A 72,089-nucleotide genomic window follows, 5' to 3' on the forward strand; every position below is an offset into this window, starting at 1 on the left:
ATGTTGTGCTGAACCTGATGCCAATTTGTACCAAATGTCCCCTTCTGTGTATCATCCATATCTCTCCATTTCCTTCATCTGTCTATTTAAAAGCCTCTCACACTCCACCAAATTTCCAGCTTCCACTAGAACCCAGGGTAACCCATTCCAGGCATCTACAAATCTGCAGACAAGTGGCGTGATACAGGGTTCAGTGTTGGGATCCTTTCATTCAGTATTATTTAAATGTTTTGGATGCAAATACATATGCCTAATCAGCAAGCTGGAGGAAATTTTATAGCGAACTGGTGATATTAAGAACAACATAGATAAGGAGGATGGTAACAGTGTTTTAGATTACAAAAGGATATTGATCAGTTAAGGATGTAAATAAGTGGTGAGGATACACTCGCAACATGATGTACAATTTTAGTCACTCTTTTATAGGAAGACTTCACTGAACTGAATATAGTGCAGAGAAGATTTAAGAAGATGGTGTCAGGATTAGAGGGCCTGAATTATAGGAAGAGGTTGTCTAGATGAAGACTATTCCTTGGACTATAGCAATTCCTTTATAGAAATGGTTAAAATTATAAAAGGCATAGATATGGTGGACAGCAATAGTCCTTTCCCCAGGGTAGTGGGTTCCAAATCGAGGGGAGTCAGGTTTAAGGTGAGAGGTGAAAAGTTTAAAAGGGGACCTGAGGGGCAACTTCATCATGCAGAGGCTGGTGAGTATGTGGTGAGTACTGTCAGAGGAAGTGGTGAGGCAAGTACGGTAACAGAATTTTTAAACATTTGGATTGGTACATGGAGAGGTGATGCCTATGGGCTGACGCTGATTGCAGGAAATTGGGTCCCACTGGGTGGGCATCATGGTTGGTACAGACTGGTTGGGAGGGCCTGTATCCGTTCTCTATTGCTTCCTCTTCCCCCCTCCTCTTCCCCCCTCCTCTTCCCCCCTCCTCTTCCCCCCTCCTCTTCCCCCCTCCTCTTCCCCCCTCCTCTTCCCCCCTCCTCTTCCCCCCTCCCCTTCCCCCCTCCTCTTCCCCCTCTTCCCCCTCTTCCCTCCCTCCTCACCCACCCTCCTCTCAGCGCCCCTCCCCCTCACACCGCTCCCCCTCACGCACCCCTCAGTTCTCTCCCCCCAGCACTCTCCCCCCAGCACTCTCCCCCCAGCTCTCTCCCCCCCAGCTCTCTCCCCTCCCCCAGCACTCTCCCCCCAGCACTCTCCCCCAGCACTCTCCCCCCAGCACTCTCCCCCCAGCACTCTCCCCCCAGCACTCTCCCCCAGCACTCTCCCCCCAGCACTCTCTCCAGCTCTCTCCCCCCATCTCTCTCCCCCCAAACTCTCTCTCCCCCCAAGCTCTCTCTCCCCCCCAGCACTCTCCCCCCAGCACTCTCCCCCCCAGCACTCTCCCCCCCAGCACTCTCCCCCCCAGCTCTCCCACCCCCAGCTCTCTCCCCGCCAGCTCTCTCCCCCCAAGCTCTCTCCCCTCCCCCAGCACTCTCCCCCCCAGCTCTCTCCCCCCCAGCCTCTCCCCCCCAGCACTAGCACTCTCCCCCCCAGCTCTCTCCCCCCAGCTCTCCCACCCCCAGCTCTCTCCCCCGCCAGCTCTCTCCCCACCAGCTCTCTCTCCTCCCCACTCTCTACCACACCCCCAGTATCAGGGTTGTGCCTGTTGGTTCAAGAGCTGAACAGGAAGAGAAGTAGCTGTTTTTGATCCTGGTGCTGAGGGATTTCAGGCTTCTATACCTCCTGCTCGACGGAGCTGTGAGAAATTGGCATGGCCCGGATGGAGGGTATCTCTGATGATGGAATTTGCCTACTTGAGTCAGCAGCTAATGTCGATATTATCGATGGTGGGGAAGAAAGTGCCTGTGATGTACTGAGCTAAGTCCACTTCTCTACAGCTTCTGGCGTTCTTGTGCATTAGAAGTGCCACACCAGACCATAATGCAACCAGTCAGGACACTTCCAGCAGTACAGCTGTAGAAGCTTATGATGGTGTTCAGTGACAAGCCAAACCTCCTGAACCTCCAAAATAAAAGGTAAAGTCATTGGTGTGTCTCCCTTGCAATTGCATCTATGTGTTGTTAGCTGCCAGCAAAGTTTCACCAAGAGGTTGCTGGAGGGACGGGGGACTTCATGGCAAACCCAGGACCAGGGCTCAGCTAGCTGAGAGATTGTACCATTTGAGTGAACGGAAATGAGGATGTTCACACTACCAGAGCAGTGACTGATCTGCACCATCAACCAACACCAGCAGAGCAAGGTAGCACACCATCATTGTGGAATAACTTAAGGACCTCACTGAGCTAAAAAAAAAATAATTGTAACAAGTTTGCAATCTAACTTACCACATTTGGCAACAATGAGATGTATTAGAGATCCTTCAAGATGCTGTAGTCATAATTATCTTCAAGAAACAGGACAGCTGAGGGCTGCTCCCAGCCCATCCTTGAGTTGTGTCGGTGGTTAATGCAATCACATATTTCATTGTATGTTTCAATATACATGTGATAAAGCACAGGAGGAGAAGATGGCGGCGCGACGCAGCTCACAGCGGCTACTCCGGTCGGTGGTGATGTCTGTTATTTGTCGTGCACAATCCTGATTTGATGGAGACGGACGTGAGAGCATGGAGGAACATCTGGTGAAACTTCTGAAATGCCCGCTTCGCTGCTGCTGCGACTGTGTGATCCAGAATCTCCGGAGGAGAAGGCTCCGAGTCCTCGGCTTTGCTTGTTGCTCGGCGGCTGGGGCGGGGTCAAAGTGCTCGGCAGAGGATGGTGCTCGGAGAGGCTGTGTCGGAGGGGCTGGTCGGAGGCTCAAAGTTTTCGGACGGACTCAGAGTCCGCAGCGGTCGGGTGCTTCCAATGGTGCTGCATCAGCAAGTTGGCGGCGCTTGGAGGTTCATGGTGGGGAGAGTTTCTCCCTTCTGCCGCCTGCGTGAGATGATGAGTCTATCGGGACTTTGAAACTTTTTTTTTACCGTGCCCATGGTCTGCTCTTTATCAAATTACGGTATTGCTTTGCACTGTTATAACTATATGTTATAATTATGTGGTTTTGTCAGTTTTAGTCTTGGTTTGTCCTGTGTTTTTTTGTGATATCATACTGGAGGAACATTGTATCATTTTTTAATGCATGCATTTCTAAATGATAATAAACGAGGACTGACTGTCCTCATAATCTAATCTAAATAAATTCATCTGAATCTGAAGGGTGACACGTTAGTTCAATCATGCACTCTGGTGCTGTCATAGTCTAGAGTCAGAGAGCATGACAGCACAGAAACAGGCACTTTGGTGCATCTATTCCGCCGAGCCCTCTTGACCCACGCCTGGACCATAAACCCTCTCATCCATGTATTTATCCAGATTTCTCTTCAATATTGAAATCAAACCCACATCCACCATTTCTGCTGCCAGCTAGTTCCATTGTCTCACCACCATCTGAGTGAAGAAATTGACCTCTCAGGCTCTCCTCAACTATTTCACCATTCACCCTTAATCTATGACCTCTAGTGCTAATCTGACCCAACCTCAGTGGAAAAATCCTGCTTGCATTTACCCTGTCTATACCCTCATAATTTTGTATACCTCTTAACAAATCTCTCCTTGTTCTCCTACACTCCAGGAAATAAAGTCCTAACCTATTCAACCTATCCCTATAGCTCAGGTCCTCGTAACCTGGCAACATCCTTGCAAGCTTTCTCTGTACTCTTTCGATTTTGTTGATACATTTCCTGCAGGTAAGTGACCAGAATGGCACAAGATATTCCAAATTAGGCTTCACTATCATCTTATCGAACTTCAAGGTAACATCCCAACTCCTGTACTCATTACATTGATTTATGAAGGCCAATGTGCCAAAAGCTCTCTTTATGATCCCACCTACCTGTGGTACCACTTGCAAAGAATTATGGTTCTGTATTCCCAAATCCTTCTGTCCCACCACACTCCTCAGTGCCCTACCATTCACTGGGAGGATAAGCCAGAGTCGCACTTACACAAAGTGCAACGCCTCATAATTGTCTGCATTAAATTCCATTTGCCATTTTCTGCCCAAATTCCCAGCCGTCAGTGTAGACTCCCCTGTGGCCACATGGGTTTCCTCCAGGGGAAACATGAGGAGATAGTGGCCACAGTTGGCCTCGCAGCCCCTTGAGCCTGTGCCACAAGACAAAGATGATCACAGCTGATCTATCTCATGCACCTGGGTGTAAGGAAACAGAGGGTAATCGGAGGAAAGAGTTCAATCAGGGGTTCCCAACCTTTGTGGAATTCTCTGCCACAGCGAACTGTTGAGGCCAGTTCATTGGCTATGTTTAAGAGGGAGTTAGATATGGCCCTTGTGGCTACAGGGGTCAGGGGGTATGGAGGGAAGGCTGGGTTCTGAGTTGGATGATCAGCCATGATCATAATAAATGGCGGTGCAGGCTCGAAGGGCCGAATGGCCTACTCCTGCACCTATTTTCTATGTTTCTATGTTTCTATGTTTCTTTATGCCATGGAGCCCTACCATTAACTGAAGTGTCCATGGAACGCAGGTAGGGAGCCCCTGAGTTAGATTGATCATGGTGTAGATTAAAACATTGTCTCTAAGCTAATAGGAGTGGAGCTAGTCTTCAAAACTAAGGGAAAGTTGTTCAACCTCGCCCAACAAGGCTCCAGAACCAAGGTCAACCCAGGCTTAGACAGCAGACACTTGCATTAGCAAACACTGGGAGGCCAAGCTCCCAGCTATTATGAATGCTATAGGACAAAGATGCTCAGCCATTCTGCTGCACATGGTATATGTGTATAGTGATATTCAGAACCAGGTAGATAGATGTGCAGACCAATCATGGTCCAATTGAAGAACAAAGCATGAATGAGGTTGAATGGTCATCTCCACTGCTATATTTTTGGGAGTGACTTGGGCTTATCACATGGAACAAGTGACTATATTAGCATGTAGTATTATATTAGCATTGTCACTGAAAGTAAGCATGCAGGTACAGCAGGCAGTGAAGAAAGCTAATGGCATGTTGGCCTTCATAACAAGGGGAGTTGGGTATAAGAGCAAAGAGGTCCTTCTGCAGTTATACAGGGCCCTGGTGAGACCACACCTGGAGTATTGTGCACAGTTTTGGTCTCCAAATTTGAGGAAGGACATTCTTGCTATTGAGGGAGCGCAGCGTAGGTTCACGAGGTTAATTCCCAGGATGGCGGGACTGTCATATGTTGAAAGATTGGAGCGACTGGGGTTGTATACTCTGGAATTTAGAAGGATGAGAGGGGATCTGATTGAAACATGTAAGATTATTAAGGGATTGGACACACTATAGGTAGGAAACAGGTTCCTGATGTTGGGGGAGTCCAGAACCAAAGGCCACAGTTTAAGAATAAGGGGTAGGCCATTTAGAACGGAGTTGAGGAAAAACTTTTTCACCCAGAGAGTTGTGGATCTGTGGAATGCTCTGCCTCAGAATGCAGTGGAGGCCAATTCTCTGGATGCTTTCAAGAAAGAGTTAGACAGAGCTCTTAATGATAGTGCAGTCAAGGGATACGGGGAGAAGGCAGGAACAGGGTACTGATTGTGGATGATCAGCCATGATCACAGTGAATGGCGGTGCTGGCTCGAAGGGCCAAATGGCCTACTCCTGCGCCTATTGTCTACTGTCTATTTTCTGAGAAACTAGGAACTGCCCTCAATTGGAATACATCTGGTCTCCAATCAACTTGAAACATCTCACACTCTGCCACTAAAACAAGTAACCTTGGCTATTTTCACAGACTCCATTTTGTAAATTGTTAAATTGCCCCAATTCTCAGCTAGGTTCAATGTTCAATGTTGTGGTCAACGTCTGTTCAACGTTGTGTAAGGCACAAAATCTCTATTGAAATAACAGCAGGAAGTCTGTAACTGGGATTCGAGTGGAAATGGGGAAGGTTCAGTTGTTGCTCCACAGAAAATAGGAACCCAGCAATAATTTCAGTCCCTGCACATGGGACACGCAATTCCTTTTTGTGTTGCTTAACTTCACCTCTGGTCCATCTCTGCAAGTGACCTCCTCCCCTCCGGGAAAATTTTAACCCCTCAACATCAGAGCCAATACTTGCACAAGAAACGGAATGGAGAATTGCAAGTTCTATTAGGAAATAACAAGTATCTGTGAAGCTGGGGATCAGAACTACAGGTACAAAGAAATTCAGAAGTGATTTCAGCCAAAATAAATGCTGGAATTATCAAGTGTGTGAGGTGCTTCAATGAGTTGTTAGTCATTGAGAGGCCAGTTTGGAATATGGACCCAGATCTTTCACGCTTACGGGGAATTCCCGTCTGAACTCGTGTGAAGTTTTAAGGACATGATGCATGTGCTGATGGCTTCAGAGTGCTGTGTTACAGGGCTTTGCCGTGAAGACATAAGTTGCCCCAGATCTGTCCACTTATAGGTCATGCCCTCTGCCCCCTATTTTACTTTTTCACTACTGGGCTCTGCTCTAACTCCATCAACAATCTTGCAGACGACACCAGTGTAGTGGAGCAGACCTCAAACAATCTACAGGAAGGAGTCAGACAGCTTAGTGACATGGTGTTCCCACAATGTCAGCAGAACAAAGAACTTGTCATTGACTTCAGGAAGTGGAGCAGAGTACGCAACCCTATCTGTATCAATGGTGCAGCAGGAGATGGTTGAGACCTTCAAGTTCTTGGGTGTCATCAATACTTTGTATTAGTTCAACCATGTAAATGCCATGGTCTAGAAAATACTCTGTACGGCCTCAGAAGACAAAGGAAATTCATCATGACCCATTTTTATAGATTCACCATATAGGGGAGTCTTATCCAGAGGTGTCACGGGTTGGTATGACAATTACTCTACCCAAGACTGCAAGAAATTGCAGAGTTGTGAACACAGCCCAGTCCATCACAAAACCAGCATCCTTTCTATTGACTTTTTCTACACTACCCACCACCTTTGGAAATCAGGCAGTGTAATCAAAGACCACAAACATTCTCATTTCTTCCCCCCCCCCCCACCCCACCATCCGCTATTGAGCAGAAAATACAAAAACTTATAAATACATACCACCATGCTGGAGGACAGTTTCTGTTGTGCTGTTATAGGACTCTTGAACAGATGATAAGGTTAGACAAACTTGAGTTATTCTGCCAGGAGTGTCGGAGGTTGGGGGAAGACAATAGAGGTTTTCAAAATTTTGAGGGGCAAAGATAATGATACACTGTCAGAATCCGTTCTCCGAGGTAGAAGTGTCCAACCCTTGACGACATATTTTTATGCTTGGGGAGGTGGGGGTGTTGAGGGGACCTTATCGAAAGCCTTGCTAAAATCCTAATAGACAACATCCACTTCCCTATCCTCATTAATCATTTGCTTACTTCTTTAAAAAAATTCTCAAACGTTCACCGACTATGACTTACCACCCACAAAGCCATGCTGACCACTCGCAATCAGACTCTGTCTGTCCAAATGCTGATAGATCCTATCCCTCCAAATTCCCTCAATTAACTCCCCCACCACTGATGTTAGGGTGAACAGCCTACAGTTTCTTGGCTTGTCCTTGCTACACTTCTTAAACAATGGAGCAACATTGCTGCCTGCCAGTCTTCTTGAACTTCACCAGAAACTAATGTTGAAGCAAGTATCTCGTGTCATGTACCCCGTGACAGGTTAAAGAACCAACAAAGATGGAAAACGCTTTGGAGTCCGGTATTGCTATTAACTAATGGGAATTTATTAGTAACTACGCAATACAGTAATATAAATCCAGATATATATAAAGGTTAGCAATGAAAAAAAAATATATGTGTGTGTGTGTGTGTGTGTGTGTGTGTGTGTGTGTGTGTGGAAATATATGAAAATCAAGCTTCTTCGAGTCTAGGGGTAAATAGATAGTCTTATGATGATGAGTAAAGTTCAGTTCAGTTCGTGGTATTGAGTTGAGTAGTGATGGAGAGAGAAGGGGAGAGATTTGAGTCTTCAAGTGAGCTGACGCCGTTGATCTTCCTGTTGGCTTCCGAATTCCTTTCAAAGTCACTGACTGTGAGCACAACAAAGGGGACCGTTCTTCTGTGGTGGAATTATCAACCCAGGCGAGGGTTGGACACACAATAACTCCCCACTGGTCACGAACCCTTTTCAGACTGCGAGAGCCACTGGTTGATACGCCTGATCGATCCTCCAAAACCCACTTTTTCTGTGGGCACCACAAAGCTCATTCAGTGTCCAAAACCATGTGTCTGTAGGTCCAACAACTGACCTTCTATTTATTTCACCGTGCTGAATACCAACTGTCCATCAAGCAGCTCCTCCCCTCTCTCTCTGTAAGAATACAGAAGCTGAAACCAGTGTCCTTGTAAAAATGTAAACATGCCGCAGAAAACTCATAACATCATCCAAAGCTGTCTTTGTCTCTCTCTCTCTCCCTCTCCCTCTCCCTCTCCCTCTCCCTCTCCCTCTCCCTCTCCCTCTCCCTCTCCCTCTCCCTCTCCCTCTCCCCCCCTCTCCCCCTCTCCCCCCCTCTCCCCCCCTCTCCCCCTCTCCCTCTCTCCCTCTCCCTCTCCCTCCCTCCAAAAGCACGGTTCATAGGGATAACTCAGGACCCTGTCACACTCTGTAATGGCATCTGGAATTTCTTCTCCCATGTCTGAGGGTGTACTTGGTCAAGCCTTGGGGATATATCCATATCAATGTGCTGTAAAGCTACAAATACCTTTTCCTGGTAACAGGAATGTCCTTTGCTTGTTTCCCTTATCTCTTGTGATGAGAATTAGAATCATAAATCTGAGGCGCTAGGGAAATGAGAGCCGATGGAAATCAAGCGGAAAGATGAGATGTTAAAAGTCCCCTGAGAATGCATTAGAGAGAAGAGAAATTGTCTTTAAACTAACTCACGAGAGAGCAGAGGCCATCAACTTTTTGCTTTGATGTTTCTGTAGCGGGCAATTTCTTTTTTACGAGGCCGAGTTACTAGCTCGACACTCAACGCAGCACGGATGGAAAGCGTGCCGGGGGAGCCAGCTGGGTTCGAACTTGGGACCTTCCGCCCCGAAGTCCAGCGCTGAGGCCACTACACCACCAGCTGGCAACTGAGAATGCATACTGGGGGCCATTGAGTCCAGGGAGAAGAGAACGTTGAAGTGACAGTTGTGGATGTAGTGTGAAGCGATGGAGGAAGTTGGAGATTCAGTTACAGCTGAGGAAATTGAGCAAGTGTGAATGTGAATAACAAAATGTGATTTCAGCCTATTTCAGCAGTTGCTGCTTTGAACTTTGTTAAAACAGGCATGATCGGTCAGTGAGCTCCCTGTCTCTCTCTCTCTCTCTCGGTGTAGCACATCCAGTCGAGATGCTGCCAAGGCTTTGGGTTGTGACGATCGCTCTCCTGTTCTTTGCCTCGTGCATCCTGTGTACAAACCCGGGACTGAAAACAAGAGTTACACAAAAAACCTTGGACCATGGTAAGCGCGGACAGCTCACAGCCTGTGCTTGGGGAGCAGACTCGACGGGCCAAATAGCCAAAGTCTGCTGTTGTATCTTACTTGTTTTTTTAACCCTGTCTGGAAGCAGCTGCAATGTATCACATTTCTAGGATGGCATGGCGGTGTAGTGGTTAGCGTAACGCTTTATAGTATCAGTGACCTGGGTTCAGTCCCTGCTGCTGTCTGTAAGGTGTTTGTACATTCTCCTCTTGGGGCTCTGGTTTCCTCCCACAGTCCAGAGATGTACCGGTTGGTAGGTTAATCAGTCATTATAAATTGTCCTGTGATTAGGCTTGAGTTAAATCAGGGGTTGCCGGACAGTGCAGCTCGAAGCACCAGAAGGACCGTTCTGTGCTGTAATCGATGGTTAAATAAATAATGCCAAAGTGGAGGGTGAAACTAAAGGATTGAGAGTCATGGGGGTTACAGATACATGGAAGGACTGCAGTAAATCAGATATTATCTTGAATGGCAGGGGCAGGTTCGAGGGGCGAGCGGCCTCCTCCTCTTGTGATCAATGTCCGGGCTGTCATGCTGAGCTTTGCTTTCTTGCCCGGACTGTGATCTGGTGGAAAGCCCCCCACTGCCGCTGTGAGCCCCAGCTTCTCTCATTCCACCGTCTAGCAGAGAAATATCCTGCAGGCATTCATTTGTCACGGCGGTCTGCAGTACTTGTCCCTTGTGCAGGCCCCGTGAGTTTCCCTGTACCTCCACCGATGCCCCTACCCCCACACCGGTACTGGCTTAGTATTATTGTCACATGTACCATGGTACCGAGAAAGGCTCGTCCTGCATGCTGTTCATACAGATCAGATCACTACACAGTGCATTGAGGTAGAACAGGGTCAAACAATAACAGTGCAGAATAAAGTGTAACAGCCTCAGAGAGAGTGCAGTCTAGGTAAATAACACAATGCAGGATTATAACCAGGTAGATTGTGAAGTCAAGAGTCCACCCTATTGTAAAAGAGGACTGTTCGAGAGTCTGATAACAGCAGTAGAGAAACTTTCCTTAATCCCAGTGGAGCTTTTGTCATTTCTACTTGGAGAGGGGAGAAGTGGCAATGTCTGGGGTGGGTGAGGTCATTGATTCTGCAGTAAGCAGTATTGACCGAGTCCGTGGAGAGAGGCTGGCTCCTGTGACGTCTCATTCCATGATGTGCTGGTTTCCTTTGCTCTGTGGTGTTTGTCCCATCCAGGTATCCCTTGACTCCTCATACCTCTCCACTGGCTTCCCCCCTCCTCCGCTACAGCCCTTGACACTCACATCGGCTCTCTGCTCACACTCGTTCGGTCCTTTTCCACGTCCATCATAGAACGGGGGGCAGAGGAACTGGCACTTTGGCCCATGATGTTGTGCCAAACTAATTAAACTAGTAACTAAACACCTAACTAAAGTAAACCATCACTCTAAATAATTTCTCCTTTGGCTCCTCCCAGTTCCTTCAAACAAAAGGTGTAGCCATGGGTCCCAGCTATACCTGCCTGTCGGCTATGTGGAACAGTCTATGTTCCAAGCCTACACTGGCGTCAATCCCCAACTTTTCCTGCGCTGAATTGACGACTCCATTGGGCCAATCACTCCCCCACTTTCTGCTTTCCACAGGGACTCCTGTGTCTATTCGTCCCTCCCCACTGAACTCCCTCCTGGAACTTGTCCTTGCATGCAGAATAAGTGTTACACCTACCCCTACTCTTCCTCCCTCACTACTATTCAGGGCCACAAACAGTCCTTCCAGGTGAGGCAACACTTCACCTGTGAGTCTGTTGGGGTAATTACTATGTTCAGTGTTCCCGGTGTGGCCTCCTGCATATTGGTGAGACCCGGCGCAGATTGGGTGACCGCTTCACCGAGCACCTACTCTCCATCCGCCAGAAAAAGCAGGACCTCCCAGTGGCCACCCATTTAAATTCCACTTTCCATTCCCATTCCAATATGTCCATCCATGGCCTCCTCCGCTGTCATGATAAGGCCACACTTAGGTTGGAGGAGCAACGCTTTATATTCCGTTTGGTTACCTCCAGCCTGATGGCGTGAACATCGCTTTCTCAAACTTCCCCCTCTCTTTCACTATTCCCCATCCCCTTTTCCCTCTCTCACGTTATCTCCTTGCCCATCCATCACCACCCTGTTTTCACCAATCAACCTCATCCCCTCCCCCTTCAGGTTTCACCTATCACCTTGTGTTTCTCTCTCCCCTCTCCCCACCTTTTAAATCTACTTCTCAGCTTTTTTTTTTCTCTCCAGTCCTGCTGAAGGGTTTCGGCCCGAAACGTCAACTGTACTTTTCTCCACAGATGCTAGCTGGCCTGCTGAGTTCCTCCAGCATTTTGTGTGTGTTGCGTAAAGTAACCCGTGCAGCCTACACAGGATGGATGTCCATCCATTTTCTGCACGTTCATGGGTCTCTTAAACACTGCTCTTGTATCTGCCTCCAGTATTATCTCTGTGATAGATACCAGCTGCCCATGTCTCTTATAATCTTATTAACCTCGATCCGATCTCCCTCCAGCCTCTGCCCCCTCCAGAGGAAACAACACAAGTTTGTCCAACCACTTGTTATAGCACACACCCTTTAATCCAGGCAACATCCTTGTAAACCTCTTCTGCACCCTCTCGGAAGTCTCCACATCTTTTCTGTGATGGGGCAACAAGAGCTGACAGTGATTCTCTGTACTGCTCCACTGGCTGTCTGTCCCCGTCACAGGATTCTTGTACCACTAAGCACTGGCTGCCTGTGTTATCCCTGATTAACTGAACTCTGAAATCTTCCACTTGTCCCTCAGTCGCACTCGTGCGCAAGAAGAGCAGCCTGGCCACTGTCCCCAAGGCGTTCTGAAGTTTCAGAATCAGGTTTATTATCACCGGCATGGGACATGAAATTCGTTAACTTAGCAGCAGCAGTTCAATGCAATACATAATCTAGCAGAGAGAGAGAAAAAAATGAAATAAAACATAATAAATAAACAAGTAAATCAATTGTGTATATTGAATAGATTTTTTTTAAAAAGTGCAAAAACAGAAATACTGTGTATTTAAAAAAAGTGAGGTAGTGTCCAAAGCTTCAATGTCCATTTAGGAATCAGATGGCAGAAGGGAAGTTTGAACAGAGAAGTAACATTTTGATATAGAAATTGATTAGTTGGATACAGATATTGACTAATTGGCAACCTTTTGAATGTTCAAGCTCCTTTAGATAAGGTATCATTGGCTGTAGATTGCCTTAACTCTCCTCCTTGCAATAGCATCCATACCTGTCAATCTTTGTGCACTAACACCCTACACATCCAAAGATTCCTTGTATATTTCTTACAGTCTCCCTATATTCCACTGTACTGCTGGTCCCTGTTCAGCTCCCCATCACTGGCACCCTTTCCGATCACTGATCGCAATTCCCTTTACTCAATCCATCCTGATCGTTGGCCATCTGTGATCCTTTATATCACTGGATCTGCAAATTCTTCTCCATCAGTTTGGCCTTATTTCAGAATGTCCGCTTGCTCTTATGAAACTAAGCTGACGATTCAGCTTGCACCCCCAGATCCACCTGCTTCAGTCATTTCAATTTCATCTCTGACCTCAATGACTTTAAAAGCCTTTTGTACAACTAGACACATGTGAGTTCTTTGTCTGGGCTGAATAATACTATACAAACGCAAGGCATGCACTCCTGAAACAGTGCTAGTACTTTTCACGATTGTGGGTGCAATTTTATAGTCATAGAGTCATACACCCTGTGTAGTACTGTTTCAATAGATTCAATAAATATATTTAATGTTAGAGAAATGTATATAATATACATCCTGAAATTCTTTTTCTTCACAAACGTCTACGAAAACAGAGGAGTGTCCCAAAGAATGAACGACAGTAAAATATTAGAACCCCAAAGCACCCCCCCAAATCCTCCCTCCCACACATAAGCAGCAGCAAGGCAATGATCACCCCCACACCAGCAAAAAAAACACAAGGCCCCTCCACTGAGCGCTCAAGCATGCAGCAAAGCATCAATAAAGACACAGGCTTGCAGTACCGGGTGAATTACTCGTTCACCCGGTAATTCGACATACCACAGGCTCTCTCTCTCTCTCCCTAAGAAAGATGTCCCCATTTCACGGCGAGAGGAGAGACTTGGAAGGCACAGGTCTCTGGACACACAGCTCCCGATGTTCCGTGTTTTCCCGCCATGCCTCAGCCAGGGGCACTGGCCTCGAATCAGCCCATCTCCAGACCCACGAAATTACGGCACCCTGAAGGCACGCTACTGTATACTTTGATGCTAAAATACACTGCTCCGTATTAATCTAACAGAATGAATCCTCATGGGCTAATCCGTATTAACCATGTGCTCACTCATGGTTACACTTTACACTTGGAAGATATTTTGCACCATCCAGTAAGCAAGAATACCCATATTCACCCTTCATTCTGTTGGACTACACGATCAACAATACATCAAAAGTTAAATTTTCGCATCCCCAAAGCTTACAGATGAGCCTGTAGCTGGCTCGTTTTATTCTTATCTCCACTTATGCTGTGTATTTCTAACAGTACCTGTCTCTATTAACAGCACCATCTATTAATCATTAGTTACCAACAGAAAATGCAGTAACTATATTTGCTTGTGTGCTGGGTTTGTGATGGCTCCATCTGTTTATATTCAGACTCACCTGGCACTGGGCAACTTAAACTTGGCGTCACTATTTGGACTAGTGTGAGTATCCAGCCGATAAGATGGTGGGTGAACCCACAACAGCCACAAATTGTGGAGGAGACTGCTGATATGTACGGTGTATAACTAGGTGCATGGCTGTGTTGGTCCAATTCCTACCGAGCACTGAATTCTCCAACATTTCTTTCTCATGCAGCTCGTATCGTTGGGATATCTGTGTTACAGCAGAAAATGCAGAAGATGAAGATTCCAAATGTGTATGGTAAAAAGCGTGTGAAGTTTATTGGCCGAATCCGTTACCGTTTCACAGGGTTAGTGCCACTTTATGTTGTTCTGTAATCCATGTTCATTGCCTGTTAAATGGAACTGTATTTTCAGATTGTTGCTTCCATTGCTAGCTGAAGTGTGTTGACCTGGGTTGACTGGGCAGCTTTGTAAATGCTGTGCCTCCTGTTCAGTTTGATGCACCGAGTCTAAGTGATTTTTGTGGTATTGCTCAGCACACAGTACAAACAAAACTCAAGTACATTACAGGACAATGTTCACTGGCGTTTAAGATGAGTTGTGTTGTCAAATATTTCAGTCACTGAGCAACTTCCAAAGTGCCCAAAATGACAAACAGGAAGCAGGAACACACGGAATCAAAGAAAGGAGTGCTTTCTGAAGCTCGACACTCCCACCAGGTCAGTCACGGGTGACAATTTCACATAGGAAATGGACATTGTGAAGGCAGAAGGAATTAAGCATTTAATTACTGGTTTAGTTTGGTGCATAATCGTGGGCCACAGGGCCAGCTCCTTTACCGTACTATACTGTTCTAAATTCTAAGTTGTAAGACAAAAACCAACAAGAAGTCTTTTAGAATCAGCCGCGAGTGACCCTCCCCTTACAGTTGTCAAGGTCAGAGTTGAGTTTATTGTCATATGCACAAATGCAATGAAAAACTTGCAGCAGCATTGCACACAAGCAGCACTCATAAGAAAACACAATTTTTATGAGAAGGAACACCATTCGAAGAAAGACAAAGTCAATTTCAATGCAAAGTGATCAAAAAGGTCATAATGTGACCTCCAGTGATTAGTGTTGTGCTAGTTGGTTCAAGAACCAAAAGGTGAAAGTGAACTTCTGCCCACTGGCCTTTTAACTCTTTTTCATGATTTTTCTTAAAGTCTGACCGGTTTTTCATCACAGCTTTTGTAACATGTGCAGCTCAGAGCAAACTGTGCTTTAGGAGATATCAATTTTTTTTTATCAGGGTTAAGTGTGATTGTGTCAGCCTCTGGCCTTCCTTTGTAACTCTGCATTTTTGTTTTGCACCGGTTAATTTGAAATGCTCACTTCTTGTCTAATCTACTCCACTTGGCGTATTACACCAAGTCTGCCGTGTTCTCAATCCTTGCTCTCTTTTCAAAGTTGAACTTCCTCTAAGACAGTCCATGATCCCCTGGCAATATCAATGTAAGCACTGAACAGCACACTTTCAATGCTTACATTGGTCCATGATTGGTCAGAACGGGGGGGGGGGGTGTTGTAAGAACAGGATACATTGTCCTCAGTTCTGTCCATCATGCCATAGCAAGGATGTGATTAAGCTTGAGAAAGTGCAGAAACGTTTCACAAGGATGTTGCCAGGACTGATTAGCCAGAGTTATAAAAGAGTCTAGATAGGATGGACCTCTTTTCCCTGGACCGAAGAAGGCTGAAAGGAGACTTCTAGAGGTTTAGAAGTTCATTAGATGAATTAACATAATATGTAGTCACACTCCTTTGCCAAATTAGGGAGGAGTCTAAAATTGGAGGCCCTTAGTTTACAGTGAGAAAGGAAAGATTTAAAGGAGAGCTGAGAGGGAAGTTTTCCACAGAGAGTTTGATGACTTTGGAGACAAGTTGTTAGAGGAGGAGACAGAAGTAGATAATTTAAAAGGAATTTGAACAGGTACATGAATATGAAAAGTTTAAAGAGATATGGACCAAATGCAGGCAAATGGGACTCAGTCAGGAAGGCCCCTCGGTCAGTGTGGATGTATTGGGGCAAAGGTCCTGTTTCCCTGCAGAGCAAGCCTGTAACTCTATGACTTCAGTATTTTGGACCAGGCTACACCTTAAGTCTGGCAGATTTAACCTTCCTCTTCACTTGTGTGCAATCCACTGGGAGAAGTTCTTTGGGTGCTTCTCATGAGGAATAAGATTAAAACATGGGAATATAAAACTTTAGTATGACCAAGCCGTTCAGCCCCTTTGAACATTAGAACACGAAATGATGTGGCTTCAACTGCCTTCTATGAGCGAGAACTCTGCAGGTTCAACAACCACCTTTATGTCAAGGAATTTCTCCTCATCTCAGTCCTAAGTGGCTTATCCCTTACCCTGAAGCTGATAGCCCAGTTTTGGACTTTCACCACTATTAAAAACTTCCTTCCTTCCAGAATGTTCAACCCCATCCATGTCTTTGAGCTTCCCTCTCTTTCTATTAAACTCCAGTGACAATAAGCCCAAGGAATGCGATAATAACAGCCTTCAGATATAATAGAACATCTAGTTAATGTATCAATGTTTTTGAAATCAGCTTAAAGGATTTCCCAATACTGAAAATCAAAACTGCTTGTTTTCTCATATGCTTTTATAATTAGTGTAAATTGGTTACCTTCATTATTGACTACACTTCATTGGTAATAGTGTTTTGTGATGTCCTAAACATGTAGTGGTTTGATAGGAAAACAACTTTAGATCTTTAGATATTGGAAGACTTCTTCATTTCAAAAGGACTGTGGTATATCTAAAGCAAGTTAATCAGTGGATATTCATATTAGAATTCTAATGGTTATACTGTGGAATCCTTTTTTCCCAACTCTAATATAGGCAAACCACAAGTAGAGTAGGTATAGTAACATGTAGTGAACGGTTCACTTTGCAGAATATCTATGGGCTCCACTATTAGGGATTTACTGTGAAGTTAACAGAAATTATTGGGATTTTGCTGTGTAATGAAACTGAACAAGGCAAGATAATTCCAATTTATTTATTTTCTTTCTTTTTATGTATGAGAACATAATATTAAGGTGGATAAGTTCCCAGAGCTGGATGGATATACACCAGGTTACTGAGAGTGGCAAGGTTGTGAGGGTCTTGACCAAAATCTTTGTGTCCTGTCAAGCCACAGGTGAAGTCACAGAGGGCCAGTGAGTTGCTAATGCTGATCTGTTGTTCAAGAAGGGAAATAGGGATAGTACTGGAAATTACGGGCTGGCAATGCTCATATCAGTGGTAGGGAAGCTATTGGAGAGGATTCTTAAGGATAGGATTTATGAAGATTTGGAAAGGCAAGCCCTACTTAGGGGCAGTCAGTGAAGGATAGTGTGGAGCAAGTCATGTCATTCCAACTTGATTAGTTTCTCAAGGAGCTGGCACAGGTCGTCAATGAGAATAGGGCAGTGGATATTGTCTACATGGATTTGACAAAGTCCCTCATGCTAGGCTTATCCAGAAGATGAAGATGCATGGGGTCTGTGGTGTCTGGGTTGTTTAGATTCGGAACCGGCTTGCCCATAGAAGACGAGAGCAGTCGTCAATGGGTCTTCTTCTGGCTGGAAGGGTGTGACTAGTGGTGTTCCATAGAGATCCACACTGGAATCTCTGTCTGACTTTTATAAAATTAAAGTTAAGAATAAAAATCGAACATCAAGCAAAAAATACCATTGACTTGGAACACTAACCTCCACCTTACTGAATTATTTTAAAGATTAAAGAGCAGCTTTATTTGTCAGATGTACAGTACTGTTCAAAGGCCGTAGGCACATATACATAGCTAGGGTATTTGTCAACGTGGAGCGAAGAGCAAGTTTGTGGCGGGTGCAAAGGATGTTGGAAATGGTGAGAGAGCAACGCTACAGGAAGAGTGTGGGATAGGTGGCAGGGAAGGAGTCCCTGAGGCAGGGGTGGGGGGTTGGTGAGGTCATTTGATTCTAAACAAATGGTTTATTGATAAGTACAAAATATGTCTCTGGTGCTTCCTGCTCCTTCCCCTCTCCCTTCATCTTTTCCCAACCGTGATTTTAGTCTCTCTGGCCCCTTCCAACTCTCAGTCCGCAATGGAGACCCATATCAGAATCAGGTTTATCATCACTCATATATGTCATGAAATTAGTTTTTCTTATGTGGCAGCAGTGCAGTGCAATACATTAAATTATATATATATATATATGTGTGTGTGTTCTTACATCAAAACATACAGTGAAATGCATTGTTTGCATCAAATCAAGTCAACGAGGATCGTGCTGGGCACAAGTGTGACAAGTGTCACATTTCTGACACCAACATAGCATGCCCACAACTAATGAACGTATTTTTGGGAATGTGGGAGGAAAAAAGAGCACCCAGAGGAAACCCACATGTTCACAGCTGCTGGTGCTGTCACATTGTTTCACTACCGTGCCAAATAGCTAGCCAGAGGGTTGCAATGTCCATACTAGAGGGCAGGCACTTAAGGTGAGAGGGAGAAAGTCAAAGGATATGTGAGGGGCACATTTTTTACACAGAGCAGTGGGTGCCTGGATTGTGCTGGCCGGAGAAGTGGTGGATGAAGATACAATAGAGGCATTTAAGAGGGAATGCTGGGACATGAACCATGTGCAGGCAGAAGGGATTAATTGTCATTGGCTTAATTAGCTTGGCACAACATCGTGGGCTGAAGGACCCGTTTCTGTGCTGTGTCACGTGACCAGCAACAAAGAATATAGAATTGAGTCAGGTTTTAAAAACAAACATAAACATTTATTAAACTCTGCTCAACAATAGCGAAAAGTATTCAAACGACTAACTTAACCGGAAGTTAACTGCTATATGGCAACTCTGGAACAGTTCTTAAAGTGGTAAATTCGAACACAGTCTTAAAATGGTAACTTCGAAACTCCAAGTGATTTACACAGTCAATAATGAGAGACTTCTCTGGAAACGGATTTCTTCGAAGACATGACGTTACTGCTGATTCTGTCCAAAGGATTCACAATGAAGGAAATAAAATGGCTTAAAGGAACCGACCTTTTCCCTGGCGAATGAACACTGTACAAACCTTCCTGATCTTACAGGGGCTATCTCAGGTGCAGGCCACTATTTCTGAATGAAGATTCAATAGCATCGATCCTGTATTAAACTGCCAAACGACTCAATCTTTCAAGTTCCCCATACTTTAGTAAGGTCTTCACTCTCCAATACGAGACTTACAATAGAAAGTAAAACTCCACTTTAAAACGAAACTGCGTCATGAGATGAATACACAGCATAACGGAGTAACTGACAAATTAAACAATAAATCAACTGCGTAATAACAGGAGTTTCCTGTTATATACCTGTTGAGAACATGTCATCACGTGATCTCACACTGGCGGGAAAATTACATCACCCCACCATCACAAGACCATTACATCATGCTCATAAGATATTTAATTACATCATGGTCATAAGACAGTCACAAAATACCCACGAGGTATGTAACAGCTGTTAAATGTTCCACATTCTGTAACAATATAACAGTAACTCATTGCACCTATCTTGCCTCCAGCCTTCAGATTTTACGGTTTGGCTTACCTCAGTCCTCTTTGAAATTCGTTGCTGGGAAAGGCATCCAGTTTTCTGTCACTGATGGCTACATTGGTGTGAGGGGCGATTTTAGAGTAAAGAAGCGTCGTTTCTTGTAAGTATTCAGACCTTGCTTTACTTTTTCTTCTTCCAGAGCTACTGGAGGACTCCAGTTGGTGACAGTGTGTCCCTCACTCTCCCTGTTTTGGGTTGGATTTTGGAAAGTGACAATAGTCTGCTGTAACTACCTCTTCCTCATTGCCCAGGGGAGCAGAGACAATTAGTGGCTATGGCACAGCTCCCATCATTTTACCCATTGTCTCCCATTTGGGTCCAACTCATTGTGAAGTGGATTTGAGGTGTGACAGCCTGTTTCCAGTTCAATCACCTTAAACCCTACCACATGACCACATGTTCCAAACACAGTTCTACACTCTGCCATACAGACTGCTTTCCACTTGACTACAGTCTGCCAATAAGACCATAAGATATAGGAGCAGAAGTAGGCCATTTGGCCCATCAAGTCTGCTCCACCATTCAATCATGAGTTGATCCAATTCCTCCAGTCATCCCCACTCCCTTGCCTTTTCCCCATACCCTTTGAAGCCCTGGCTAATCAAGAACCTATCTATCTCTGCCTTAAGTGCACCCAATGACTTGGACTCCACAGCTGCTCCTGTCAACAAATTCCACAGATTTACCACCCTCTGACTAAAGTAATTTCTCTGCATCTCTGTTCTAAATTGATGTCCTTCAATCCTGAAGTCATGTCCTCTTGTCCTACACTCCCCTACCATGGGAAATAACTTTGCCATATCTAATCTGTTCAGGTCTCTTAACATTCAAAATGTTTCTATGAGATCCCCCCTCATTCTCCTGAACTCCAGGGAATACAGCCCAAGAGCTGCCAGACGTTCCTCATACGGTAACCCTTTCATTCCTGGAATCATTCTCGTGAATTTTCTCTGAACCCTCTCCAATGTCAGTATAACCTTTCTAAAATGAGGAGCCCAAAACTGCACACAATACTCCAAGTGTGGTCTCACAAGTGCCTTATAAAGCCTCAACATCACATCCCTGCACTTATATTCTATATCTCCAGAAATGAATGCCAACATTACGTTCGCCTTCTTCACCACCGACTCAACCTGAAGGTTAACCTTCAGGGTATCCTGCACAAGGACTCCCAAGCCCCTTTTTATCTCTGCATTTCAAATTCTCTCCTCATCTAAATAATAGTCTGCCCATTTATTCCTTCCACCAAACACTTTCCAACATTGTGTTTCATTTGCCACTTCTTTGCCCATTCCCCTAAACTATCTAAGTCTGTCTGCAGGCTCTCTGTTTCCTCAACACTACCTGCTCCTCCAACTATCTTTGTATCATCAGCAAATTTAGCCACAAATCCATTACAGTAATCCCTTGGTCCAGATCATTGACATACATTGTAAAAAGCAGCACCGTAAAAGTCCCAACACTGACCCTTGTGGAACTCCACTGATAAATGGCAGCCAGCCAGAATAGGATCCCTTTATTCCCACTTTCTGTTTTCTGCTGATCAGTCAATGCTCCACCCATGCTAGTAACTCCCCTGTAATTCCATGGGCTCTTACCTTGCTAAGCAGCCTCATGTGCGGCACCTTGTCAAAGGCCTTCTGAAAATCCAAGTGCACCATGTCTACTCATCTCCTTTGTCTACCCTGCTTGTAATTTCCTCAAAAAATTGCAGTAGGTTAGTCAGGCAGGATTTTCCTTTCAGGAAACCATGCTGGATTGGCTTATCTTGTCATGTGCCTCCAGGTACTCCATAATCTCATCCCTAACAATCGATTCCAACAACTTCCCAACCACTGATGTCAGGCTAACAAGTCAATGGTTTCCTTTCCACTGCCTCCCAACCTTCTTAAATAGCGGAATAACATTTGCAATTTTCCAGGCATCTGGTAAAATGCCAGAATTATCGATTTTTGAAAGATCATTGTTAATGCTTCCACAATCTCTCCAGCTACCTCCTTCAGAACCCAAGGGTGCATTCCATCAGGTCCAAGAGATTTATCCGCCCTCAGACATTAAGCTACCTGACCACCTTTTCAGTCATAATTTTCACTGCACAAACTTCACTTCCCTGACGCTCTTGAATGTCCAGTATACTGCAGATGTTTTCCACTGTGAGGACTGATGCAAAATACACATTCAGTTCTTCTGCCATCTCTGCATCTCTCATTACAATATCTCCAGCATCATTTTCTATTGGTCCTATATCTACCCTCAACTCTCTTTTACCCTTTAGATACTTAAAAAAGCTTTCAGTATCTTCTTTGATATTAGTCACCAGCTTCCTTTCATAATTCATCTTTTCCTTCCTAATGACCTTGTTAGTTTGCTCCTTCAAGTTTTAAAAGCTTCCCAATTCTCTATCTTCTAACTAGTTTGGCCTCCTTGTATGCCCTCTCCTTTGCTTTTACTTTGGCTCTGACTTCACTTGTCAGCCACGCTAGTGTCCTTCTTCCATTCAAAAATTTCTTCTTATTTGGAATACATCTGTCTTGCATTTCCCTCATTTTTTGCAGAAACTCCAGCCATTGATGCTCCGCTGTCCTTCTTGCAAAAGTCCCTTTCCAGTCATCTTTGGCCAGTTTCCCTCTCATGCCATTGTAACTTCCTTTATTTCACTGAAATACTGACACATTGGAATTTAGTTCCTCCTTCTCAAATTTCAAAGTGAACTCAGTCATATTGTCATCACTCTTCCCTAAGGATTCCTTAACCTTAAGCTCTCTTATCACCTCTGGATCATTGCACAACACCCAATCAGCACAGCAGAACCCCTACTGGGCTCAACAATAAGCTGTTCTAAAAAGCCATCCCTTAGACATTCTACTAATTCTCTCTCTTGAGGTCCAGTACTGACCTGGTTTTCCCAATCCACTTTCATGTTAAGATCGCCAATGATTATCATGACTCTTCTGACTCGCCTTTTCTATCTCCTGCTGAAATTTGTAATCCACATCCTGGCTGCTGTTTGGAGGCCTGTATACAACTACCATTAGGTTCCTTTTACCCTTGCCATTTCTTAGCTCAACCCATAGAGACTCTACACCCTCTGATCCTATGTCATCCCTTTCTAAGGCTCATGCAGGCCATCTATAAAAGAAAGACTCTTGTTGCTGGGTGAATTCCCATCATCACATAGGGTGGGTTTTACATCTGAAGTTCCACCCATAGTCAATCCCTCTTAATAAACAGACAATACTTCAGTCACACAGTATCAATGGACAGACAAGCATTATTGGGAGATGGTGGGACCAAAGTATGTTGACATATTAAAATGCAATATGCATTTTTGTTATGCAGTTAACAAGGGACTTAAGACTTGAGGAGATGAGTGGAGTGTGCTTAGATAGAATGGGTGATACTGGACCTGTTGTTCCCAAAGCTCTTTACCAGTGACTCCTCTTGGCCTTAGCTCTGTGACTGCTGCAGGAGATAGATTGGAATGACTAATCAATAGCTCTATTATGCTTGGACCCGGAGGGAAGTCCATGGAGCATCATTCTCTCTGGGACAAAACTATTGGGCTGAATGGCCTATTTCTCTAAAAGGACACCCACCACTCCAAACTCTATTCCTCCAGGTCCCAGTAGAGGGGGGTCTAGTACCAGACGCTGGTACAATAAACATCAGCAGAACTATGGATCTCAGTTCATTTGTCGGCCTGTCGTCTTGTGCTCATTTACCAAATGACTTTGGCTTCTCCTTACTACAGTAGGACGAGTGGATCGTTTGAGGTATCTGTGAGCAGGCTGTCAATATCACAGACTATAGGACTGACCCGGGACAATACAGGTCGTCCTGCAATCCGCAGCATTGCCTGTTCAGCCAATGTCGGTACAGTTCATGTCAAGTTCACCAAAAAGAAAAGGTAATATACTAAGTACTTTAGGAAAAAGAAACCACCATATATTTCTGCTATTTCTGTCCCTCCCCTACTTTCTTTTTCTCTCTCTTGTGCACTCTTTTCTTCTCATGTACTCTATATCACTCCTACTATTTCTTTCCTCTGCTCTTATTTTCTGTCCTCTACAATCTCTTTCTCTCTCCCATTCTATCCCTCATTCATTCTCTCTCTCTCTCTCTCTCTCTGTCACTCCTCTGCAGTCTTCTTCAGTTGCCTATTCTTCATTTAAAGCCCAGAATGTGATTGGTGCTTTGAGAGAGTTAATTATGATATAATTTGCATACATGTGGTGGAGATTTTAGTGGGCAGGAAGGTAACTTTCTCCAGTACTGAATCCCAGTCTGGCTGATTCCGACTCCGGGATTGGATATTTCCCATAAATTATCCTGAAAGTTACATTGGCCAGGATTGGCACACCAAAGGACACCAGTCTGACAAATAAAATCCATTGGGGATGAGGGGAGCGGGGGATTGTTTTGATGGAATTAGAGTGGGATTAGTGTGAATAGCAACTTGATGGTTGGAATGGATTCCATGGGACAAAGACTGTGCTTGTGACTATGACTATAAATTAAGGGGAAGGAAGGGGAGTAGGGGATGCAGAAGAGAGTAAAGATGGTAGAGGGAGCAGAGGTTGAGATGCCAGCAGTTCCGTAATGCTGGGGCAGCTCTGTGCTGGAATAGAGAAACCAGCAACCCCACACACTACCAGCAGGGGAAGCCATTTTCCTCACTTCCCAAGCCAGACCTGAGCTGATCTGAATGCTTTGTAGTCTCCATCATTATAGACCAAAATTTCGGGGTCAACATCAGTGCTGCCAGTTTGTCACTGATCTCCCACGCGAGTTGAAACCTCCCCTACCGAGCAAGCGATCCTCTAGGACTCGGAGTGAGGGATCTGACCAGGAAGTTGGAAAATCAATAGAATCAGACGCAGCAATGGGGAAGAACTGTTAGCTTATCACAGTTGTATTAGCTATATAAAACTATACAGGAAATGATCAGAGCCTTCATCTTTTGATTCTCCCTTCCTGTTGCAGTTGACACATCCAGCAGTCACAACATTGTAGTTCCATGTACTGACCCGTGCTCCAAACTCATCACCCTTGTTCCCGATACTTGCATTAAAACTCATCCCAATGACTATCAACTGCCTATCCTTCCTCACAAACTCGTTACAAGCTGTACTTACCTGTACCTCAACTGCCCCACACTCTGACTTAACACTCTGCATTTGGACAGGCACTTGAGTAGGAAAGGTTTAGAGAGTTGTGGGTCAAATGCTGACAAATGGGACCAGCTGAGACAAGGCCCTTCGACTGGCATGTACTATTTCTGTGAGGTAAAACTCTATGGACTCTAAATTTTCAGATTAGCTCTATTTGCATGATTCACTGGGATCTGATTAGGTCTAATGTCAAAATGAGGTAATTTACTCACACAAAACATTTGCAGGTGAACCATTTGGTGATGCTTACTCCCGCACGCCAGCCCACATCCTTATTCCAGAGTATTTTCTGCATTTGCAGGTGATTCTGCACAATGCACAGATTTGTTTTGACCTAACAATGTTGTGTTTTGTAGATGGTTGTACAATCTATTCCGCAAATTCGTAGAGAAACCCATCAAGCGTGCTCTTAACAAACAGGTCGGTCATCTCCCATCAACCTTCATATCGGATATTTCTGCTGTTAACTTGCATACTGTTATAGATGTAAAAACGTGGCAGAATGTCAGAGTCAGATAATTGTCATTTATTATTTCTTCACAGATTTGTTCTCAAATCTCTAATGCCATCAAAGATCTGAAAAATGATCTAAAGAGCATGAAAAGTAGGTTGTTTTACGTTCTTCCTTTTCTATCCTCACCCATCACCTTTCAGAGACCGTCACAAGGATGCTGCCTTGTGCTCCCTGCAATGGATCACATTTGCACAGGAAGATCAAATGAATATGTAGTATATGCAAATAATCTGAAACAAAAGTGGATTGACCCTCCCCTACCACTCCCCCCCGCCCCACCTCTCATCACTTACATTGCATCTGGCAACAACAGTCATTGGAGAGTGAAAATCAGAAAAAAACCCCGCAGAAGCTGCAAAACTGACATGAAAATAGAAACAACAGGAAGCCTGCAGATGCCGGAATTTCAAGCAACACACATAAAAGTTGCTGGTGAACGCAGCAGGCCAGGCAGCATCTCTAGGAAGAGGTTCAGTCGATGTTTCGGGCTGAGACCCTTCATCAGGACTAACTGAAAGAAGAGCTAGTAAGAGATTTGAAAGTGGGAGGGGGAGGGGGAGACCCGAAATGATAGGAGAAGACAGGAGGGGGAGGGATGGAGCCAAGAGCTGAACAGGTGATTGGCAAAAGGGATACGAGAGGATCATGGGACAGGAGGCCCAGGGAGAAACAAAAGGGGGAGGGGGGAGAAAAAGCCCAGAGGATGGGCAAGGTGTATAGTGAGAGGGACAGAGGGAGAAAAAGGAGAGAGAGAGAAAGAATGTGTGTATATAAATAAATAACGGATGGGGTACGAGGGGGAGGTGGGGCATTAGCGGAAGTTAGAGAAGTCAATGTTCATGCCATCAGGTTGGAGGCTACCCAAATGGAATATAAGGTGTTGTTCCTCCAACCTGAGTGTGGCTTCATCTTTACAGTAGAGGAGGCCGTGGGTAGACATATCAGAATGGGACGTGCAATTACAAAGTGTAAAATGTGTGACCACTGGGAGATCCTGCTTTCTCTGGCAGACAGAGCGTAGGTGTTCAGCGAAACGATCTCCCAGTCTGTATCGGGTCTCGCCAATGTGTAGAAGGCCACATCGGGAACATTGGAAGCAGTGTGTCAACCCAGCCGACTCACAGGTGAAGTGTCGCCTCACCTGGAAGGACTGTCTGGGGCCCTGAATGGTGGTAAGGGAGGAAGTGTAAGGGCACGTGTAGCACTTGTTCCGCTTACAAGGTTAAGTGCCAGGAGGGAGATCAGTGGGAAGGGATGGGGGGGGACAAATGGACAAGGGAGTCACGTAGGGAGCGATTCCTGCGGAAAGCGGGGGGGCGCAGGAAGGGAAAGACGTGCTTAGTGGTGGGATCCTGTTGGAGGTGGCGGAAGTTACGGAGAATAATATGTTGGACCCGGAGGCTGGTGGGGTGGTAGGTGAGGACCAGGGGAACCCTATTCCTAGTGCGGTGGCGGGAGGATGGAGTGAGAGCAGATGTACGTGAAATGGGGGAGATGCGTTTGAGAGCAGAGTTGATGGTGGAGGAAGGGAAGCTCCTTTCTTTAAAAAAGGAGGACATTTCCCTCATCCTGGAATGAAAAGCCTCATCCTGAGAGCAGATGGAGGAAACTCCCAGCAGGTCGGGCAGATTCTATGGAGGGAGAAACAGTATCAATGTTTCCGTGTCCTTTCAAGGGAAAATCTCTGTTAGCCTGGGACTGCTGACCTAAAGTGGCAGTTTAAAGAGGGATTTAAGGTCAAATGAAACTTTTTAATGTAAGAATGTGTTGCAGGTGATAAAACTGTAGGACCTGCAGCTGTATGTGTAAAAGAAAAATCAAAGAAACACTGTGCCAAAGTAAGGGCAGAACTGACCAGTGCTGGTATGTACAGAAAGAAAGAATGAGCTATCTAATATAGGCATCTGTTAGTCTCGTGAGACCATGGATTTGCGCCTTGGAAGGTTTGCAGGGCATGGGCCTGGGCGAGGTTGTATGGAAGACCGGCAATTGCCCATGCTGCAAGTCTCCCCTCTCCACACCACCGATGTTGTCCAAGGGAAGGGCACTAGGACAGATACAGGCAAACAGTGAGAAAACAAAACTTAGAATACACAATTTTAAGTGGCCGAAAGATGGAGTTGACACAGGCAGACAGTGAGGAAATGAAACTTAGAATACACAATTCTAAGTGGCCTAGAACGTGAACAACCACACAGGCTGAAGCAACGATCTGGCCATGAATGGATGCAAAGCCGGGGTTTTTATGCTGCAGGTTTAGATGAGAATCAGGTGCCACAATCAAGGATCCCAGGAGAACACAGGGAAAAGGGAATTAGGAGAATATGAGGAATTAACAGTGAGGACTGTCACAGTTTGTTCAAGGATATAAAAGATTTGGCCATGGGTCTGGGTATAGCTGGGGCTGGGACTGTTTGTGACAAATAAAAGGAGTGAAGGAAATGGGTGTGGATGTATTGAAAGAGAAGGTGATTGAGTCAAGCAATGTCCATAAGACCATAATACACAGGAGCAGAATTAGGTCACTTACCCCATTGAGTCTGTTCTGCCATTTGGTCATGGCTGATTTATTTTCCCTCTCAGCTCCATTCTCCCGCCTTCGCCCCATAACCTTTAACACACTTACTAATGAAGAACCTATCAACCTCTGCTTTAAGTACACCCAATGACTTGGTCTCCACACGCTCTGTGACAATGAGTTCCATAAACTCACATGCTTTCAGGCTTTTGTATCTTCTGCCCGATGGGGAGAGGAGAAAACAGATTGCCCGGGGTGTGTGGGACCTTCGATTATGCTGGCTGCTTTACTGAGGCAGTGAGAAATATAAATGCGTCCATGGAGGGGGGAGGCTGCTTTCTGTGATTTCACTTGATAAGGGATGGAGAAGGTCAAAACTAAGCCTAACCAGGCCACAAATATTCACACATAGAGCAGGAAATGGGGTCTTTTGCAGTCCTCAACTTGAACCCTGACAGCATCTCAACGTGGATTGGGAATCCCACCTGGAAATGCCTGATTGCTGTGACACAGCCGGCTCTGTAAACCAACAAACAAAGCTCTGTAGACACTCAGCAGGTCAGGTAGCATCCATGGAGAGAAGTGGACAGATATCCCACCTGTATCCACAACACTACACATGTTCTCAATCTCCTCAACAACTTTCAGTTACCTGGTCCTGACTGTCTCATTGTCACGTGGATGTCCAGTTCCTTATACACTTCTATCCTCCAACAAGAAGGACTTAAAGTTCTCCATTTCTTTCTTGACATCAGATCAGACTAGTCCCCCTCCACCACCCACCCCCTCAATCTGGCAGAGCTGGTCCTCACCCTCAACAATTTCTCTTGGCTCCTTCCACTTTCTCCAAACTCAAGGTGTAGCCACGGGCCCCAGATATGCTTGTTTTTTTGTTGCCTATGTAGAACAGTCCATGTTCCAAGCCGTCCCTGGTAATGCTCCCCAAATCTTTCTGTGCCATACTGACAATTGTATTGGTGTTGCTTCATGCACCCATGCTGAGCTCGCCAAATTCATCAACTTTGCCTCCAGCTTCCACCCTATCCTTAACTTCACTTGGTCCATTTCTACAGCTCTCTCTGCTTTCTCAATCTCTCTGTCTCCACCACTGGAGACAAACTGTCTACTGACATCTTTCATAAATGCACCAATTCCCACAGCTATCTTGCCTATACCTCTTTTCACACCCCGTCTCCTGTAAAAATGCCATTCCCTTTTCTCAGTTCCTTTGTATCCGACACATTTGATGCCAGGATGAGGCTTTCCTTTTCAGAACATCAGAGATGTCTTCCTCCTTCAAAGGACAGGGTTTCCCTTCCTCCACCACTGATGCTGCCCTCACCTGCATCTCCTTCCTTTCCCAGACATTCGCACTCACCCAATCTTCCTGTTGCATTAACAGGGATAGAGTTCCTTTTGTCCTAAAATATTACCCCATGATCCAACACATTCTCCATAACATCCACCATCTTCAATGGGACCCTACCACCAAACACATCTTTACTCTCCGCTTTCCACAGGGATTGCACCTTCCATGATTTCCTTGTCCATTGGTACCCCCACCCCCCACTAATCTCCCTCCCGGCACTTATCCCTGCAGGTGGCAGAATTGCTACGCCCTCCATTTACCTCCTCCCTCATCTTGATTCAGGGCCCCAAACAGACACTCGAGGTGAGGCAACACTTCACCTGAGAACCTGTTAGGGTCACCGACTGTATCTGCTGCTCCTGATGGTGCCCCCTCTATATTGGCGAGAGTTAATGTATATTGGGGGACCGCTTTGACGAGCACCTCAGCTCCACCCACAAAAAACTGGAATATCCTGGTGGCCGACCATTTCAATTCCTATCCCCTTTCTGACCCGTTGGTCCATAGCCTCCTTTTCTGCTACAATGAGGCCACTCTTTGGTGGAGGAGCAATCAAGGTAGCTTCCAACCTGATGGCGTAAACATCAATTTCTTCAACTTGCAGTAATTTTTTTCTCCTACCCCTTCCCTCTTGTTCACTTCCACACTCTGGCCTCTTACCTCTTCTTCACCTTGCCCTGATACCTTCCTCCTTCTTCTTCTCCCACAATCCACTCTCTTCTCTTGTCAGATCTCTTCTCCAGCCTTTTGCCTTTTCTACTTATCACCTCCCACACTCCCCCTCCTCCACCCACCAAGCTTCATCTATCATCTTCCAGCTTGTCCTCCCTCGTTTCCCCCACCCACCTCTTATTCTGGCATCTTCCCCCTCCCTTTCCAGCCATGCTGAAGGGTCTCAGCCTGAAACGTCAACTATTTATTCATTTACTGTTGAATGGTGCCTGACCAGCTGAATTCATCCAACATGTTGTGTCTGTTGCATAAGACAAGGCCATGAGTCCATATGATATAGGAGCAGAATTAGTCCATTTGGCCCATCAGCTCTTCTCCACCATTTGATCATGGCCGGTCAATTTCCCTCTCAACCCCATCCTCTTGCCATCTCCCTGTAATCTTTCACACCCTGACTTGTCAAAAATCTATCAAACTCCACCTTAAACGCACCCAATAACCTGGCCTCCGTAGCCACCTGTGGCAATGAATTCCACAGATTCACTATGCTCTGGCTAAAGAAATTCCTCCTCATCTCCATTCTAAATTGACGTGCCTCCATTCTAAGGTTGTGCTCTCTGGTTCTAAACTCTCCCACTGTAGGATACATTGTCTTCACATCCAGTCTGTCTAGGAATTTCAACATTTGATAGGTTTCAATGAGATCCCCCCTCATTAAATTCTAGTTGAGTACAGGTCCAGAGTCAGCAACCACTCTTCACACGATAAGCCATTCATTCCCAGAATCATTTTCGTGAACATCATTTGAACCCCCTCCAATGTCAGCACATCCTTTTTTAGATAAGGGGCCCAAAATTGCTCACGTTACTCCAAGTGAGGCCTCATCAGTGCTTTATAAATCTTCAACAGTACTATCCTTGCTTTTATATTCTAGTCCTCTTGAAATGAATGCTGACATTGCATTTACCTTCCTCACTACCAACTCGACCTGCAAGTTAATCTTTAGGGAATCCTATACAAGGATTCCCAAATCCCTCTGCACCTTGGATTTAAAAAAAATTCTTCCTATTTAGAAAGTAGTCTACACTTTTACTTCTTCTACCAAAGTGTATGTCCATACACTTCCCAGCACTATATTCCATCTTTGCCCATTTTTCTAATCTGTCTAAGTCCTTCTGCAGTCTCTCTGCTTCCTCAACACCACCTGCCCCGCCGCCTATCTTCAAATTGTCCGCAACTTGGCCACAAAGCTATGAATTCCATCATTCAAATCATTGAGATATAATGTGAAAAGAATCAGTCCCTATACTGACCCCTGCAGAACACCACTGATCACCGGCAGCTTCCTTTATTTCCACCCTTTGCCTCTTTCCCATCAGTCGATGCTCTATCCATGTTAATGTCTTTCCTACAGCTGCTGCCTTTTACTGCTCTGCTGTCCCCTTCCTATTAATTTTAGCCAGCTCCTCTCTTATGTCTCTAATTACCTTTTACTCCACTGTAATACTCCATTTGACTTTATCTTCTTCTCAAATTTCAGGGTGGATTCTGTCATATTATGTTCACTGACACCTCAGTGTTCCTTTACCTCAAGCTCCCTAATCAAATCTGGTTCATTACACAACACCCAATCCAGAATAGCTGATCCCCTTGTGGGCTCAACCACGAGCTGCTCTGAAAAGCCATCTTGTAGGCATTCTGCAAATTCTCTCTCTTGGGAGCCAAAACCAGCACGAATCTGATTCTCCCAACCTACCTGCATATTGAAACCCCCCACGACTATTGTAAAATGCCTTTGTGACATGCAGTTTCTATCTCCCATTGTAATTTGTAGCCCTAATCCCGGCCACCGTTTGGGGGCCTGTATATAGTGTAATTCCCATCAGGATCTTTATACCCTTGGAGTTTTCTTGCCTCTTCCCACAAGTACTCTACATCTTATGTTGCCATGTCACCTCTTCCTAAGGATTTGATTTCATTTTTTACCAACAGAGCATACCCACCTCCCCTCTGTGTACCTACCTGGCCTTTTGATACAATGTGTATCCTTGGATGTTAAGCTCCCAACTATGATCTTCTTTCAGCCACGACTCAGCAAAGCTCACATCATCATATCCGCCAACCTCTTAACTGCGTTACAAGAGCATCTACTTTATCCCGTATATTGCGAGAATTCAAATATAACACCCTCAGTCCTGTGTTCATCATCCTTTTTTGATTTTGGCCCCATGTTACATTTTAACTCAACCCACTGACTGCAATTTTGCCCTAGCATCTGCCTGTCCTTCCTCACCACACACTAATTCTGCTTATATACCAACTGCCCCAAGCTCAACCCTATCACTTCATTATCTTGTAGACATTCTGCAAATTCTCTCTCTTGGGAGCCAAAATCAGCATGAATCTGATTGTCCCAACCTACCTGCAAATTGTAACCCCCCCATGACTATTGTAAAATGCCTTTGTGACATGCAGTTTCTATCTCCCATTGTAATTTTTAGCCCCAATCCCGGCCACTGTTTGGGGGCCTCTATATAGTGTAACTCCCATCATTACAAAACTGCTCACCGGATATTGGTCCCCCTCAGGGTCAGGTGTAACCTGGCCTTTTTGTACAGGTCATACCTTCTCCTCCCCGCCCCAAAGAGATTCCAATGATCCAGAAATCTGAAACCTTGCCCCCTGCACCGGCCTGAAACGTCGACTGCACCTCTTCCTATAGATGCTGCCTGGCCTGCTGCGTTCACCAGCAACTTTGATGTGTGTCCCCTGCACCGGTTCCTCAGTTCCACATTTACCTGCCAAATCATCCTATTTCTACCCTCTTCAGGACCTCCCTCCTCTCTTTTCCTACCAATGTCATTGTATCACAGCTTCTGGCTGCTCCCCCTTCCCCCTTTGGAATGCCGTGGACCCGATCCGAGACGTCCCTGACACTGGCAGCTGGGAGACAACATATTATCTCTGTGTCTCTATTTGTGTCCACAGAATCTCGTGTCTACTCTATGGAATCCTCTATCACTACGGCAGTCTTCTTCTGCTCCCAGCTTCTGATCCACAGTGCCAGAGATCTGTAGCTTCCCCCGGTAAATTGCTCCCCTCCAGACAGTATCGAAAAGCAGTATACTGTACTTATTACAGACGGGAATGGCTACAGGAGTGCTCTGCGCTGACTGCCCATTTCCTTTCCTTCTCCTGACAATCATCCAGGTACCAGCCTCATGCATCTTAGGGGTGACTACTTCCCTGTAGCTCCGATCTATCACCCCCTCGGTTTCCCACATGAGCTGAAGGTCATCAAACTGCAGCTCCAGATCTTTGACATGCTCTCTGAGGAGCTGCAGCTCGGTGCACCAGGTGTAGATGTGGTTATCCGGGAGGCTGGAGGTCTCCCTGAATTCCCACATCTCACACAAGAACACAACACAGCCCCTGGATCCATTCTCACTGCACTAACTGTGTACCGATAGATGAAGAACAAAGAATTAAAAGGATATTTATCATATATGTACCTTGCACAAACTGGATGAGCCAAACCCTCCCCCACCCCCGACACTAGTTCATTTACACAATGGCTGCCGCACTTATTCCTGCCTTATTTTTATTTTCCCTTGCTAATGAATTGCTATTTGATTGGGCCGCCAAACGCAGTCTTTTTAAATCTTGAGAGTTTAAATCACGAGAGTTGCCTCCTCTCGTGCTCCTGCCGGATGGAAGATGTTTTGTGTCAAGACCCTTCTTCTGGACTCTGCTGACCCATTTAGAGTTCCGTCAGCACATTGTGTGGAGCTCCAGATTCCAGAATCGGCAGTCTCTTGTGTCTCCATTTGGACCTCCAAACCTCTGTCAACCAGTTGGCTTTGATCAAGCTGCTGAGAGATACAGAACTCCGACATTCAGGAGTTCAACAGTAATGAATAAGCAAGAATGAAATCACAAGTTCTTTGACATTCAGTGGTGTAATGTGACTATACTAAGGATAATAATGTTTAATCGAGTACAATCTGATGTTTAATGCTCTTTTCCCTCTATGTTCTCAGTATCTTTCCGCCTTAATGCCTTCGCTGGGGTTGACTATTCTCTGGTTAATCCAATTAAATTCACATCCAATGCCATGGACCTGGATTTTAAGGTATGCATTGACAACTGAAAAGAGAGAGGTAGATGTAAAACAGGTTAGATGGAGTGGCAGTTAACTATTTTTCACCTACCACCTCACCAGCCTCCACATCCAGCACATAATTCTTTGGAACTTCCACCACCCCCAATGGGATTCCACCACCAAGAACATCTTTTCCTACCCCCACTTTCTGCTTTCTACAGCGATCTCTCCCTATGCGACTCCCTTGTCCATTCGTCCCTCCCCACTGATCTCCCTCCTGGCACTTATTCTTGCAAGCCGAGCAAGTGCCACACCTGCCCCTACATCGCCCCCCTCGCCACCATCCAGGGTCCCAAACAGTCCTTTCAGGTGAGGTGACACTTCACCTGTGAGTACTGTATCCAATGCTTCCGGTGTGGCCTTCTGTATATTGGTGAGACCCAACATAGTCTGGGACACTGCTTCACCAATCACCTACGCTCCATCCACCAGAAGAAACGGGATCTCCCAGTGCCCACCCATTTTAATTCCACTTCCCATTCCCATTTCAACATGTCAATCCATGGCCTCCTCCAATATCGTGATGAGGCCACACTTAGGTTGGAGGAACAACACCTTCTATTCTGTCTGGGTAGCCTCCAACCTGATGGCATGAACATCGATTTCTCGAACTTCTGGTAATGCACCCCCCCTTCATCATTCCCCATTCCCTTTTCCTTCTCTCATCTTATCTGCCTGCCTACCCATCACCTCCCTCTGGTGCTCGTCCACCCTTTTCTTTCTTCCACGGCTTTCTGTCCTCTCCTATCAGACTCCCCCTTTTCCAGCCCTGTATCTTTTTCACCAATCAACTTCCCAGCTCTTTACTTCATCCCTTCCTCTCTCGGTTTCACCTACCACCTTGTGTTTCTCTCTCCTCTCCCCCATCTTTTAAATCTACTCCTCACCTTTTTTTCCCTCTTGTCCTGCTGAAGGATCTCAGCCCGAAGTGTCAACTATACTTTTTCCCCATAGACGCTGCCTGGCCTGCTGAGTTCCTCCAGCATTTTGGGTGTGTTGCTTGGATTTCCAGCATCTGCAGATTTTATCTTGTTTGAGGTTCAAAAGCCAGATGGTTGAAGGAAGTAGCTGTGGGACGTGGTGGTGTGGGACTTCAGGCTTCTGTACCTCCTCCCTCAGGTTAGCTGTCAGAAGATGGCATGTCATGGATAGTGGGGATCCAAGTCATCACTGACAATCTGGGTTGTGTCCCTGGGCCGGGTGGAGGTGGGAGTGATGCTGACGCACTCTTCCTGTCTGGAACAACGTACCAGTTTGGGTTGAGGTGACTCATCTGGAGAGGGATGTACCTGAGATGTATTGGAGTGAGGCCACTACTCTCTGCTGCTTCTTACGTCCCTGCACATTTGAATTACCGTACCAGACCATGATGTAACCGGTCAGGATACCTTCAACAGTACAAGTTTGTCGGAGTGTTTAGAGATGAGCTGAACCTCCTTCACCTCCCAAGAAAGACGCAGTTGTGTTTTCCTTGTGATTTTATCTACAGTATGCACTGGACCCAAGACAGGTCATCCAATATTGTCCCTTGGGCAGTCTTTACACCCTTTGATGTGTTTGTTTACCATTGACACCAAGAATTTAAAAGGTGATTTATGTTTGGTAGTTGATGTTATTATCTGCAAGATCCCTTCATCCCCATGAACCAAGCTGATTTCCAATACACTGTCACTCTTTACAACTACGCAAACCCAGTGCAAACTTTCACTGGAAGGACTGTGAGGGTCCAAGGAAATGGCTATCTGTACTTTTTCAAAGAAAACCAGGAATAGACAAGCATTGGTTAAGTAGTATTTTATGGGCCTGCATTCTCCTAGACCTGGCATTTGATATCTAATTCTTTTTATAGGGTGAAGTTTTCAGAGTGGGACATCGTAAAGAACCTCCCTTCAAGCCACCTCCAGTCAGCCTCCCTAGTCAAAGCAATCACATGTTGTACTTGGGAATATCCGATTTCCTGGCTAATTCAGCAGGATTTGTGTTTCAGAAAGCTGGAGCTTTGCAAATGAAGATTACAGATACAATGGTGAGTAGAGACTGTCTTTCTTTCTTTCTTTATTAATCTTTTTATTGATTTCTTAAAAAGGCAAAGATACAGTCAAGAGGTGAATTAGTTCAAATACATATATCAGTTACATTATAAAGCAAGATTAAGATAAACATAAATAATGTTAATCTAATGTAAAATATATCACTTGTTATTGGGGTGGGTGAGGACGGGGGCATAGGTCTATAGAGTACTCCCAATTGTGTGACCTTCCACCCCACACTGACTCAGTAGACAATCCCTCCACAATGTCCTCCATTTCTGCAACTGTGATTAGCAATGCCACTTTCCCACCTCTTTTAAGTCCCTCCTTGTCCTTTTTGAAACATCTAAACCCTGCAACATCCAGCAGTTATTGCTGCCCTTGTGATAACCAGGTCTCCATCATGGCCACAGTGTCATAGTTCCATGTATTGACCCATAATCCAAGTTCATCACCCTTGTCCCTGATAGTTCTTCAGTAAAAATGGCACGTTTCAACTCATCCAACCAAACGCAATTATGTCCTATCCATGGCCTATCCTTCCTTACATTCTCACTACAAGCTGCATGTATCCTTACACTAATTGCTCCATCCCCCTGTCAAACTAGTTTAAACTCCCCCTAACAGTTCTAGCAAACCTGTTCTCAAGGATATTGGTCCTCCTTGAGTTCAGGTGTAACTCATCCCTTTTTTACAGGTCATACCTTCCCAATGATCCACAAATGGTGAAATGATTCCCACTTCACTAGTTCTTCAGACACACGTTCAACTGCCATATATCCCATTCTTACCCTCACTGGCACATGGCACCGACAGCAATACAGAGATTACTACCCTTGAGATCCTGCTTTTCAGCTTCCTACCTAGCTGCCTATATTCACTTTGCAGGGCCTCATCCTAGCCATGTTGTTGGAATCATTATGTACAAAAACCTCCAGTTGCTTATACTCCCCCTTAAGACTGAGGTGTACTTAATCAGAGGTATCCCTGACCCTGGCATTTGGAAGGCAACATATCATCTGGAATTCTCTTTCACATCCACACAACCTCCTGTCTGGTCCCTGAACTACCCTATCACCATTTCTCTCCTACTAGCTCCCCTCTTCACTTCTGAGCCACCAAACAAGATTCAGTGCCAGAAACATGGTCGTTGCGGCTTTCCACCTGGTAATTGTCCCTCCCCTAATGCAGTCTGCAGTTGTTTCCAAATCCCACCTCAGAAATGAAGACTGTGGGATAACACAGTCAGACCATACTGTGCTCAGTTCTGGTCGCCTCACTACAGGAAGGATGTGGAAACCACAGGAAAGGTGCAGAGGAGATTTACAAGGATGTTGCCTGGACTGGGGAGCATGCCTTATGAGAATAGGTTGAGGGAATTCGGCCTTTTCTCCCTGGAGCGATGGAGGATGAGAGGTGACCTGATAGAGGTGTACAAGATAATGAGAAGCATTGATCATGTGGATAGTCAGAGGGTTTTTCCCAGAGCTGAAATGGCTAGCAAGAGAGGGCACAGTTTTAAGGTGCTTGGAAGTAGGTACAGAGGGGATGTCGGGGGTAAGTTTTTTTTTAATGCAGAGAGTGGTGAGTGCATGGAATGGGCTGCCGGCGACAGTGGTGGAGGCGGAAATGATAGGGTCTTTTAGGAGACTCCTGGACAGGTACATGGAGCTCAGAAAAATAGAGGGCTATGGGCAACCCTAGGTAATTTCTAAGGTAAGGACATGTTCGGCACAGCTTTGTGGGCCAAAGGGCCTGTATTGTGCTGTAGGTTTTCTATGTTTCTATGTAAACCAAAGCAAAGTTTGCTAATTGTTTTCTCTTTTCCCCAGATCCCGAAACAGTCACCATTCAGATTAAACACAAGGTCCTTTGGTTTAATCATGCCTCAGGTAAGTGTTTCATGATTTTGCGTACCTTTGTCTGATATCAACAACGGGTTTTGACAAGCCAACTCACCGGATCATTGATTCTTTGCACCTTACAGCACAGTGAGGAGCACAAGCACCACCACTACAGATTCTGGAAACCTGAAATATATTTTTAAAAAACATAAAATGCTGTTTTGCTTAAAGATCAGGCAGATTCTACGGAGAAGAAAGTTGATCTCACACACACAAATATTAATAGCTTACCTTTCTACACAGCTGAAAGAGCTCTATCCTAATATGAACATGATAATGAACCTCAAAGCTACTAAGCCACCAGTTGTGAGGGCTGCAAAAAACAGCATCAGCGTTCGTGCATATGGTGCCCTTGACGTATTAGCGATCCTCCCAAACTCATCACTTGTATCACTTTTTGTCCTGAACATTGTAAGTACTAAAATCTTTTTTTACCCCTGTGTAAAACGTCTCACATTTTGATAAAACTGTTTGTCATTGGAATTTTTCTTTGTGGTTTTGGACTTTTGCAGGATGCGAGTGTCTCTGCGAGGGTCAATATCGCAGGGATGAAACTGATTGGATCCGTAATGCTGAATCAGTAAGGAGAAGCAAACTTACAATCGAAATACCATTTGTGCCCTCAGACATTAGCATAAGAGAGCATTGTTTCGGTTTGTGCAGGACAAAATTACCACCTTTTTTTTTTAAACAAACTTGTACGAAAAGGCTGTTCATGCCCTCAGTTCAGTAACGGAACATGGCGTCAGTTCATGCAGAGTAAAGTAATTACCACTCAGTTTATTTTAGCAATACTAGAAGTTCCTTGTCATTAAAGGATAAACATCGGTCAGATGAATCCTAGAAGAGCTAACTGCTCTTCATTTGCCAAGTGCCAAAAAACTTTAATATCCATCTGAAGTTCCAGATTGAGCCTTGCTTGAAAAGTGGTATTTAAATAGATAGCATGATCAAATGTTTTGACTGGAACATACCTGTGATCTTTATCACATCCTTCCAATCAAACAATTCAGTGCAGGTCAAAACTTCCAGTTTATTTGTTACATGTGCCTTTAGTGACTGAAAGAGTTTAAAGTCAGTCTGCATCAGCATTGTTAAAACCAGAGTTGCTGACCATTTCCTCTGTGATATAATCATGTTCTGCTCTTCCGCTTTGCTTTTGTATAGTCTGAAATTGTCTCTTGGACATTCTAAAGTGGGCCCTGTTCCGGTAAGAAGCTCATTTTACACCTTCTTAGATATTGTTTGTTTGACATGAATTTGGTTCTTCAATACGAATTGAATTTTCATCGAAGTAATACATTTAAACAGGTAACGTGTTACTACAACTTACTCAGTGTAATGATTTGGCAGCTTGATCACAGAATCTGTGGAAGCATTCAACTCAATACCCCACAGCTCAACATGTACTAAGAGGAAAGAGTAGTTCCGGGCCTAATCAGAATGTCTCATCACAATATTTGAGGCAGATACATTCCTTCCCTCGCTGATAGCAAGAATAACATTGCACCTTTTTGTATATACATCCTTGATGGTGGGTAGGCTGGCACCAGTAATACCTGGGTAGTTTTAATTACCTGTTGCAGAGCACTACTGTCATCACAGTGCAGTTTCCACACTACACAGAGATGCAGCAGGTTAGGATGCTCTCCGCTGCCCATCTGAAGAAGGTTGTTAGTATAGATGTGCACAGTCCAGTTCTCTTCAGCCTGTTCTAAAAGTGGAGGCACTGGTGAGCTTTCTTTTCAGTGGAGGATGTGTTCTGGAACGGTGAGCGATTATGTGAGGTGTGCACTCTGAGGAGTTTGAAACTGCTGTGCTGCCGATGTGCAGCTTTCCCTGTACTTTGTCCAGTTGACATTGAGGAAGAGATTATTTCCCTGGCACCAGACCTCGAACTCTTCCTCCTCCTTGTGGTAGACTGTTTCATCCACTGTCCTGACTGTGACTCTCAATTGGCTAAAACTGGCCTGTCACCCAATGAGCCATTCCTCTGCATTGAAATAGATGCAGTCGCTGAACCTGCTTCAGTTGTAAGCTGGCTCAGGTCCACTGCCCAAATGCCCCAGTCAACTGATGTTCCAGCTCTGGACCCCATGAGTACAACAATGAGGATCTGTTGGGATGTCTGAGTCTTCCACGCTCATGTTGTCTTCAGGTTGTCAGCTCCAGCCGTCCCTCAGCAATGCTGTAAAAAGTTCCCTTCTATCAACTTTACGTTATTCCGGGACATTTAAACTTGGAGGACTTACCAGAGTGCCAGAGCAGATAGTGGAGCGGGAGTGAAAATAAATGATGTTAAAAGTTCATGCAAAGTCACAAACAGAAGGGTTGTGTGTGGTGATAATAATCTTCTGCCATGTGTCTATTTCAACGCGAGGAGTATTGTGGGGAAGGCTGACGAGCTGAGGGCGTGGATTGACACATGGAATTACGACATTATAGCCATTAGTGAAATTTGGCTACAGGAGGGGCAGGACTGGCAGCTTAATGTTCTAGGGTTCCCATGTTTCAGACGTGATAGAGGCAGAGGGATGAAGGGTGGCGGCGGGGGGTGGTGGCATTTCTAGTCAGGGAAAATGTTACAGCAGTGCTCAGGCAGGACAGATTAGAGGGCTTGTCTACCGAGGCCATATGTGTGGAGCTGAGAAACAGGAAAGGTATGACCACATTAATAGGGTTGTATTATAGACCACCCAATAGTCAGTGAGAATTGGAGGACCAAATCTGCAGAGAGATAGCAGACAACTGCTGGAAACATAAAGTTGTGATAGTAGGGGATTTTAATTTTCCACATATTGTTTGGGACTCCCATACTGTTAAAGGTCTAGACGGGTTAGAGTTTGTAAAATGTGTTCAGGAAAGTTTTCTAAATCAATATATAGAGGTACCAACTAGAGAGGATGCAATATTAGATCTCCTATTAGGAAACAAGTTAAGACAGGTGATGGAAGTGTGTGCAGGGTTCCACTTTGGTTCCAGTGATCATAACACCAATAGTTTCAATTTGATCATGGATAAAGATAGATCTGGTCCTCAGGTTGAGGTTCTAAACTGGAAAAAGGCCAAATTTGAAGAAATGAGAAAGGATCTAAAAAGCGTGGATTGGGATAGGTTGTTCTCTGGCAAGGATGTGATTGGTAAGTGGGAGGCCTTCAAAGGAGAAATTTTGAGAGTGCAGAGTTTGTATGTTCCTGTCAGGATTAAAGGCAAAGTGAGTAAGAATAAGGAACCTTGGTTCTCAAGGGATATTGGAACTCTGATAAAGAAGAAGAGAGAGATGTATAATGTGTATAGGAAACAGGGAGCAAATAAGGTGCTTGAGAAATATAAAAAGTGCAAAAAAATATTTAAGAAAGAAATCAGGAGGGCTAAAAGAAGACATGAGGTTGCTTTGGCAGTCAAGGTGAAGGATAATCCAAAGAGCTTCTACAGGTATATTAAGAGCAAGAGGATAGTAAGGGATAAAATTGGTCCTCTTGAAGATCAGAGTGGTCGGCTATTTATGGAAACAAAAGAAATGGGGGAGATCTTAAGTAGGTTTTTTTGCGTCTGTATTTACTAAGGAAATTTGGCATGGAGTCAATAGAAATAAGGCAAACTAGTAGTGAGGTCATGGAACCTATATAAATTGAAGAGGAGGAAGTGCTTGCTATCTTGAGGCAAATCAGAGTAGATAAATCCCCAGGACCTGACAAGGTATTCCCTTGGACCTTGAAGGAGACTAGTGTTGAAATTGCAGATATATTTGAAATGTCAGTATCCATGGGTGAAGTGCCGGAGGATTGGAGGATAGCTCATGTTGTTCCCTTGCTTAAAAAAGGCTCAAAAAGTAATCCAGGAAATTATAGGCCGGTAAGTTTGACATCGGTAGTAGGTAAATTATTGGAAGGAGTACTAAGAGATAGGATCTACAAGTATTTGGATAGACAGGGATTTATTAGGGAGAGTCAACATGGCTTTGTGCATGGTAGGACATGTTTAACAAATCTATTGGAGTTTTCGAGGAGGTTACCAGGAAAGTGGATGTAGGGAAGGCAGAGGATGTTGTCTACATGGACTTCAGTAAGGCCTTTGACAAGGTCCCACATGGGAGGTTAGTTAGGAAGATTTAGTCGCTAGGTATACATGGAGAGGTAGTAAATTGGATTAGATATTGGCTCAATGGAAGAAGCCAGAGAGTGGTAGTGGAGGATTGTTTCTCTGAGTGGAGGCCTGTGACTAGTGGTGTGCCACAGGGATCAGTGCTGGGTCCATTGTTATTTGTCATCTATATCAATGATCTGGGATGATAATGTGGTAAATTGGATCAGCAAATTTGCTGATGATACAAAGATTGGAGGAGTAGTGGACAGTGAGGAAGGTTTTCAAAGCTTGCAGAGGGATTTGGACCAACTGGAAAAATGGGCTGGAAAATGGCAGATGGAGCTTTATACAGACAAGTGTGAGGTATTGCACGTTGGAAGGACAAACCAAGGTAGAACATACAAGGTAAATGGTAGGGCACTGAGGAGCGCAGTAGAACAGAGGGATCTGGGAATACAGATACAAGATTCCCTCAAAGTGGCGTCACAGGTAGATAGGGTTGTAAAGAGAGCTTTTAGTACATTGGCCATTATAAATCAAAGTATTGAGTATAAGAGTTGGAATGTTATGGTGAGGTTGTAAAAGACATTGGTGAAGCTGAATTTGGAGTATTGTGTGCAGTTTTGGTCACCTAATTACAGGAAGGATATTAATAAGGTTAAAAGAGTGCAGAGAAGGTTTACAAGGATGTTGCCAGGACTTGAGAAACTGAGTTACAGAGAAAGGTTGAATAGGTTAAGACTTTATTCCCTGGAGTGTAGAAGAATGAGGGGAGATTTGATAGAGGTATATAAAATTATGATGGGTATAGATAGAGTGAATGCAAGCAGGCTTTTTCCACTGAGGCAAGGGGAGAAAAAAACCAGAGGACATGGGTTAAGGGTGAGGGGGGAAAAGTTTAAAGGGAACATTAGGGGGGCTTCTTCACACAGAGAGTAGTGGGAGTGTGGAATGAGCTGCCAGACGAGGTGGTAAATGCAGGCTCGCTTTTAACATTTAAGAAAAACTTGGACAGGTACATGGATGGGAGGTATATGGAGGGATATGGTTCAGGTGCAGGTCAGTGGGACTAGGCAGAAAAAAGGTTCAGCACAGCCAAGAAGGGCCAAAAGGCCTGTTTCTGTACTGTAATGTTCTATGGTTCTATGGTTTCCATGACTTCCTTCACTCCTTTACCCTTACTTTGTCTTGTTGAAGGTGACTGGTCTACAACTGTTAATCAAGATTGTAATAAAAGCAGTGGTGTTACCAAAAGTCAATGGTAAGTCCATGATGGATACTCTTTGCAATATCCAAAGTCAAAGAGAAGTATAGAAACCATGAGGGATATAGATAGGGTGGGCCACCTTCTTTTGTAGGGTTGGAAAATCAAAAACTAGAAGACGTAGTTTTAAGGTTAGTGATGAAAGGTTTAATAAGATTCTGAGGGTGAACTTCTTTGCAGAGCTGTTGGTTGATATATGGAATCAGCTGCCAGAGGAAGTGGTTGAGGCAGCTGTATGAGATGCATTTAAGAAAGGTGTAGTCAGGTACCTGAGCTTTGAGGATAATTGGCCCAGTGATGCAAAATGGCATTAGCTTGAACACACATCTTGGTCATGATGTGCTGTATGACTGCGTGAGTTGAGTAGGCAGTGCTACAAAACTGTACAAATTTCCTTAGAGAATTTATATTATAAATTCTAATTCAGGAAAATAAGCTTTGCCCATTATTTCTGCAGGAAATCACGTTCTTATTCTAAGACTTTGATACGCAAATGAAAGATTTTACTGACTTACTGGCATGATTTTTAGTTCAAGTGGGATCAGATGCAATAACTGTTCTGATCCTGGCTAAGCCCATTGACACCAAAAGGGAGTAGTGACAGGAATAGCCACCATTGACCATGATCCTGTCAGTTTTCTGATAAACAGGTTAACTTAATATGAACTTCGAAGTATCTCCATTCCTTACCAAATAGAGTTTTTAAAAAAGTTAAAAATCTAGTTATAGAGTCATATGGCATGTAAAGAGAATTGTGGGTCTACTAGTGAGATATAGGACTGTGGGTCTATTGGCGAGATAGAGGATTGTGGGTCTATGGGTGAGATAGAGAACTGTGGGTCTATGGGTGAGAAAGAGAACTGTGGTTCTATTGGTGAGATAGAGAACCGTGAGTCTATTGGTGAGATAGAGAACTCTAGGTCTATGGGTGAGGTAGAGAACCGTGTGTCTATTGCTGAGATAGAGAAATCTAGGTCTATTGGAGAGATAGAGAACCGTGGGTCTTTTGGTGAGATAGAGAACTGTGGTTCTATTGGCAAGATAGAGGACTGTGGGTCTATTAGAAACATAGAAACATAGAAAATAGGTGCAGGAGTAGGCCATTTGGCCCTTCGAGCCTGCATCGCCATTTATTATGATCATGGCTGATCATCCAACTCAGAACCCCGCCCCAGCCTTCCCTCCATACCCCCTGACCCCCGTAGCCACAAGGGCCATATCTAACTCCCTCTTAAATATAGCCAATGAACTGGCCTCAACAGTTTCCTGTGGCAGAGAATTCCACAGATTCACCACTCTCTGTGTGAAGAAGTTTTTCCTAATCTCGGTCCTAAAAGGCTTCCCCTCTATCCTCAAACTGTGACCCCTCGTTCTGGACTTCCCCAACATCGGGAACAATCTTCCTGCATCTAGCCTGTCCAATCCCTTTAGGATCTTATACGTTTCAATCAGATCCCCCCTCAATCTTCTAAATTCCAACGAGTACAAGCCCAATTCATCCAGTCATTCTTCATATGAAAGTCCTGCCATCCCAGGAATCAATCTGGTGAACCTTCTTTGTACTCCCTCTATGGCAAAGATGTCTTTCCTCAGATTAGGGGGCCAAAACTGCACACAATACTCCAGATGTGGTCTCACCAAGGCCTTGTACAACTGCAGTAGTACCTCCCTGCTCCTGTACTCGAATCCTCTCGCTATAAATGCCAGCATACCATTCGCCTTTTTCACCGCCTGCTGTACCTGCATGCCCACTTTCAATGACTGGTGTATAATGACACCCAGGTCTCGTTGCACCTCCCCTTTTCCTAATCGGCCACCATTCAGATAATAATCTGTTTTCCTATTTTTGCCACCAAAGTGGATAACTTCACATTTATCCACATTAAATTGCATCTGCCATGAATTTGCCCACTCACCCAACCTATCCAAGTCACCCTGCATCCTCTTAGCATCCTCCTCACTGCTAACACTGCCACCCAGCTTCGTGTCATCCGCAAACTTGGAGATGTTGCATTTAATTCCCTCATCTAAGTCATTAATATATATTGTAAACAACTGGGGTCCCAGCACTGAGCCTTGCGGTACCCCACTAGTCACCGCCTGCCATTCTGAAAAGGTCCCGTTTATTCCCACTCTTTGCTTCCTGTCTGCTAACCAATTCTCCACCCACACCAATACCTTACCCCCAATACCGTGTGCTTTAAGTTTGCACACTAATCTCCTGTGTGGGACCTTGTCAAAAGCCTTTTGAAAATCCAAATATACCACATCCACTGGTTCTCCCCTATCCACTCTACTAGTTACATCCTCAAAAAATTCTATGAGATTCGTCAGACATGATTTTCCTTTCACAATTAAAGAGATAGAGGACTGTAGATCTTTTGGTGAGATAGAGAACTGTAGATCTTTTGGTGAGATAGAGAACTGTGGGTCTATGGGTGAGATAGAGAACTGTGGTTCTATTGGTGAGATAGGGACTGTGGGTCTATTAGAGAGATAGAGGACTGTGGGTCTATTAAAGAGATAGAGGACTGTAGGTCTTTTGGTGAGATAGAACTGTGGGTCTATTGGTGAGATAGAGGACTGTGGGTCTATTGGTGAGACAGAGAAACCTAGATCTGTGGGTGAGATAGAGAACTATGGGTGGATTGGTGGTGAGTAGTGGAAATAATTAAAATGGAGTAATAATGTTGGAAGAGTAGAAAGCAGAATATTTATTAAAGGCTGAGAGACTGAAAGGTATTGGGGTTCAGAGAAACCTTGGGTACTCGTACACCAATTACTGAAAGCTGACATGCAGCTTCAGGGCCAATTAAGTAAAGTGATTTGCTGGCCTTTAATTAAGGCAGATGTGAGACAAGAGTATAGAATTCTCATGGTAATTCTATATGGTGCTGGTGAGAGAGTTCACCTGGGATAGTTGTGTAGAGTCCTGATCTCTCTGCCTAAGGAACGCTATACTTGCAGAAGAGGCTCACCAGATTAATTCCTGGGGGATTGGGATTGTGATTGTCTTATGAGGAGTGATTGGGCAGGGTGGGTCTGTACTGTCTAGAATTTGAAAGAGCATGAGATGATCTTAATGAAATGTCTGAAATTTTTACAGGGTAGAGAAGCAGGGATGATCCAGATCCGGGTTTTGGTGGGGGGGGGTGGGGAGGTGGGTGTTCACAGTCTCAAAATAACAACAATGATGAGAACCTTCTTCCCCTTGAGGGGCTTCTCTACACAAGTGTTGTGGAGACTCACTCACTGTGTATATTCAGTGGGATGGGCTTTGCATGGGACAGTGGTGCTGACATAAAACATCAGCCCTCTTCTTTCTGAATGGCTGTATCAGGATGAGGGACTGAATAGCCTACTCTTGACTCTGTTTCTTTTGTTTGGCAAATGACACCAAGAACTCTCCTACCGTTCCTTGCAGGTGAACTAGCCGGTGGTGTTCCACTTCCAACTGTGAAACATTTTGACCTTTTAAACCCTGTGCTAATGGTGAACCAGGTGAGTGATTGCATGATGTGAAATCCACATGATATGAATGACATTTAAGTGAAATTACGCCACAAGTAAAGTCACAAGGGAACAATTTCCCTTGAGGACTCGTAAAAGGGGGATCTATTCCTCCTCCTTGTCCTTTCTGAGAAAACCATGCAGAGGTTCAACATCATGTTCAGACAGATGGTAATGTGACTGTGAGCAGTTCACAATGTCTTTAAAATAACTTCACAATTGAATGTTTTGTGCCACTGACTTCTCTCTAGAGTTAGAGAAAGTCCAACATTGTTGGGAAAGTGTACTTTAATTGTGGTTTCAAGTTAAACCCAGTGTAAGAAGTCAATACTGACACAGCATACAAGAACAGCAACCTGTTCAAAGCAAAGAATTTGATTAGAATATTGATAAATACTGTATATCAAAGTCATCTTTCTTTTTAATACTAAAGCACAGCATACTGGAATAAATCGTCATTGCAAACTAAAAGATTTACCCAATTCCTGTTGGACTCTATCTGGAGTATTGTGACAGTTCCTGATACTTGATTTTCTGGGAGATGCTGAGATTTGCTTCAATGGTTCCAGGGATGAGGTGTTACAGTGAGGAGGCTGGTGAAACTGGCATTGTTAGAGTGGAGAAGGCAAATGGGAGATTGGCTGGAAGTCTTCAATTGTAACAGTAAACAAGACATGCTGTAGCTGTATGAAAGTTTACTCAAACATCACTTGGAGTATTGTGTTCATTTCTGTTTGCCCCCTTATATAAAGGATGTGGAAACAGTGGAAAGGATGCAGATGAGGTTCACCAGGATGTTGTCTGCATAAGAAGGTGTGAGCTATAAGAAAGCTTAGATAAGCATTGATTGTTTTCACCAGAGTTTGAGACTGACAGGAGAACTGATAGAAGTTTTCAAAATTATGAGAGACGTACATAGATTAGACTTTTCCCCAGGGTAGAAATGTCAAACAGCGGAGGACATGGTTTTAAGTTTAGGCCTCGTGAAGGGCACTTCTTTATGCAGAAATGACGGGTGCCTATTGGGGGTAGGAGTGGAAGCAGGTCATTGGTGGAGTTTAAAAGCATTTTAGATGGACACATGAATTGGAAGGGAATGGAGAGACATGGATGACATGCAGGAAGAAGACATTAAGTATAAATTAGCACCAGGAATGGCACAACCCAGTGGGCCGAATGGCCTGTTGACTGTTCTATGCTCCTTAGTGGGAGAAATAGCTTCCAACGTAAGGATGAGCAGGAGTCAGAGCAAAGGGTCATTAACAAAGATTCAGGGAAACCATGTGGTGACTTATGATCTGCATTGTATTCCTGGAAAGGTGCTAGAAATTGATCCTATAGTGAATTCCAGAAGAGAACAGGATGTAGCTGTGTAAAGGAGGGATCTGACAATTATAGGGAAAGAGCAAATGAAGTAATTCAATTGTAAACTCTTTCACGGGATGTTCCAGCCACCATGGGATGAATGGCCTTGTGGTTATGAATGGTGAGGTATCAATAATCTGTGGCATGTGACAAAACCATGATTGTAGATTGTAGATTGAAACCGTACTGCTGTGCTTCAAAGCATGTACTGGTGAATATCAAGTTTGTGATCATGTGATATTGATACTGTTTCAGAACATTCTGGTGATTGCAACCGATATTCGTTACCGCCCAGGAACCAGCAGCCACTCCCAGCCAGTGCTTTGTGAGGGGAAAGAAAACCGGACCTCTGATTATTTTGATGAACTGGCCACTTATTAAGCTGAGAAATTTACATAAGGCCACTGAATTTTCTCTGTCAAATATTCATTTCTAGCTTGATCGTTTTCAGTATAGTGCATTGCAAACAAAAGCTATTGTTAAGCTCCATCTCTGGGTTCTTACTCTTTGTATGAACTTTTGTGAAAGACTTTCATGAAGCAGAAGGAAATAACTGCTGAAATCTTCCTGTATGTATTGTTGGAAGAATATAAAAACAAAAATAACCAACTTTAGGAGAACCAAACCTTGGTGCTAACAAGCATTAGCAACAGTCGAGTTTTCATTGCTTTTGATCTCAACCCCTATTTTTTGAGAAGGGGTTTAAAAGAAACTTTTGGTCATTTTGTTTAACATTTGCATGAGCTCCTGAGAGAAGTGCAAATTCTTCAGTATATCTGTGATTGGGTATCTGTTATATCGAGCTGTTTATTAAACAAAGGCAACAAACTTCCTGTGGATGTGCATTTACTTTCTTGCTGAGCTGTATACAAATAAAGATATGAAAGAAAAAGCAGACTCAATTGTTTTTTTTTAAATAATGAACAAAGCAACATATTTTCAGATGCAATTTCTTTTACACACTGTTTACTTCTCCTCAAGTTCTGCCTGACCAGCATTAGTTTTGAGCTTACGGATTTACCATCTTCCCTGCATCAGTTCTTTGTAAGGTCAAAGTCAAAGATGAATTTATTGTCTTATGCACAAGCAATGTAAAAGATACTTGCAGCAACCTCAGAAACACAATTATAACCAAAAAAAGGTTCATTTTACTTCAGTATGATCAAAGTGGTCAGAAATGGTTGAAGGGAAGTGACAGTTATTGAACCTGATGCTGTGGGACTTCAGACTTCTTTAACTCATATCAGCGTTAACATTCAAATATCTAAGTCGGGGTGACTCCCTCTCCCCATATTCGAGATATATCTGTGGGAGAACCATTTCTGAGAACCTCTGGAAGTGAATGCCTTTCACCCACTAACTGATATTTCTTGTGTGCATTTCTGTCAGGGGCAATATCCATTAATCATTGTGGCATCCGGCATACTCCTGTAATGGTGCTCACTGTTGCTGGAGTGATTTTGTTACTGTTTAGCCGTCTAACTGCTAACGTTCCAAACACACTGATGGAAAGCATCAGGAAACTGGTCCAGAATGGTATTCCTGTTTGCTTTGCTAAACATGGAGTACCATTTATACATTGCTCTACGCGGCCACCATTGGTCTGGATGTTGTGGCCCAGCTGTCCACGTGATATGCAAGCCAGGGCGGGAAGATACGGAGAGCAAGTTTGTTGCCCGTGTAGCAAGCACCTCTTCTCCATGCAGCCGATGAATCCAAAGGGTCAGCGGAGGCCGATGCAGTTGGGCACCAGCGGTGTCATAGGAGTCGCCGGTCAGTGTTGAGCTCAATGTAGGACTGCCTTAGGGACTCCAGCTCTGGGTTTTTCCTCAGGGTTTAATCCCAAAGCTTTCCCCATGAGTGGGTGTAGCTGCAAGGCTGCAGAGATTTGAGTTCAGAACTTTCCTTCTCCTAGATCAGCTGCCAACCACGGCTGATGAGCCCCACCTGCCCAAAGTGAATGGTTTTAAGGCACCAGTTACCTTCCTATGCCCCTTTCCCCGTCAATAGAAACAGTTCTGCTGGGCTTAGTAGCTATGCCACATGTGAAGGCCAGGAGCTGGACGTGGTTGTCAGAGGCTATCTGAGATGCACACTGCTGGGAGCATTTAACAGATAGTGACTCCTGACTATAGTCACTCCTGACCATAACAACCTTAAAGAATCACATTGCTCTGCACAACAACATTATTGGTGAACTGTCGATATGTTCAGCACGAGGGCAGGTCATCTTAGCCCTTTGAAGATAACTGGGTTTGGGAAATAACTTCCAGCATTTTCAACAGAACCCTCCTCTAGAAAATAATTCAAAATGAAGTTCCCACGACACAGCAACTGCACACTACATCAGAACACTTTATTGTGTTTTAATGTCTTAAATTTTCATGTACTGTATTAAATTTGAGATGAAAACAGAAAATGCTGAAAATACTCAGTAGATCAGTCAGTGTCTGTGGAGACAGAAACAATTAAAGATTTAGGCTTGGGTCCCACTGCAGAACTGATTCTTCTGATAATAAATCTTGGACCGGAAAAAGTAACAGTTTGTTTCTCTAAGCATGCTGCCTGGCCTGCTGGTTATGTCCAGCACTCCAGCATCTAAAGGTTTTTTCAAATTATTTGCTTCAATTTGAGGTGAAGTTTTTGTGCTGCAGGCTTGCATAACTACGGCTGGGATGCGTGCAGTAAAATGTTGCTTTCCCAGTTTTGCCAATATCAGAATCAGGTTTAATATCACCGGCGTATGTCGTGAAATTCGTTAACTTTACAATGATAAATAAATATAGAGAAAAAAGCTGAATTTCAGTAAGCACGACCATGATTGTTCTCAGCACATTTTCCTACAGAAGCAGTTTGCCATTGCCTTCTTCTGGACTGTGCCTTTACAAGACCGGTGACCTCAGCCATTATCAGAGACTACCCGCCTGGCATCAGTGGTCCCATAACCAGGATCTGTAATATGCACCAGCTGCTCATAATGACCATCCAGCACCTGCTCCCATGTCCTCACGTGTCCCTGATCAGGGTGGCGGGGGGGAGGTGATAAGGGTGATCTGCAGGCTAGCTGAGGGAAGGAGTGCCTTACACCTCCTTTGGTATCTCCACCACACCACCCAAACATTACAGCCCAGGAATAGGCCCTTTGGACCATGACGTCGTGCCCCTGGGGGACACCCGTGTGGGGATGATTCCGAAAGGAGGAATGGTTGTGCATCCTAACTGTCTGCGGATTGTTGGTCAGGAAGTCCAAAACCTAGTTGCACAGTTGCATACTTGGACCAAGGAGTAGGAATTTGTTCTTCAAGGTCTGTGAATCAATAGTGTTGAATGTCCATCTGAGATCCAGAGTCAGCATTCTGACCTAAGTGCCATTGCTTTCTGGGTGTGCCATGGCCAGGCGTGTGACAAATGCTATGGCAGCTGTCCTAGATGGTACTGTTGGTAAAGGTATTGTTGAGTGCCCAGTGTGGCAGGAATGGAGGTTTTGATATGTGTCAGCCGTTCAAGGCGATCAATGCCACCGGATTGTAGTCGTTCAGTTCCAGTAGAAGCTTTGAGAAATATTTCTCTCGCACTATGGATTGCCATAAGATAAATAGTGTCATACAAAAGACAGATGACGCTGTTAATTAAAATGTAAAACGTCTTGCGTAATGTGCTTTAAAATGTTTTGGATTACCTTTAGAAGCCGGGACACCCACCTTGATAAATGTTATCGTGAAAGGTTTGGAATCCAGATTAAAAGAGATGTTCGCCTTTCCGTGCATGGGATGGGAAGGTGGAGAAGAGGTAAATAAAATTGTAAATATTTTACAGCAATGCCAAAGGGAATTACAAAGAGAGATGAGAATAAAGTACATTCGTTAGCTCTGGAGAGTGCCCCATTTCAGCAAACGTGGGTTTGGAGTGGTGGGTGCGGGAGGGAGAGGGAAAAGAGGGGCATGTCCGCGAGAGACGTGCGTTACCCACTAGGTTCAAAGACGCCCTTTGCACAAAGACCATTTTAAAAGGAGTCGGTTTCATCCCTCGCCGCCACCTCACCACAGACTACACAATTCACTTTAAATAGCTCATTTGGCCAATATCCCCAGCCCCCACGATAGCGGCGCCACACCCGGATTCTGCCCGTTGTGAAGATATCTGAGCCTGTTACTCCCTTGACTCTAAACGGATGTTGTGGGATTTTCTGGTTGATACTGGAGCCATTTGTTTCCACAATTCCAGATTGGCTACAAGCACCTGCGAACAACGAGCGTTGTGGGACTTACGGTATAGTCAGTCTCTTTATCCCTATCTCACTAAGTCACTTGTCAGTTTTCGGACATCGCCGGTACAGCACAAGACCCACGCATTAATCTGTTGGGGCGTATCTCCATTGTAAATTGGGATATACATTGCTATGCTCCCATGAAGAGGTACAACTTGAGGTAAGAGAAAACGGTGTGTCCTGACGAAGGGTCTCGGCCTGAAATGTCGACTGTCCTTTTCTTCCATAGATGCTGCCCGGCCCGCTGCATTCACCAACAACTTTGATGTGTGTTGTCTACAGAATCTCTTGTGTTTATGTAGTGGATTCCTAACTATGCTGAATTTAATCACCCCTTCGGGGTCTCAGTTTACCGCCAGCCCCGGTTCAACTGGAATTCTGCAGATGCTGGTCAACGTCCCCTCCAGTTTATGGGCTCCTGGACTATAGTAAACCCTGCCACATATTTGTTCATGACACCAGAACTTTTCTCCTCAAGAACTTTCTCAGTGGCATGGTGACACCTATCACCCCCATACAGCAGTAACCCAGTCGTCTAGGGGTATCCTGGCTGCGAGAAATCGGTGGCTGAAGTTCAGCGTGCAGTAAACTTCTCTCAGAATTTAACCCTTGTCATGCCACGTGTAGCCTTCACCTAATTGTCCAACCACTCAGCACTTAACGGCCGCCACCAGAGCTCGTTATGTGATTGCTTTGATGTCTGATCTCCCTATTGCTACCATGCCGCACTTCTGCCGAGCCAAGATAACAGAGCACCCACCACCCTTCCGCGACGAGGCCCAGATTTAATTTTCTTTGCGGACGGCTCTTCCTCCGGATCCGAAACAAGGAAAAATATCAGAGGATACATGGAAACATGAGGAAATCTGCAGATGCTGGAATTTCAAGCAACACACATAACCCAGCCCGAAACGTCGACTGTACCTCTTCCTATAGATGCTGCCTGGCCTGCTGCGTTCACCAGCAATTTTTATAAGAGGATACACAGTGTTTTCACCTCATTCAAGAGTTGAGGCGACCCGGCTCGCATCCTCCTGTTCTGCCCAAGCAGCTGATTTTTTTAACCTTAACGAGCGCCTGCATCCTCGCTGCTGGCGCTACGGTAAATATTTACACTGGTTCTCGTAATGCCTTCGGAGCAACACACGGCTTCGGTTTAATGGCAACTACCTGAGTTTCTCAGCTCTCTGAGAACCCCGATAAAACGTCGAATTGATGGTCACAAACATGAGAAAATCTGCAGATGCTGGAAATCCAAGCAACACACACAAAAATGCTGGAGGAACTCAGCAGGTCAGGAGGCATCTATGGAAAATAAAAGTACAGTCGAGACCCTTCAGCAGGATTGCCGACCTTCTTCCTACCATTCGCTTGCCTCTGTTGATGAACCAGTGTAACTACAGCATGGTGCGTCAGAGGCCGAATAGGTTTTATGGACTTAAAGCACACCATGCGCATGACTGTTAAGGATGGGAAAATTAAGGACATACTGGGAGGCGCAGGGATTCAAAGTCAAAGTAAATTTATTATCAAAATTCGTTTACGTCAACATATGCAAAACTGAGGTTCATTTCTTGCAGACATTCACAGGAAAATAAAGAAAGGCGATAGAAATTGTTAATTAAAAAAATATGGCAGGAGTCATTGATAATGGATGCTGCTTTCTTGTGGCCACGATCCTTGTATGTGCCCCATGGTAGGGAGGGCTTTGCTTGTGATGGACTCAGCTGCTTTCAACACTTTCTGTAGATTCCTGACCATAGCAGAAAAAGTGACAGTGAATTGTGATTTGCGAGAAACGTTATCTTAGGAAGATACCACCAGTATCTGCCTCCGCTGTTCCTTCACCCCTGGGGCCATTTGTGCTTCTCTAGATGGACATTATACAGTTACCTAAATACATGGATTATAACTGTGTTCCTGTTGTTGTGTGTGTGTCTTTCCAACTTAAAGAAATGACGCTGTCACTAGGCTAAACTTCTCTTCCAGGAATTTCTTTGTAGGTTTTGGATTCCTGAGAAGCTCTCAAGCGATAACATTATACACTTGACAGGCAAGGTGATGCAAGATTTGATAAGAGTTTTGCAGTGTTATCAACACTTCACCTGTCCTTACCACCCACGATCTGCTGAAGCAGTTGAATGGCAGAACAAAGCCCTGAGAAACAGATTGGCTAAATTGCGTCAGGGAACTTGACTAAAGTGGCTAAAGCCACTTCCCTAGGCCCTTATGACAGCATCCATAGCTCTGAAACGCATTACAGTCCTGTCTTCGCACAAGATGGCAGTGGGACGTCCCATGTGCTTACTAGTCTCTCCCCCACTTTCAGTCAAGCAGAAGGACACTCATATTATGAATGAAGGCATGTTGCAGTAATGTGTGGTACTGACACGAACTCTTAAAGGTTTCCAGCACAGGGGCTTGATTCCCAAAAAGCAGAGTGTCACATCTACCAGCCAAGAGACCGGATTCTGGTACTGACAAAAAAATTGCCTTGAGCCATGTTGGGAGGGTCAGCTTCAAGGTCAGCGGGAGGAAGAGAGAGCAGCGCGCTGCGTGTGCGCAGCCCTCCGGTGAAAATGATATCGCATCCATTAAATAGGGTCAGTGGACAATTCTGATTTGATGGAGACAGACGTGGAAGCACAGAGGAACATCTGGAGAAATTTCTGAAATGCCTGTTTGCTGCTGTTGTTACTGCGCGATCGAGAATCTTCCAGAGGGAAGGCCTCAAAATCCCTGGATTTGCCTGCTGTTGGCGACCGAGTTTGAGGTCGAATCGTTCGGATAGAGATGGTGCTCAGTACTCGGTGTCGGAGGGCTGATCAGAGGCTCGAAGTTTTCGGACGACTCAGAGTCGGACTGTGGTCAGGCATGGCAGGTAGAGTTTTTCTTCCTTCTCCCGTTTGCGTGAGATGTGGGATATTTGAGAGACTTTGAACTTTTACTGGGCTCATGGACTTCATCAAGTTATGGTATTGTTGCACTGTTGTAACTATATGTTATAATTATGTGGTTTTGTCAATTTTTTCAGTCTTGGTCTGTCGTGTGTTTTGTGATATCACACCGGAGGAAATATTGTATCATTTCTTAATGCATGCATTACTAAATGACAATAAAAGAGGACTGCGTGTCCTCATAATCTAATCACATCTGCTCTTTGAAGTCAAGAAAGGGAGGTGGCCAATGTAGGTCCATATATCACAAGTTAAGCCAGCTGGGCCATGGGACAGTGAACCAATAGCCAGAAAAACCTTGACTGACAGTTGGACTGACTAACTGAATTATCCGATTGTAACACACTGTAAGATTTCACTGCTAAGGCTAATGTAATGGCTTCTATGTAATGTTTTACTGCTAATATGATGGTTTCTCTGTAGCAACAGTGTTTGGGTTATGACTAGAGATAACGGGGCTTTGGAATGTATGTTATCCAATGGGAGAAATGTTGTTCTTTCTTGTGTGTCTGGGAGCCATGTTTTTCATGGTCTTTCGTCAGGGAGAAATGGAGAGAGAGGACAAGAATGGAGAGAGCCGGAAGACCACTGGACGGAGTGGACTGAGGAGTGAGTGGTCCGAGGGCCGGCTATGCTCGGAGGTCGATGGAAACAAATGAATGAACAGTGAGGTTCAATGATGCGCAATAGACTTTTTTCTTAAAATGGGACCCTTTACTTTTTATTTTCTTTACTAACCCTCTATCCAGATTAAGATTTATAAAGTTCAATCATTTACTTGCATATGGTGTACTGTCGGATATCTTATGGTGCAGATTTGTAACCAGGCAACACATCACGCAGCACCCACACAAACGAGATTTCTCAGTTTGGCAGGGTCTGAAGTTGCTTTCCCCTAGTCGAACATGTGCTGGCTGAGCCTGAGGATTACAATTGTGGGGCTCGTCCGGGATTGATTCTGTGGGATGCTGCGTGATTGCCCTGAGCATTGAATCAGTGGGTTGTGTGTTTAAATCTGTTGGTATGGATGCTACTGGGGTGGAGTGGTGGTGCACCTTTGTAGGGTTGCCAGTAACTAATGCGTGCATGTTGAATGGGGTGGATATTCGTACCCCAGATGAATTGTTAATTCGATTTTTGAGTACGGTTAAAGGTATTGGCAAAGTTGAAATTGTAGCGTGGAGTTTTGATAAAATAGTGGGCTCAGACCTCGTTTTAGTTCAGACTCGTGCTGACATAACGGCAGTGGAGCTGCCAGCGTCTATCGGTGCCCCAGGTGAGGTGGGGCCATGGCCTGTCCGTACTGTCAGGGAGGAGGAGCAGGTAGTATTGCGGGCTAAGTCACAAGTTGAGTTTCCCGTAGCTGGGCGCGGAGACTTCAAAGACAGAGTTCTATCATTTCTGGGGAGGCTTATGGGAGCCTGCAAGGAGGAAGCTAGGGAGAGCTTTCTGGGGACATTGTCTGTGCACCTGGTGCTTCAAGCTGCTTTTGAGGAAGTGCGTGGCTGCATTGGGTCAGATACCGAATTTAGGTGAGGGATTTGTGTGGTTCACCCAGTCGAAGCCAATGGTGGTGCGGCCCGGGGAAGTAGCGTGAGTGATGGGGACCCCCAAATTTCCTGGAGTGCCTGAGGGTGAGACCCTCTTTGTGGACACACTCTGGAAGACCTCAAGGGGGATGCCCCTGGTGCACATGTTCCCGGTGACGGTGAGGTCCAGTGTCCCTGTGAGACAAGCCGGGGAGAAACTATAGGAAAAAGTGGGAAAGTTAACAGCGAAGATAGAGGCGATTACCACCTGGCCAAGATCCCAGACTGTGAGCGCTCGGTGCTCGTTCCTCGGGTTCTGTGGTATATGCTTCCTTTTGCTAACTCCCAATTGATTGAGGAAGAGACTCCTGACCCTTCTCCCATTGAGTTAGATGAGGGGGTACGGAGGTCTCAGAGAATTAGGAGACCCCCGATAGGCTGGCCTACGTTGCACCAGGGGAATGAAGTGTGGGAGCAATGTCACTGCTTTGTACACCTGGATTGGGCTTTGTGTTTTGCAGGAAGTGTTGGCGAATTATCTCAATGTCATGAGGACATGACTAAATTCGATGGGGGAAGAGTGTAACACTGTAAGGTTTCACTGCTAAGGATAATGTAATGGCTTCAAGGTAATGTTCACTGCTAAGGTAATGGTTTCTCTGTAGCAGCAATATTTAGGTTAGGACTAGAGATAACGGGACTTTGGCATGTATGTTATCCAATGGGAGAAATGTTGTTCTTTCTTGTGTGGCTGGGAGCTGAGTTTTTCATGGTCTTTCTACAGGGAGCGATGGAGAGAGAGGACGCGAATGGAGAGAGTCGGAAGACCACCGGACGGAGTGGACTGAGGATCGAGGGTCGGAGGACCAGCTACACTTGGAAGTCGACGGGAACAAATGAACGGACGGTGAGATCCAATGATGCAAAATAGACATTTTCCTTAAAATGGGCGCTTTTACTTTTTTTTTACTAACCCTCTATCCAGATTAAGATTTATAAAGTTCAGATACTTAATTGCATATGGTATACTGTCTGATATTTTGCAGTGCAGATTTGTAACTCAGCAACACATCACGCTGCATCCACACAAACGAGATTTCTCAGTTTGGCGGGGCCAGAAGTTGTTTTCCCCTATACGAACACGTGCTGGCCGAGCTTGAGGGTTACATGATCATTCCTGCCTGCAACATTAAGTAATCATTTTGAATTATAAATTTTGGATAGTCTATCTTATGGAATTACTTCATAACACTAACAGCCCTAACAATTTTCTCCATACTGGCTGTGAATATGCTTTGCTCATAACCGGTCAACCTGTTGGGTTTGTTCTCGAGTGGCCATGCATTCAGGGTATGGGCCAATAATTGATAACAATACTAGAACTGTGAGGGGAGCTAGAGACTGCACTGCCAATAGAAATGAATCTTTCCAATGCAACTGCTTTGAGGGATGCTATCAGCCTTTCTGTGATGGACTGCATGAACCCCCCAGTACTGAAGTTGAGAGGTCTGTTACTGCATTCACTGTCGGCTGGGGCTAGGCTTGGGGAGCAGTACATTCAATGTCAATACCACCAGTGATCCTCCTGTTAATGGGACCTATCGGCTATGCGGCTTCATGGCCTAACATTTGTTGCCAGTGGTTCCCTTTCAAAATGGGATTTTTAGCCTGAACCAAAGCCATGGAGGGGTTGTTGTTAATTGGCCTCTGTGATACCTTAAGTGTAACACCTGCCATTGCTCCCCTTGCATCCACCCATGCAACTCCGCCAACGAAGGACTATTATGGAGACGAGCGTTTCTGATTAATAGCATCAGCCAGGCTAGCTTGTGAGAGCATCAATATAGCATTGGCCATGGAGGAATTGGCTAATAAAACAACCTTAGCCTTACATGACAGAAGCCAGGCTATTAAAGACATCGCTTGCTGAAATGGCAGCTATCTGTACTGTGGCCCTTCAGAATTGGTTAGCTTAAGATCTTTGGTGCCTGAGAAGAGTGGTTGGGGGTGTTGCACATCCATCCCTGATATATTCAAGATCGTCACTGATTTGACAGTACATCTCCGGCTGGAGGCTGACAAGGTCAGAAAGACCAGTCAAAGTTATACGGGAATCCATCTTCACCTTGGGGACAGTTTCACATGCTTCACTCACTACTGGGGGAGGAGGCTTGGGCAGCTCCGTTGTGGAGTGGGTAACAGTGGAGGGGGGCATATTTCTGCTACTTGTGATATTTGTTATCATCTCTTGCCTGAAATCGATCTGTTGAGTGGTGGCCTGAAGAACGGCCACCTGCGGTTTGCAGACATCCCACCCTGCAAAAACTCATTTCAGGGAGGCAGCACCATCAATTTGCGGGAGACTCCCGGGAGAGGTGTGATGTCTGCAATAGAGTAGCTCCCTAGCAGCCAGCCAGCTAGTTTGAATAACGTTAGCTATGCTAATGAATGAATGACACCTGTTAAACTCACCTCAACATGTCTTTTACATTTTAACTCACCATGGGCAATAGAAAAGTCACTGTTGCAAACAGTGCAGCGAGCAACACTGTCATTATTTTTGACCCCTATTAGGCAGGGGTACACTTTAGGGTAGTCTGGGGTGACGTACGATTTATATTTTCTTTTTTTTGGAACACTCTCCCATGGCGCGCTCTCACTCTCTCTCGTGGTCGCTCTTGCGCTTTCTCTCTCACTCTCTCTCTCTCGCTTGCTTGCTCCTGCTCTCTCTCGTGGTCTCTCTCGTGCTTTCTCTTTTGCTTTCTCTCTCGCGCTCTTTCGGTCGCTCGCTCTCAAAAGAATTGATTTCCGTGACATTGTATATAATTTGTGGGCATCAGGGAGCCACTATTAATATGCAGGAGACTTCCGGAACTTCCGGGAGAGGTGGGATGTCTGAGTTTGGTCCAACAGCCACTGACGAATTCCAAAGGCTCTGGACTGTTAAGCCGTAGCCAAGGCCCGTGTTGTACTTTATAGGACACAATGAGGTGGTATGGTAGTTCCAGCAAGGAAAGGGTTAAGATCATGTGTGACCAGAGACAGAGTGCAGACATTGTATAGTCAACTTAGTGAACAGCCTTGAGAGCCTAACTCCCCTTTGTAAAGCCGAGTTCAAAGACCGTAGAATGTCTACAATGGTTTAGGAGCCTGATGGTTGTAGGGTAAGAACTGTTCCTGGACCTGGTGGTGGGGGACCTAAAGCTTCTGTACTTCCTGCACGATGGTAGTATTGAGAAGAGAGCGTGGCCTGGATGATGGGGTCCTTGATGATTTTCACTGAGTCCTTCATGCTTATCAAGAGATCATAAGTTTGCTTGTGTATTTAGAGTGCATTTCTTAAAGGGAAATTACAGGCTGCAGATTGCAATAATAACAGTTCCATGGCCACCTTATTAGGTAGCTCCTGTACCACTGAATGGCCCATCAACTTCATGGTTCGATATGTTGTGTGGTTAGAGATGCTCTTCTGACACCACTGTTGCAATGCGTGGTTATTTGAGTTACTGTCGCCTTCCTGTCAGATTGAACCAGTCTGGCCATTCACCTCTGACCTCTCAAGGTGTTTTTGCCCACGGAACTGCCACTTACTGGGTGTGTTTTTCACACCATTCTCTATAAACTGTAGAGACTGTTGTGCATGAAAATGCCAGGAGACCAGCAGTTTCTAAGATATTCAAACCACCATGTCATTTCATGGTCAAGGTCACTTAGATTACATTTCTTCCCCATTATAATGTTTGGTCGGAACAACAAATGAACCGCTTGACCATGTCTGCATGCTTTAATGCATTGAGTTGCTGCCACATGATTGGCTGATTAGATATTTGCATGAACAAGCAGGTGTACCTAATAAAATGCCCACGGAGTATATTTCTTTGGACTTTGTGAGCTGCCTGCAAAACATTGCTGTATGTTGCCCCTGTTATGATTGGTATTTAAGTATAAAAAAACTAGGATTCAGAAGTGCCCTAAATTTCTACTGGATCAATATCTATACAAAAATTCACAATCTTGGGCTGTACCTTCAGAGCAGTTTGGTGACACAGGCTGAACTCTTCTTGTGCACTTGTAAATAAAGTGTGATTGAGAAACTAGTGCAAGTTGTCAGGATCCAGTTAATCAGCGCCGACAGCGGAGCATTGGAAACCTCATTAATATTGTAGTCACATCACTAAAGCCATGGGCCTGTTCTTTAAAGGATGTTCAAACAGAATTTACATTTTTGGCAAACGTTTACTGTCTTTGTTTTGATACTGAGATCTAACAAGTTACACAGTCAGCTCTCAGTATCAAAACAAAGACAGTAAACAGTAAAGGAAGGTTGATCTGCTGGTCCTACTCCACACACAACTTCGTAATTCCATGTACGGACCCAGGCTCTAAGTTCGTCCTTACATTTCAGCACACCAATTCCGTCTGGTTTGTGCTGTCTTTTGTTTCAGTCACACCACCTTGCCAGCCATTGCCCTGCTGCTGTGGTCCCCATCCTCCTGCTGCTCCAGTTTAAACCCTCCTGAGTGGCACGAGCAAGCCTCCCTGAGAGAATGCTGGCTCCCCTCCACTTCAGGTGCAGTCTACCTAGTCTGTGCTGGTCCCACTGTCCCAGAAGAGAGCTCAAAAATCCATAAATCTGAAGCCCTCCCTCCTGTACCAGCTCCTTAGCCATATTGAACCGTATAAATTAACCTATTTCTCACCTCACTAGCACTTCACAGATAGTAATCTTGAGATGACAACCCTGGAAGTTCTCTGTTTTTTTAACCTCCTGCTTAACTCCCAAAAAGCACTTTGCAGGGTCTCATCCCTACAACTGCCTATGCCATTGTTACTGTATCGACCACAGTCCCTGGGTGCTCAGTCTCCCCTCTCAGAATGTCCAGAAAGGGTGTTACTGAGATTGGAGGACATCTGTTATAAAGAGGAACTGGATAAGGCTGGGAATATTTCCCATGGAGGCCCAAGGGGGTAACCTTATGGAGGTACATAAAAATCATTAGGAGCACAGATAAGGTGATGGTCCCGGTCTTTCCCCACAGAGGGCTGTGAATGTATGGAATAAGCTGTCAGGGGAAGTGGGAGAGGCAGGTACAATTACAATGTTCAAAGGAAATTTAGATAAGCACATGGATAGGAAAGAATTAGAGGGATATGGGCCAAATGTAGGCAAATGAGACCTAGTCAGCAAGGACAAACTGATAATTGGCTAATTATTGTGACATCTACTGAGACAGAGGGGAAGACATTGTTATATATGCCATCCAGACAGATCATTCCAAATGTAAGAACACTGAGGTGGTACGAAGGGAAAACAATACCCGAATGCAGACTACAGTGGCACAATTACAGAGAAAGTGCAATGCAAGTCGACAAATAAGATGTAGGGGCCATGATGAGATAGGTAGAGAGATCAGGAGTTCAACAAGAAGTCCGTTCAAGAGGTCTACTGCAACACCACAGCAGCTGTTCTTGAGGTTGGTATGGTACCAGCCCTTTAGCCCACTTTGTTGTGCCCACCTTTTAACTACCCTAAAATCAATCTACCATACATAACACTCCAATTTTCTATCATTCATGTGCCTATCTAAGAGTTTCTGAAATGCTCTGAATGTATTGGCTTCTACCACCAGGCTTGGCAGGACACTCCATGCGCTCACCACTCTCTGTGTAAAATACCTACATCTGCTATCCCTCCCTTTACTTTCCTCCAATCACCTAATAATTATGCCCCCTTGTATTAGCTAGATCTGCCCTGGGAAGAAATATCTGGCCATCCACTCAATCTATTCCCCTTTTCATCTAGTGCACAGCTCATCCTCCTTCACTCCAAAGAGAACAGGCCTTGCTTACTCAACCTACCCTCACAACTCATGGTCTCTAATCCAGGCAGCATGCTGGCAAATCTTCTCTACAACCTCTCTAAAACTTATACATCCTTCCTATAATGAGGTGACCGGAACTGAACACTATAGTTTAAGCATAATCTAACCAGGATTTTATAGGGAAGCAACACTACCTTGCAGCTCTTGAATTCAATCCCCTGACTAATGAAGGCCAACACACCAAATGCCTTTTTAACAATCCTATCAACTTGGGCTGTAACTTTAGGGGATCTACAGATGGCAGCCAAAAGATCGCTTTGTTCCTCCACACTGCCAAGAATCATGCCATTAACTTTGAATTCTGCCTTCAAATTTGACTTTCCAAAATTAACCACTTCATACTTTTCTGGGTTGAACTGCATCTGCCACTTCTCAGATGAGCTCTGCATTCTATGGCAAACTTCTACACTATCCACAACACCACCTTCATCGGCAGACTTACTAAATCACCCTTCCACTTCCTTATCCAAATTATTTATAAAAGTTGCAAAGAGCAGGGACCCAGAACGCATTGCTGTGGAACACCACTGGTCACCAACCTCCAAGCAGAATATGTTCCATCTATAACTGCCCTCTGCCAATGAGCACAAGCCAATCCTAAATCCACGCAGCCAAGTTTGCTTGGAACTCATGCCTCCTGTCTTTCTGAATGAGTCCACGATGGGGAAAATCCATACAATCTACTTCCAACTGTTTTCGTAGTCGTTAGGTCGCATCTGGAATTTCCAGTTGGCAGACAATTTCCCTCCATGCCGCTCTGTGCCAACACTTGTCCACAACATCCCTAGTCTTCTCCAGCTTGGCCCAAGCCTTGATGTTATCCAGCCACGTTGTTCTTTAGGAAGAGGTACAGTCGACGTACCTCTTCCTAGAGATGCTGCCTGGCCTGCTGCGTTCACCAGCAACTTTGATGTGTGTTGCTTGAATTTCCAGCATCTGCAGAATTCCTCGTGTTTGCGTTGTTCTTTACCTTCCTCTTCCTTTCTTTCCCTCCACCTTTCCATATAACAAGTCCGACAAGATGTTGTCTCTCCGCGTAACATGTCCACAATAAGCAAATTTTAACTTCATAATCTTCTCCAGCAATATCCGTGGTCTATCAACCTCGGACAAAACCCTCTCATTTGAAACATTTGTCGATAGCACCACATTTCAAAAGCATTAATTCGTTTCATGTCATCCTTCTTCAGGGTCCATGTTTCTGATCCATACCTCAGCACTGACCATACGTAACACTCCAGGAAACGGATTCTCCTTTGGATGTCTACCTTCCGATTGCATAGCAGATCTTTTAGCTTCATGAGCTGGGTCTTAGCCATACCTATTCTCCTTCTGATCTCAACTTCACATCTCCTGTCATCTGTCAGACAACTGCCAAGATATTCAAACTTTCACACCTGTTCAATGTCTTGTCCATTCACTTGTAACGATACCATCATGAATGAGTCTTTAGTATTTGTTTTGCTTACCACCATCGCTTTTGTTTTCTTAGGGTTGATTTTAAGTCCGTAGTCAAGGCTTTTCTCATTCACTTTATTCAGCATAATTTGCAGTTCGCGTTCACTGTCAGCTAACAACGCGGTGTCGTCCGCATACCTGATGTTATCCACCTTCCGGCCTCCGATTGGAATACCTGTCTCCTGATGGTCACATTCCTGAAAAATCCATTCTCCGTAGGGGTTGAACAAATCTGGCGATCCAACACAGCCTTGCCTTACGCCTTGTTTAATACATGCCCATGGTGATAGCTCATTTTCTACGCTGACCGTCGCTTTCTGTTTCCAATACAAGTACTGTTTTACCTTCAGCAATGAACTTTATCACAGCCACAAAGGGTTCAATCAGACTTGTGAGGCCTGACTTGCCATCATCAAGCCATGATAACTATCGTTAGTCAGACTATGCTTCTTCAAATGCTTGTAAATCCTGTCTCTGAGAAACATCACCAATAATTTGCCCACCACTGAAGTAAGACTTACTGGTCTATAAGTTCTCAGCTTCACGGATAATTGTTATTTCCCAATAGAACTTGCAATTCTCTATTCTGCTTCTTGTGCAAGTATTGGTTCTGATGTTGAGGGGTTAACATTTTTCCAGAGGGGAGGAGGTCACTTGCAGCGATGGGCTAGAGATGAAGTTAAGTAACACAAAAAGAAATTGCGTGTCCCATGTACAAGGACTGAAATTATTGTTGGGTTCCTATTTTCTATTGAGTAACAACTGAACCTTCTCCATTTCCACTCGAATCCCAGTTACAGGCTTCCTGCTGTTATTTCAATACAGATTTTGTGTCTTGCACAACGTTGAACAGACATTGACCACAACATTGAATGTTAAACCTGGTTGTGAACTGGGGCAACTTATCAGTTCACAAAATGGAGTCTGTGAAAATAGCCAGGTTTATTTGTTTCAGGGAGGGAGTGTGAGATGTCTCAGGTCAATTGGAGACCAGATGAGTGCATTTACCAATATAGTCACTGACAATCCCAAGTCATACCCAATAACATAGGAACAAACACAATAATTCAGTCTTGGGCATGTTTTTAAATACCCACCCTGGTTCTAAAAGTCCTGGAGCACAACACAAAGATCTGGAGCCGGATGGTTGCAGAGTTTTGTTGTGTAGATGTCAGGCCCATCCTGAGTAACAAGCATTCACAAAAGCTTGGAGTTTGGCCTCCTAGCATTCACTAATGTAGGTGTCTGCAAACTTGCGTTGTATGGAGTTTTCCATGCTTGTTTGGATAATTAGCTGAGGGATCAATTTGTGATGATGTAATTGTTAACTACAAATATTGGCTACGAGGTAATTATCTTTCAAAGGTATGCAGAATGGAATACTTCAATAAATTTCCTAGGTAGGTTTGTGAGACAGTTGAAAAGGTGGGCTTTTCAGAAACACACATAGACAACAATTCAATGCAGCCAGTGTTTGGAACTTCGGAATGGATTGAAACCTGAGATTTTGTTCTTAACAGACCAGGCCTTCAGTCTTTGGTGACTCTGTGGAAGGTAGTCCAGCTGGTGTGGTTTCAATCCACCAATGGTAGTTATGGTAGTTTATCTTACCTCCTCACAAGCTTTCTTCAATTTACATTAATAATTTCATTATACCTTAAAGTCACAATGTGAGGAATTTCGAACGGATTCAAAGGTTCAAAGGCTTAAAAGTTCATTTATTATCAAAGTATACAACTGACATTCTTTTTCTCCAGTTAGCCATGAAACCAAGAAAGAAAAGAAAGGCAGCAGGATTATCAACCCCAAATCCCTCCTCCCCGCACAAAAATGAACAAAAACAGAATAGGCACATTGACCCCCAAATCCCCCTCACCTGCACATGAAAAATCAAGAAAGATCAGGCAAAAAACACAGAATATAAAAAACTATAAGACTGAACAAAAAGTCTAGTCTAAGTCCATATCCAAAACACAGAAAACCTGGGTAACATTCTCTAGGCCCAGCTGCAGCCTTTCCCTCTCTGTAGCAGAGCAAACTCACCAGCTATCAAAAGGCAAGCAGCTGACACCCACTTTCTGAATGTGCCTTGATGTGTTAACCTCCCTTATCGCTTTAATTGGTGGACAGTGGAAGCTTTAATCGGCGAAATGGAGCCAGACATTGGCTTGCGCCCTGTAGCTTTCTCACACTGAAGTTCGCTCAAGCTGCATCTGTCACCCGGAAACCTCTCAGAAGGCCGCAGAGCGCTGAAACACGCAAACAACCTCCAAGCTGTAAATCACAGGCTCTAACAGTCCTTCCTCTGATCTGATTGTATCGAAACTTCACTTTGCCTCCTACTCAAATTCATTCTCAAAACTGTTGGTTGCCCCACTTACCTTCTCTCTGTGGCTCCTACTGTGAAGGCCCAAACTCAACCCCTCTTCCGGGATACTTGGTGACTTCTTGTTCACAACCCCTTTCCAATGACCTTACTACTACCTTAAGCTTCCTCTCTGCACTTTCCCCTCAAAATGTTTCCACCTCTTATGGTTCCATTCAGACACTTAGAGTCATAGAGCCATAAAACAGTATGACATGGATACAGGGACGCCAGCCTAACCAGTCCATGCTGATCATGGGCCCCACCTAGCTAGTCACAATTACCTGCATTTGTCCCGTATCCCTCCAAGCCCCACTCAGCCATCTACCTGTCCAAGCGTTTCTTGATGACACTGCTTTACCTTCCTCTACCACTTTGTCTGACAGCTCATTCCTTATGCTCACCATCCTCTCCATGGAAAAAGTTGATTCTCTGACCTCTTTTATATTTTTCCCTGCACCAGTCCACACCAACTGTGGTCTCTCGATGAGGAAGTCAAGGATCCCGTTGCAGAGGGAGGGTGATGGTGCTGAACGCTGAGCTGTAACCAATAAGTAGTAGTCTGCTGTGGACATTACTGTTGTCCTATCACAAGCAGGGAAAGAATGTTGATGTACTTTTTGGGGGGTTTAGGAGAACAACAACCTTGTTAAAACATAAATTCTTGATGGGCCACAACAGGGCAGATGTTGAGATGTTCCCACAGGTGGACAGGGTCTTGAATGAAGGAATGTAATTATAAACTGGGGACTGGTCACTTAAAACTTTCATGCAAAGGGTGGTGAATCTCTGGAATTCTTTATCCTGGAAGGTTATTGAGCTTGGATCACTGGCAGTATTTAGAAAGAAAGGAGATAAATTATTGAAAAATCAGGGTATTGAGGGCCGTGGGAACTGACCCAGAGGAATAATTGAAGCTTAGCACAGATCAGCTGTGCTTATATTTCACTGGCAGATAGGCAAGAGGAAGCCCATACAGCCGCAGGGAAAGCATGCAAACTCCATATAGACAGCACCAGAGCGCAGAATTGAACTAGTGTGCCATCCTTGGTTGTCCTGTTTCTCGAAGGTGTTAACGATTACAGAATCTTGGAGGATCCCTGGTACCTCCCATTGTTGCCTGAAGTGCCAGACGGATTATGGATTTGCAGCTGAATGTTTTCACTACTAAGTCTTATACTTTCAGTGAGGAAACTTCCTGCTTCCAAGGCCTTGTCACAATTCGTTTGGACAAGGCTTTCTCAATGCCCTGTGCGTCAGGAGCGGCGGAGGGGCCGGATCAGAGAGGTGGCAGTGAAATGAAGTCACGGGCATTCACATCAGGCACAGAGCTAGGGTTCAGGAGGGCTTAGGAAAGTTCCTTCCACCAAGTGCTGACAGCCACTCTGTCCCTGATGAATCCACCTTGGGTGTTGGGGCCGCTGATAGGTGCTTCAGTGCTGTAAAACCAGCACGTTGCGGCTGCAGTGAGGTGTTGAGCACCCTGCATCTTCTCTACCTGTTCTCTAACTCCTGGATTTTCTGCCTTTGCTGGGCATTATCTGACTGGAACGTTTTGTTTTTGCAATACCGAGGACTAATTTTAACTTTGTCTTTCTGTTAGCAAGGTGGGCGCTTGGCTGCGCTGGCAAAGATCCTCGCAATAAAGGAGTGCTTCATTCATCTAAACTTGCAATTAGGTCAGGATTTCAAATCGGAGAGCCATCTCGAAAGGAATTGGTAAGCCTATAAAACTATGAAAGGGATAGATAAGATAGAAAAGTTGCTTCCATTGATAGATGAGACTAAAATTAGGGGACATAGCCTCAAAATTCAGGGGAGTAGATTTAGGACGGAGATGAGAAGGAACTGCTTTTCCCAGAGCGTGGTGAATCTGTGGAATTCTCTGCCCAATGAAGCAGTGGAGGCTACCTCAGTAAATATATTTAAGACAAGGTTGGATAGATTTTTGCATGGTAGGGGAATTAAGGGTTATGGGGAAAAGACAGGTAGGTGGAGATGAGTCCATGGTCAGATCAGCCATGATCTTATTGAACGGTGGAGCAGGCTCGATGGGCCAGATACTCCTGCTCCTGTTTCTTGTGTTATGTTATATTTTTATCTTATGTGAGCCCAAGGAGGGATTAGAATGGCTTGTTAAAAGTAATATTGAAGAACTATAGAAGAGAGGATATTATGTTGTGTAAGTCATTGGTGTGGAGTACCGTGGACAGTTTTGATCTCCCTGATCAGGAAAGACATGGTTAAACTGGAAAGAGTACTGAAAAGATTCATGAGAAATTTGTCAAGACTAGAGAGCCTGAATTGGAGGGAGAGGTTGGACAGGGTAGGCCTTTAACCCTTCAAACAACAGAGAATGAGGAGTGACCTTATCGAAAGGTTTCACATTGTGAGAGGGCAGATCAGATGGACAGTAACAGCCTTTCTCCTGCTGTAGGGGAATCCAAAACTCAGGGACATAGGTTTAAGGTGATTGGGGAAAGATTCTAAAGGGATCTGAGGGACAATTTTTTATAGAGTGGGATATGAATATACGGCAGAGGGAGTGGTTGAGACAGGCACTATAATATCATTTATGAAACACATGGAGGGATGATGCTGAGACCCATACAGGCCAAGTGGACTAGATGGGTGGAGCTGAAGGGCCTGTATCCGTGCTGCATTGGTCTGTGACTCTATGCTCTGGTATGGGGGTTGACCCGGCGTTTGGACAAATTAAACGCCTTCCCAGATAGACTGGAAATGCGGGGTGTCAAGATCAGAGGTGAGGGTTGGGCTGATACTGGTTGCTGCTCCATGACGTTTGCTCTGCTCTCCCCAGCACTGAGGCAATTTTCCCCACTTTGTGATGGACTGAGGCTGAGGGTTTGGGCCTGCTTCGGCTGCTCCAGGCTTCGGGCCTGCTCCGGCTGCTCCAGGCTTCGGGCCTGCTCCAGCTGCTCCAGGCTTCGGGCCTGCTCCGGCTGCTCCAGGCTTCGGGCCTGCTCCGGCTGCTCCAGGCTTCGGGCCTGCTCCAGCTGCTCCAGGCTTCGGGCCTGCTCCGGCTGCTCCAGGCTTCGGGCCTGCTCCGGCTGCTCCAGGCTTCGGGCCTGCTCCGGCTGCTCCAGGCTTCGGGCCTGCTCCGGCTGCTCCAGGCTTCAAGTCTACGGGCTCCATTTCATTCTGAATGCTGTTGCGTGCTTTTATTGTTTGCATGATTTGTGTTTTTTTTTCTCTCTTTCTATGCATTGGGTATTGGTCTTTTTATTTTAATCAGGTTCTTTCGGATTTCATGTTTTGTGGCTGCCTGTAAGCAGACAAATCTCAAGCTTGTATAACTTATGCCTACTTTGACAATGCACTTTGAACTTTGAGTCTGTTACCTTAAGAGTCTGAATGGAAGCAGTAGAGATAGAGACATTCAGAGGGGCATGTGCAGAGTGATGGTTTAAGGTAGAGCTCAAGTTGTGGGGAAATGGATTTTGAACAAGAGGTTGAATATGCTGGAAGAGGAGTGGAGTTCGGGCCTGATTACAAATCTTCACATTATTAGGATGTTAGGGGCCATAGAGTGAGACACAGTCAGTGAGCAATACACAAAGTTGGCCTTCAGGTTCCTTTTCAATCTTTCTCTTCTCACCCTAAAGCTATTCCCCTTAGTTTAGAAATCCCCTACCCTGGGGGCAAGACTGTCACCATCCACTTTATCTATGCCTCTCATAATTTTACACTTTTCTATAAAGTCACCCCTCATTCTCCTGCGTTCCAGGGAATACAGACCCAGCCTGGGCCACCTTTCCCTGTAGCCTACGCCCTCTACTCCTGGCAACACACTCATAAGTGTTCTCTGCATTCTTTCCAGTTCAACTAAATCTTTCTATAGCAGGGTGAACAAAACCGTACACAGTACTTTAAGTGCAGCCTCACAAATGACTTCAACAACTGCAGCATAATGTCCTGACTCCTGTACTCAATGCCTTGCCTGATGGGGACTAGCATGCTAAATGCTCTTTTCAGTGCCATGTCCACCTGTGACGCTGCTGTCAGTGAACTCTGCATTTGCAGTCCTAGCTCCCTCTGTTCCATTACACTCCCAAATGCCCTACCATTCACAAGTACTACACATCACCTTTTCCAAAGTGTATCGCCTCGCACTCATCTTTTGGCCACTCCTCAGCCTACTTCCCTAACTGATCGAGATCCTTCTGAAATCTACAATTAAATTCACTATCAACACCACCTCCTAATTTCATGTTACCTGCAAACTTATTGATCAGGCCTTGTGTGTTTGCATCTAGGTTATTTACATAAATAATGAATAACAAGGAGCCCGACACTGAAGCCTATTGCACACCACAAGTCTCTGGCCTCCATTCTGAGAAACAAACTTTAACTCCAACTTCTCATTTTTATTTCTAAATCAATCTTTAATCTACTGAACTAGCAATCTACTGAAACCCTCCAAACCCACCAATCATACGAGACTTTGTCAAAGGCCTTGCTAAAGTCCAAATAGACGTCCCCTTACCTACCCGCATCTCTTTGATTAACTCTTCAAAATCCTCTGAAAGATTTGAATTTTTGCTCACTAAGCCATGCTGACCACCACTAATCAGATGCTGTCTATCCAAATGTAAAGGAGGATACCAAAAGTTTTTTCGGATATATAAAGAGTAAAAGAGAGGCAAGGGCGGATGTCGGACCACTCAAAAATGACATGGAGAGGTAGTAATGGGGGGACAAAGTCATAGTCATACTTTATTGATCCCGGGGGAAATTGGTTTTCGTTACAGTTGCACCATAAATAATAAATAGTAATAGAACCATAATAGTTAAATAGTAATATGTAAATTATGCCAGGAAATTATGAAATAAGTCCAGGACCAGCCTATTGGCTCAGGGTGTCTGACCCTCCAAGGGAGGAGTTGTAAAGTTTGATGGCCACAGGCAGGAATGACTTCCTATGACGCTCTGTGCTGCATCTCGGTGGAATGAGTCTCTGGCTGAACGTACTCCTGTGCCCACCCAGTACATTATGTAGTGGATGGGAGACATTGACCAAGATGGCATGCAACTTAGACAGCATCCTCTTTTCAGACACCACCGTCAGAGAGTCCAGTTCCATCCCCACAACATCACTGGCCTTACGAATGAGTTTATTGATTCTGTTGGTGTCTGCTACCCTCAGCCTGCTGCCCCAGCACACAACAGCAAACATGATCGCACTGGCCACCACAGACCCGTAGAACATCCTTAGCATCATCCGACAGATGTTAAAGGACCTCAGTCTCCTCAGGAAATAGAGACGGCTCTGACCCCTCTTGTAGAGAGCCTCAGTATTCTTTGACCAGTG

General features: G+C 44.8%; 1 protein-coding gene across 1 annotated transcript; it reads left to right on the top strand.

Moving 5' to 3' along the window:
- Window positions 1-9,264: 9,264 nt before the first annotated feature.
- Window positions 9,265-49,185, top strand: LOC134336977 (bactericidal permeability-increasing protein-like). The gene is made up of 15 exons (XM_063031723.1): window positions 9,265-9,454; window positions 14,342-14,456; window positions 19,703-19,834; window positions 23,486-23,641; window positions 25,262-25,325; window positions 25,449-25,509; window positions 34,019-34,110; window positions 35,990-36,166; window positions 38,003-38,062; window positions 38,318-38,485; window positions 38,587-38,654; window positions 39,242-39,284; window positions 43,358-43,421; window positions 46,849-46,925; window positions 48,555-49,185. The coding sequence occupies exons 1-15, from the start codon at window positions 9,343-9,345 to the stop codon at window positions 48,678-48,680; spliced, it is 1,515 nt and encodes a 504-aa protein (XP_062887793.1). The 5' UTR covers window positions 9,265-9,342; the 3' UTR covers window positions 48,681-49,185.
- Window positions 49,186-72,089: the final 22,904 nt, after the last annotated feature.

The sequence above is a fragment of the Mobula hypostoma genome, chromosome 2, assembly GCF_963921235.1.
Source record: "Mobula hypostoma chromosome 2, sMobHyp1.1, whole genome shotgun sequence".
Taxonomy (NCBI): Eukaryota; Metazoa; Chordata; class Chondrichthyes; order Myliobatiformes; family Myliobatidae; genus Mobula; species Mobula hypostoma.

Coding starts and splice junctions, on each gene's coding strand:
- LOC134336977 (XM_063031723.1), top strand. CDS start 9,343: ATGCTGCCAAGGCTTTGGGTTGTGACGATCGCTCTCCTGTTCTTTGCC. Junction 25,326..25,448: donor AGCGTGCTCTTAACAAACAG/GTCGGTCATCTC, acceptor ATTTCTTCACAG/ATTTGTTCTCAAATCTCTAA. Junction 38,655..39,241: donor GGATCCGTAATGCTGAATCA/GTAAGGAGAAGC, acceptor GCTTTTGTATAG/TCTGAAATTGTCTCTTGGAC.